Genomic DNA, 72,089 nt, shown 5'->3' with positions numbered 1-72,089 from the left:
CTTATGTATGAACATTGCAGTTTCAGAATCCACAAAAACTTCCCAGGTGCAAGCGGTTTTCATTTAAAGTTAGTTAAGGGCACGTACATTATATTTCTTATAAGGAGGCGATACAGTCAGTCCCTATTTGAACTTCTATATCTCAAAAAGGGTAAAACCTACGTAAATACCATTGAGGCCAATCTTGTAGAGAATTTTCATTGCTACAATATTTTTTTAGTCCCATTACGATAGGACTTGCGGTTTCCAAGTAAAACCGCGAAAACATAAAAAACCCTTAAAATGTGAACTTATTTGAAAATCCCTCCACCGATTTTTTTTTTTTTTGGTTTTTAATTTTCAGTTTTAGAATTCACAAAAACTTCCCAGGTGTAAGCACCTTTCATTTAATATTAGTTAAGGCGCCCACGATTCTCGTTACTTGTAAAATAAAACACATTCTCCACAACATTGAAATCATCAACGGGAAATCGGCATCTGAAATGAAATGATTATGTAATGTAATAAGGTACATCCAAATTTCAAATATATGCATGCATATGAAAAATGTATTAATGCTATTACCAATACTAAATGCGATTTCTGCCTTGTCCAATAAAATATTTCCATTCACCTTTTGATTTAATTATAAAATTTCCAATTATAAAATGTATTGGGCATTTATTTTACTAAAACGCACAATTTCTTTAAGAAAACACAAAACACTGATATATTTACACACTTTACCGTCTTTACTCAACGACTGCCTTGGGGAAACTGAAGATACCCGCAAAAACATTTCAGTTTTAGAATTCACAAAAACTTCCCAGGTGTAAGCACCTTTCATTTAATATTAGTTAAGGCGGCCACGATTCTCGTTACTTGTAAAATAAAACACATTCCCCACAACATTGAAATCATCAAAGGGAAATCGGCATCTGAAATGAATTGATTATGTAATGCAATAAATACCCTGTAGGGACTGTGGCCGATTTAAAGCTCACATAAAGCAAGCTTTTTTTAAACATAAGTGGCATTTTATCGATCATTTTCCCTTATGCCAACTGACTAATTTTACAAGGCGATGAGCGCTTGAGTAGTCAGTATTGTCCAACGCCAGATAACTTTTCGACTGATAATAAACTAACTTTTTTTTGCCTATTTGTAGTCAGTTTAAAACATAATGTGAAAAAAACAATTTTTGTTTCTGTGTGTTTTTTATTTTTGACTTTTCATATCCTCTCCCTCCCTCTCTTTGTCTCTCTCTTTTTTGTTAGAGAGAAGAAGAGGCAAATTTGTATATTTCCTTTGTGTCTTTTTAATTCCAGAATATGTTCAGTCCATCAACATTGTATTCTATAACTGGATGCTGCATTTATACGAAGAATATTAAGAAAAAGCAAGTGCGAATTATTTATACATTTGTGCCTTATTTTTTCGACAAACACAAATACTTTGCAGAAGGTACATGTTTCTGTTTTCAGAGTGATTAATCTCTAGATAACTTTTCGACTAACTTTATATTGGTCGAAAAGTTATCTAGACATGGACAATTGCCAAAAATTTTTTCTGTTCAAAGTGGTTCATCTCTAGATAACTTTTCAGCCAGTTTTTAGTCAGTTTATAAATTATCGATCTATTATCAATCATTTTATCAACTGGTTAATAAAAGTCCGACAGGGTAGGTACATCCATATTTCAAATATATGCATGCATATGAAAAATGTATTAATGTTATTACCAATACTAAATGCGATTTCTTCCTTGGCCAATAACATATTTCCATTCACCTTTTGATTTAATTATAAAATTTCCAATTATAAAATGTATTGGGCATTTATTTTACTAAAAAGCACAATTTCTTTAAGAAATCACAAAACACTGATATATTTACACCCTTTACCGTCTTTACTCAATGACTGCCTTGGGGAAACTGAAGATACCCGCAAAAAGAACAAAAATAATTCATACCATTTTTTTCTTGGGTTTAGCAGCATATCGCACACCACCAAAGCAAAAACAACTTTTTTCTCCCTCCCGTCGCACGGTGGCGCCGCTTCCTTGTAAACGTGGACAAAAATAGAAGGAGTTGACCTAGGATGATGAATTGTTATACAAGTACTTACTAGGGCATAGGAATGAAAAATACCAACTTTGGTCCATATCGGTTCAGATTTGGATATACCCGCTTATATATATTTCCTCGGTATTGCTATTACTCGGGCAATTTTAAGAGAAAGTCTTCAAATTAAATATCTAATATTTTCTTAGGCCCCTAATAAGTTTTTTCAAATTTGACAAAAATCGGTTCAGATTTGGATATAGTCCCCATATATATATTTTCCCGATTTTTCAAAAAATCGGTCAATTTTTGTTGAATATCCTTCAAATTTAATATGCGATGTTTTCTTGGTCGTTGATGAGTTTTACCGATTTTGACAAAAATCGGTTCAGATTTTGATATAGCCCTTATATATCATTCTCCGATTTTGTTATAACTTAGTCAATTTTTATTTAATAGCCTTCAAATTTAATATGCGATGTTTTCTAAGGTCCCTGTTCAATTTTATCGATTTAAACTAAAATTTGTGTATATAAAACTGTACAACACAAAAAATAATTACAAGAAAATTCGGCCAGATTATAAAAGAGGACCGAAAAAAAGAAGACACGTGTATCGGCGTTTTGAAAGTTTACGTCGGGAAATAACCCAAATAGGCGTGGCAAGTTCCGCCCATTTCTACAGGTTTTGAAATATTCGACATCAGATTCCTTGGAATCATTGCATTTTAGGTATAAAGTGTCTTTGGCAATATTAATGACAACAATGCGGGATATCTTTTTATGAAAAAATTAACCCTCATGCGAGTCATTAACGGATCTTTTTGGTCCCTTTTTTTCAAAAAACATTTAAAAACTCCTTTAAAATGTGATCGTATCAGATCAAAAAATTCTACAAAATTATTTGCCATATAGGTCCCCGATTACATCAAAGCTCTAAATCGTACCTAAACGCCAGAAATCTGCCAAAAGTAAAATAACTTTTTAGGATTAATGTTGTACTTTATTTGAGTTTATTAAGTTTTGTCCCACAAAACTTCATTTTAGATAGAAGACGTCGAAGACAAAAATATTCTCTACATCAATTTTGCCAAAGGTGTTAATAGAAGAAATATTCTACACAAAATTTCACTGTAAGTTCCAGAACAAACTAGAAATCTAAGTAAAATACTTTGTTTGGAAAATGACTTTAGAAAATTAGATTAATAAATTAAAGTTGTTTTAATAAAATATTAAAACAACGACTATGGGATTAAGCCTGACTATTTTAAAAGAAAATAGAAGTCGTCATCCCAAATAAAAAACGCCAACCCTCCTAATTGTGAGACCGGGCACCGTCGAAATGTTGTTTATTGCTGCATTATGCAATACCAACAAATTAATTGTGTTTTTCGCTGAGAATCAACGAACGCATAGCAGTGGGAAAGATTTGGGTTTGTTTGCAAGTGCATTTGCTCGAGTTTAGGTAGTGCCAAAGAAATTCTCGATCAGAGTGTTTCTTTGCACATGTATCTATTTGAGCGGGCAATTGACACTTGGGTATAAAAAGTGTCTTGTTGAAAAACAAGAAGCAAGTGAACTGATGAAGATCTGTGGCGAGATCTGAAACTATAGTCTTCCCTGTCTTACCCCTTGGTAAACATCTCCAATTTTTTCCCACTAATAAGTTAAAGTTGTATTAATAAAATATTAAAACAACGACTATGGAATTAAGCCTGACTATTTTGAAAAACAAAATTAGATATTATAGGAAGAAATTACTTGTTAAACTTTTAGACTCATAATTAAAATTTATTCCATACTGAGTCAAAATCTCCTAAAATACTTCACTTTTTGGGGATTGTGTCAAAAGAATAAATGTTCCAAATCTAATTTCATTATGAGTGTCTGAACAAAGTAAATTTGTGATGTTAAACATCACCAGAAGCTTTCGCTTTTTATACCCTACACCACCATGTGGTAAGGGGTATTATGTCTTTGTGCATTAGTTTGTAACATGCAAAAGGAAACGAGATAGACCCATAGTTCCTTTTAGGGATATACATAGAATCACTTTCTGAGTCGATTTACGCATGTCCGTCTGTCTGTCCGTCCATGTATTTTTGTAAACAAAGTACAGGTCGCATTTATTCTTCGATTCGCATGAAAATTGGGGAAGATAGTTTTTTTTGGCCAAAGGACAAACGCTATTTTTTGGTAAAAATCGGTTCAGATTTGGATATAGCCCCCATATATATCTTCGTCCGATTTAAAGCATTTGGTGCACGAAACACGCTATATATGTCCGATTGGAATGAAATTTGGAATGTGCGACGGAATTTAGTCTAGAAATAAGTGTGCCAAATTATGTAGTAATCGGTTCAGGTTTGGATATAGCCCCCGTATATATTTTCTCCCGATTTAAGGAATGTGATGCACGAAACACGCTATATATGTATGTCCGATTTCAATTAAATTTGGAATGTGCGACAGTATTTAGTCTAGAAAAAAGTGTTCGTTGGTGGTATACAACTTTCCCTCAGAATTGTGTTGGTGTGGGCCCACGCCTTTATATAGCCCCCATAGTACCTCCCGATTTTCGGTATTTTGAATAAATTTGGAATGTGCGACCGTATATAGTCTAGAAATAACTGTGGCAAATCATATCGAAATCGGTTCAGATTTGGATATAGCTCCCATATATATCTTCGATATAGGTATTAGATGCACGAAACACGCTATATATGTCCAATTTTGATGCAATTTAGACTTTGGAATTTGGTCTACAAATAAATGTGAAAAATTATATCAAAATATGTTTTGATTTGGATTTAGCTCCCATATATATTTTACATATTCACAGTGGTGTAGGGTATTATATAGTCGGCCCCGCCCGACTTTGATCCTTTCCTTACTGGTTATATATGATTTAGGACCATATTCTACCGTTTTTATTCACATTTTCGTTATCTGCGGTCACAAAATATATTTTATTGATGTTTTTATACCCTCCACCATAATATGGAGGGTATAATTAAATTTGTCACTCCGTTTTAACACATCGAAATATTCATCGGAAACCATATAAAGTATATATATTCTTGATCAGGGTAAAATTCTAAGTCGATATAACCATGTCCGCCTGTCTGTCCGTTGAAATCAAGATACAGCTCGCAATTTTTAAGATAGAGCTTTGAAATTTGGTATAGAAGTTTCTATTACTCCTAGGATGTTTGGTATTGGAAATGGGATACATCGGTCCACGTTTTGATATAGCCCCCAAGGAACGGTACCTTCCTGCTTTCGGTATTTTGAAGGTTTTAGCTTCATTATCACAACGAAATGGCTGAAATTTGGTATTAAGTGTTCGTTGGTGGTATACAACTTTCCCCCAGAATTTTGTTGGTGTGGGTCCACGCCTTCATATAGGCCCCATAAAACGGTACGTCCCGATTTTCGGTATTTTGAAGGTTGTGGTCTCAATATTACTCCGAAATGGCTGAAATTTGGTATTTAGTCTTCGTTATGGGTATTCAACTTTCCCCTCTAAATTGTTCGGTATAGGCCCACGCCTCCATATAGCCCCCTTAGAACGGTGCCTCCCGATTTTCGGTATTTTGAAGGTTGTGATCTCAATATTCATCGAAAGTGGCTGAAATTTGGTTATAGTCTTCGTTCGGGTAATAAAACTTTCCCACAGAAATTTTTCGAACAGGCCGATTTTCGGTATTTTGAAGGTTTTAGCTTCGTTATCACACCGAAATGGCTGGAATTTGGTACTTAGCCTTCGTTGGGAATATAAAATTTTCCCCCAGAATTTTGTCGGTACCTCTCGATTTCCGGTATTTTGAAGGTTGTGGCCTCAATATTTCTCCGATATTGCTGAAATTTGGTATTTAGTCCTCATTTGAGTTATAAAACTTTTCATAAGAAATTTGTCGGTATAGGTCCACGCCTTCATATAGTCCCCATACAACGGTACCTCCCGATTTTCCTTTTTTGAGAATTGTGGTCACAACAACAAATACAAATGACTGAGATTTAGTATTTACTCTACGTTGGAAGTAAAACCCTTTCCGACTGAATTTCGTCGGTATAGGTCCACGTTTCGATATAGCCCCCATAGAACGGTACCTCCAGATTTTCATAATTGTGAAGGATGTGACGTCAACATCCCACCGAAATGACTGAAATTTGTTATTTAGTCTTTCATGGAGTTATAAAATGTTTAAGAAAAGAATTATCAGTATAGGTCAACGTCTTCCTATATCCTCCATAGAAGCGTACCTCGTGATTTACGGTATTTTTTAGGTTTTAACCACATTATCCTACTGAAATATCGTAAATTTGGTATTTAGTCTTCTTTAAGTCTAAAAACTTTATAATTGTTCCACAAACATCCCAGGCGGGACAGGGGAGACTTCTCTCATATCAATGAGTGCACCCCGATTCATATTAGCTCAATGATATGGGACCTACTTACTGTTTATCGCCGAGTCCGAACGGCGTGTCTAAGAGACACCACTTGTAGAGAAGTTGTACAAGGCTGAAATATTCAGAAAATGTCGCCAACATTACTGAGGGATTTTTGTTAATTTTCTCGTTTAGAGTTAAGCTTGATGATCTGAAATTATTTGCAAGTGAAAAAGGAAAGCAAAGGACTTTTTTTTGAAATTTTGCCTTTTTACGGCTAAGATCATTTTTAATGATTTTTGTTAATTTTCTCGTTTAGAGTTAAGCTTGATGATCTGAAATTATTTGCAAGTGAAAAAGGAAAGCCAAGGACTCGAACCCACATAGTCACCAAATTACGTTACCTGGTTTCATTGGTGGTAAATCAAATCTTCGGACGTATCGACTATGTAATGGCTTCTCTGTCCTAGAACTTATCGTTTTTCAAATGCAAATGTGTTTTTGTACATTAACGCGGATACTTGGCCACAGAAATGTATTTTCTTCATGACAAACGCTTTTTGCGCTGACTTTGAAGTTATGAGTTTTGGCTTTGAACGCTAACACGCCATGACAACATTTTTTGATATGTTTTTCAAGGACGTGGGTTCAAATCCCAGCCGGGCTCAGCCTGTTTTTTATTTTTTTTTTTTTTTTGAAATTTTGCCTTTTTACGGCTAAGATCATTTTTAATGATTTTTGTTAATTTTCTCGTTTAGAGTTAAGCTTGATGATCTGAAATTATTTGCAAAAGGAAAAGGAAAGCCAAGGACTCGAACCCACATAGTCACCAAATTACGTTACCTGGTTTAGGGGTATTTTGCCACCGTTGAAAAGTGTTTGATGTTGACTGGCCGGGGAATCGAACCCACGACCTTCAGCGTGCAAGGCGGGTGTGCATACCATTGCACCACGGTGGCACCCAAACTAAAAACTTTACGCCAGAAATTTGTCGGTATAGATCGACGTTTCGATATAGAATGGTACCTCTCGAATTTCCGTATTTTGAAGGTTAGCGACATTGTTTTACCAAAATTACTGAAATTTGGTATTAAGTCTTTTTCATAAACGAAAGGAAGCTAATTGGTTCATTTTACTTTAATACCACTCCTGGTGGAGGGTATAACAAGTTCGCCCGGGCAGAACTTAAAGCCGTTCTTACTTGCTTCTCGATCCAAACTGTTTTTAGAATATCTATAGTGAATATATATTGGGAAAATATTGATAGCCAGATCGGACTTTGTGAAGTTACGTATTTTAGTACTATAAACTAAAATAACGTCATCAGGATAAGTCATAGGTTGCTGATATTGTATGTGAAAATGCGAGGATAGTCTACGGCTATTATCCAGTGAATATACATATATCTGACATACGAGTCCTAACATCCATGATTTTGGCATGGTCCTAAATACTATAATGATGACAGCTACTCCTGCTCTGACAAAATTGACTGAATGGGCAGAACTTGCCACGCCTATTAAGGTTACTTCCCGACGTAAACTTTCAAAACGCCGATACACGTGTTTTCCTGAAAATTTTAGGGAATGAACATGACCACCGGTGAAAATAGGATGCCTATTTTATTTTGGGTACTTTCCGTTGAAATATTTAAAAAACGTCATTTCTTTATGAATAAAAATCAAGTGCCGTCATAACCCAACTTTGGTTTTTTTTTTTTTTAAATTAAAATTTTACCACGCCCACTTTTTTCAATTAAATTTTTTTTGCAAAAATACATTAGTTTTCAAAACTACTGAACCTAATTTCCTGCAATTTTCAGAAAATGTTCAGGAATGTCCCGTGGTCCAAAATTCTATATATGTTAAGACGAATTACGGGGCCTCTTGTTTTATAATCGCTATATTTGCTTAACTTTGAGTGCATCCGCCTGCAAATTAGTTTTCGATCAGGAAAAATGATATATTTACAAATTTCCCTAAATGGCGAGTTTCAACGGTCCATCAGCTATGAAAAACTAAAACATATAAGTCTCAAAAACCGAGAGAATTCGACTTAACCATTTTTTTTTTTTTTTTGAAATTTTGCCTTTTATGTTGAAGATCATTTTTTTAATGATTTTTGTTAATTTTCTCGTTTAGAGTTAAGCTTGATGATCTGAAATTATTTGCAAGTGAAAAAGGAAAGCCAAGGACTCGAACCCACATAGTCACCAAATTACGTTACCTGGTTTCATTGGTGGTAAAGCAAATCTTCGGACGTATCGACTATGCAATGGCTTCTCTGTCCTAGAACTTATCGTTTTTCAAATGCAAATGTGTTTTTGTACATTAACGCGGATACTTGGCCACAGAAATGTATTCTTCATGACAAACGCTTTTTGCGCTGACTTTGAAGTTATGAGTTGGCTTTGAACGCTAACACGCCATGACAACATTTTTTGATATGTTTTTCAAGGACGTGGGTTCAAATCCCAGCCGGGCTCAGCCTGTTTTTTATTTTTTTGAAATTTTGCCTTTTATGGCGAAGATCATTTTTTTTTTAATGATTTTTGTTAATTTTCTCGTTTAGAGTTAAGCTTGATGATCTGAAATTATTTGCAAGTGAAAAAGGAAAGCCAAGGACTCGAACCCACATAGTCACCAAATTACGTTACCTGGTTTCATTGGTGGTAAAGCAAATCTTCGGACGTATCGACTATGCAATGGCTTCTCTGTCCTAGAACTTATCGTTTTTCAAATGCAAATGTGTTTTTGTACATTAACGCGGATACTTGGCCACAGAAATGTATTCTTCATGACAAACGCTTTTTGCGCTGACTTTGAAGTTATGAGTTGGCTTTGAACGCTAACACGCCATGACAACATTTTTTGATATGTTTTTCAAGGACGTGGGTTCAAATCCCAGCCGGGCTCAGCTTGTTTTTTATTTTTTTGAAATTTTGCCTTTTATGGCGAAGATCATTTTTTTTAATGATTTTTGTTAATTTTCTCGTTTAGAGTTAAGCTTGATGATCTGAAATTATTTGCAAGTGAAAAAGGAAAGCCAAGGACCAAGTATCCGCGTTAATGTACAAAAACACATTTGCATTTGAAAAACGATAAGTTCTAGGACAGAGAAGCCATTGCATAGTCGATACGTCCGAAGATTTGCTTTACCACCAATGAAACCAGGTAACGTAATTTGGTGACTATGTGGGTTCGAGTCCTTGGCTTTCCTTTTTCACTTGCAAATAATTTCAGATCATCAAGCTTAACTCTAAACGAGAAAATTAACAAAAATCATTAAAAAAAAAAAATGATCTTCGCCATAAAAGGCAAAATTTCAAAAAAATAAAAAACAGGCTGAGCCCGGCTGGGATTTGAACCCACGTCCTTGAAAAACATATCAAAAAATGTTGTCATGGCGTGTTAGCGTTCAAAGCCAACTCATAACTTCAAAGTCAGCGCAAAAAGCGTTTGTCATGAAGAATACATTTCTGTGGCCAAGTATCCGCGTTAATGTACAAAAACACATTTGCATTTGAAAAACGATAAGTTCTAGGACAGAGAAGCCATTGCATAGTCGATACGTCCGAAGATTTGCTTTACCACCAATGAAACCAGGTAACGTAATTTGGTGACTATGTGGGTTCGAGTCCTTGGCTTTCCTTTTTCACTTGCAAATAATTTCAGATCATCAAGCTTAACTCTAAACGAGAAAATTAACAAAAATCATTAAAAAAATGATCTTCGCCAAAATTTCAAAAAAAATAAAAAACAGGCTGAGCCCGGCTGGGATTTGAACCCACGTCCTTGAAAAACATATCAAAAAATGTTGTCATGGCGTGTTAGCGTTCAAAGCCAACTCATAACTTCAAAGTCAGCGCAAAAAGCGTTTGTCATGAAGAATACATTTCTGTGGCCAAGTATCCGCGTTAATGTACAAAAACACATTTGCATTTGAAAAACGATAAGTTCTAGGACAGAGAAGCCATTGCATAGTCGATACGTCCGAAGATTTGCTTTACCACCAATGAAACCAGGTAACGTAATTTGGTGACTATGTGGGTTCTAGTCCTTGGCTTTCCTTTTTCACTTGCAAATAATTTCAGATCATCAAGCTTAACTCTAAACGAGAAAATTAACAAAAATCATTTTTTTTTAATTTTATAATTAGATCGCTTTAGGATAAAGGCAGGCGACATGGACGATAATAAATCCTAAACAGCTTTAATGGGAGAAAAAAGTTCGAGAAATTTCGTATGAGAAAATACAGGTTACAGACAAACTCTGTGGATAAATTTAAAATCCTCCTTGGTTTGACAATGGACCGAAGAAGTGAGGTAGAAAATACCTATTTTTGAATTGTCAAACATAAAGTCCATAAAAAGTTGCTATTAAAACTCATTACGACGGGCAGCAACGCGGACCGGGGTCTGCTAGTTTGAAATAAAATTAATTGAATCTATCCATAGTCATGTTTATACCAACGGTTTCCTATCTCAATTTATTTGACGTGAAATTTCCGAAAACACATGCCAACTAAATCAAGATAGATCCATTATTATGACAATGTAAACTTTTTTAAGGCCAATGACCACTCTGTGGTTTTGCCTAAAAGAATCGGATTTTGTCGGATGTAATTTTTGCATAATTTTATTTGAAGGGATGTCTGTTCCATGCACCAAATGGCAGAAGCTGCAATTCGCTGCAATTTTTAGATACACTCCATGGAAGAAGCGAAATTCGTGAGTAATGTATAAAATGCCATTGTTTCAATCAACATAACGATACTTTATGTATAAACATTATATGTAAACTTTTTTGTTCACAAAAAGGAAGTCTAATTGTCAAATATTTTTGCATATTTTTCTTGCAAATACAAAAGTGACTTACAAATGTTACCTTAATATTCAAAAATATGACTATGATGGACCTACCCGTTTCTTATTTTCTCTTTCAATTCATTTAGAGAAATGCTCTTTCGGTATTAAACCTACAAAATAAGTTTTTTTCAATAAAGTTTAATGATCACCATCAACAATTACCGGTCAATGGTTTTGGTTTCTAAATATTTCTGCAATTTTAATAAGTTTTTCTACCCCATGGAGTTGATTAACTCCGGTACTCATCATCATCAAATGTAGATCCATTGCTAAAGAAGAAAATCTACAAGCACGTAATGCGTGTTCGTTTGATGTTAATGTTTCGATATTATTTTCATAGAGATTTGTTTTGTTTATTTTATTTTACTTTTTTCAGAAAGTGGGAGAAGAAATTACGCTTGGTTGAGGAGGAAAATGCAACAACAATTAACGTTTGTAGTGTCTACGACGACTCCGCCACCGCGCCACACAAAGTAAACGAGCCACAAACAATGCATTTAGTGCACTGGCCCACTGGGTGAAATTGAATTTGAAATTGGTAAACTGTCAGATGATGAGCGGTGTTATAAAAGACGAAGTTAATGATTTTCTTTTCATTCATTGCAAAAGAACATTCATAAAAAAACTGCAACAACAACAACAACAAAATCATGTCAATGAATTTTAAGTAAATGTTCCCTGCAAACATTTTTCAGAATTGTGGAAGATTTTTCGCTCAGATTAATCTTCTGTGATTCCCAACGGCGATCATTTGACGATTGTTTATATTTTTTCTTTAATTTGTCAAATGATCGTCCTGGAGAATAACAGAGTACTCTTCTGGAAGAGCATTAGATGATTGTTAGTGACATTTTTATTTGGTTGCATGTAATTCACATATACACTTTCTACAGAACTTTGATTTAAATGTCACGCACAATATTATGCGAATTGATAAACACAACGCATGTCTGGGTTTTGCCAAGTTTAACTAGAAAGACAACAATGTGAATGAAGAAGCAGTATAACTAACCACCAACAACATAAGGAATAATTGAAAATCATAACAAAGCAGAAAAGAAAACAAGAGGGAGTATACATATAAAACTCAAAGACAACAAATAAAACAAAACCCAAAGAAAAGAATTCTATTTTTTTTCTTACTTTTTTCTTTATATTTTTATCTTCTAATGATCTTCCATATGATTAATCTGCGATCCTTCCTCGGGATTCGCTTCCCGGACGCAGTTACTTTATGTTGGGGATTCGCAGAAGATCGTTAGGTGCGATTGAATGGATCATCCCCGCGAATCTCAGATTATCGTTAAGCGATCGAAATTTTTCAAAAATGTTATCAGGGTTGAATAGAATACTTGTTATACGTTCATGTGTATGTACATTGTAACTATTGGCCTGTTCCTTTACTTTTAAAAATGGTAACAGTGGCAATAGTAGCAAAAGTTGTGAACTGCTGTCATATCAATAGTATGCTTACAGCAAGTAAAGGAACACTTTTCGAGTAAAAAGTCGTAAAACTTGAAGATTCTTGCACGTAAAGGAACAAAGCTTATATGTACATGTATTTACTTTAGTCATAGCTGTGTTCCTTTACTTACCTGAGGTTACCATTTTTCCCATTTGTTACCATTTTTAACGCGCAAAGCGTTCCTTAACCCCGAAAAGTGGCAAAACTGGAAGCAATTTTTAAGAGAGTGAGAGGGGAGAGAGAGCGAAAATGGCTTTCTCTTCTACCACAGGCTACCAGCAAAATTTCTGCAGGTAGAAAATGGCAGAACTGATTTTTCGACTTTTGTTTGACGATTATTTCACAAAATGGACGAAAAACCGAAGAAAAAATTAAAAACTGTGAAATAAAAGACGAAAATTGATTTTTTTTATGTTTCTTTTTGACATTGCTGCCAGATATACCATTTTTCCGTTCCTTTACTTTTCTGGTAAAAATGTTCATGAGAGAGCAATTTTGAGCAATTTTGACTCTTTTCTCTTTTACCACCCTTACCATTAAAAAAGTAAAGGAACAAAGCTCATATCTACCCTGCAAACATTTTCTATCACCTAAGAATAATTCGCGATTCTCCTGGGCGGATAATTTTTCGCAGGCGATATCGCCTAAAAATCTTCCGCGTAACACCAAACTAAAGTAAGTGTTTATGCAATGCGAATCGCTACCAATATTCGCTGACGAATCATTTGGCAGATCTTAAGAAGAAGAAAATATAAAGAAAAAATTAAAGGAAATTTATGTTTCATTCTTCTTTGTTTTTTGTTTCGTTCATCTGTTGTCTTTGATTTTTATACTTTTTCTTTTCTGATTTGTTATAATTCTTAATTATTCCTTATGTTGTAGTGGTTTATACTGATTCTCGGGCTCCTTCTTTATTTCACTTGGCAAAACCCTGGCATGTGTTGTATTTGTTAATACTCATAATATTATACTTGCCATTTATACCAAAGTTATGTAGAATGTGTATATGAGAATAATAAGCAACCAAATCAAAAATTTTAGTAACAATCGCGTGATCGGGGTTCGGAAGAATAGTATATTATTCGCCTGCTCTAACAATAGCGGAACATAATACAAATTCGCGGAAAGATCGCCCAGAAGCATAGCGGAAGATTCGTCGTAGTGATTGATTATAAACAATAATTTTTGAGAATCGTCTACGAATGGCATATTATTCGCGTGGGCAAGTTTTATATAAAAATTCGCCAAAAGATCGCCGGAAAAAACGCAGAAGAATAATCTGATCAAAAAATAGTCCAAAAATCTTCCAAATGTTTGCAGGGTACTCTCACTTCATAGCTATTAGGTACATAGTACAGTAAAAATACTTATTTTACTATGTATCTTCTACTATGTATGACAAATTTGGCATTTAGCTTCCAACTTCTACAGAAATGGGTGCAAAAGGCGAATCTTTACATTTAGTGGGTACGGATTTTAGAGAGGATTTTCAACGGTTCTTCTTCTTCTCGACAACAGCTTCATAGGAATAAATCCCGTGACTACGCGCTAAATATACACAAAGTTTAAAATGCTAACGCCATATTAGCAAAAGCATCGAATATTTGAAATATGTTTAGCAACAATGAACAACGGCAACTTGTAGCCACACATTACACAAAAATATTGCTAGCGAAGCTAATGCCAAAGACATAAATACAACAAGATAAGACATTTTTTTGCTATCATTCTTCAGTGAATGGCTTTTGAATTTAACATAATGTTATATTACGATATGGTGATATAACATTTTTTTCTTTTATACATTTTTACGTATTTAACCGAATTTACCGATCCAATTGACATAGAATTATTCTTGAATAGATCCTTGAATTAATAAATTTCGTGTCTGATACCATTACATGAAATGTTCCTCCTTGGTTGCGATTTTGAATTAACTGCAACCTGTTAAGGGTAATGTTTCTATACAAAGTTTCGTAAACATTTTTTTGTTGCATGCATTTTGTCTAGTCTTAGTTGTATATATGTCTTTGCTAATGCTATTTGATATTAGGGGTGTCTTTTTACTTACTAAATGTTGCTATAACATTTTTTCAGCAACTTTTCCTTTATACAACTGTCCAAATCTGCAACATTAGTAATAATTATTACTAATTATCACGTAAAAAGACACAGCTATTGTTGCTATAATAAAACAGCCCCAAACATGCATATTCATATTTTGCAGCACACATGATCAACACATATCAGAAAAGAGATTAAGCAATATAGTTTCAACAGCTTAGCAAGGATTTCAGCAAACAATTGTGTTTGAGATCAGGGTTACCAGTGTAATGCATTAAAAATCACGATATTTATTATTACACTTTTTTCGTTCAAAGGATATGTGCATTTTTGGTGAAGCCGTTTAATATATATTTTTTTATTTTTAAACATTAATAATTTGAATTTTTTTATGTTCCACCATATGATGGAGGTATTTTGACATTATATGCCACCTTTTTTATTACTTCGTTGGTAACACTACTCTAAAAAACATCCTTCGTGGTCTATTGGCTTCGACGATTGGTCAGCCGAATGCTAAATATGTAGCATGTTAGTCGATTATCCCTAACGAAAAAAAGGTTAGGCGTAAAATACGAAATAAGCAAAGATGCACAAAAATAAATATGCGTTCGTTTGCTTATTTAGCCGTGTGTGTCAATTTTGTGTAGCCGTTGATGTGTGCAGCTAATGCTAATATTTTAAATGCTGGTTTTTAAACCCTGGCACAAACTGATGCGGCAGAGTAACAACACGGAAGAACAGAAGCTTGAGGACATATTCCAAAATGCGTTACCAGACGACGAGACTTTCGGATGCTCCTCGAGTTATTGAAGATTGCCAACGAACTTGAAAGTTGCGTGCGACGCTACCGTAAACACCAGTGAGTCGAGTACTTTCGTCAGAGAGTCCCTTGTTACCCTGAAAGTAAACAATGTATTTCTTTGAGTCCGAGCTTAAAATTGGCAGGCGACTTGCAAAAACGGCTGTCGAAGCGACATCGACTTCGGCAACCAACACATCCCGACTCGGTTGTTGGTCCTGCTAGGTACCGCAGAGGACGTCATACTAGCAATGATTGGTGGTCGAATTACACGATGAGAGAAAAGATCCGTAACAGCGCAAGCAATCCGCAACCGGCAAGTGTACATGCGAACGCTGATCGACAGAGAATGCAGATTTTCTTAGATTCCGAGGTCCAGAAGTTTAATGATATTCAGGGCTGTACACCGCGGCAATACACCGTCACAGAAAAAGAAAGATCCAAATGCATACCCACTTCCCCTTTTTCAATCGATTTTGGATCGTTGATGTGATGTGAAGTACATCAGCAGCATAGCGCTAAAGTGCGGCTATTGACAGATACCAGTGGCGTGTCATGCGCTTTGGCCTGTATTCCGCCCCAGCGACTTTCCAAGGAGCCCTGAATGGAGTTATGTGTACAGAACTCGTGCCATTTTCCTTCGCGTATTTGGACGATATTATTGTAATCGGTAAAACTTTGGACAAACGCCTGGCCAATGGGTTGATCGAGCCATCCCACAGTCCGCAGCTCGCCTATTACCTTGGCACAGAAGAAGAACGGAACCTGGCGGCTGTGCATGGATTTCCATCATCTCAACGGAAAGTGGGATCCAGATGCCTACTCGCATCCCTGTCTTCAATCGATCTTGTATAGTTTATGTGGAGTGAAGTACGTACGTCCTAAAGAACGACTATTGGCAGATCCCCTTTGAGGAGGGGATTAAAAATTACACGGCTTTCACAGTTGCTGGCTGAAGATTAATGCAGTGGCGTGTCATGTCCTTTGACTAGCATTCCGCAACATCGATTTTCCTGGGAGCCCTGAATGGCGTTATAGGTCCAAAACTGGAGCCATTTGCCTACACGTATTTGGACGACATTAATGTGATCGCCTAAACTTTGGAAGAAGAGTCAGTTCTTCGAGAAGGAGACGAAGTACTTCGGACGCATTGTGTGCGCCGAGTGTATCCAGACAGATTCCGAAGATATAGAGGCCCATCTTTATATGAATCGCCAGAAAAGTATGATATTTATGACGTCTTCTCGGTGGGGTGTTCTTAGTTCGCAGCATTGGCCAATCAACTGACATCAGTGTTGAAGAACGGAAACACTGGCGTTGGACAGAAGACCAGATTCGAATTCAGCGTGCACGTTATCGTCAAAGGCAACCTTCCATACACCTTAGCGAACTAAAACCATATACTTCTTCGGAAGATCGGCAAACCACCGGCATGCTGCTTTACGAGCAAGTAAACCGGCCTAGATTGGACAGTGGGGTTGTGGTCCCAGACGACCGATCGTTCCTCTATCAGTTCGCCTGCCATAAAGAGTAGTCAATATACTTGAGATACTACTTGAGACTGTAATGTGACAGCAGTTAAACAAATCTTAATCTAACCTCAAACACATCAAGAAAACTAGCCGCCCACAAATAGCAACATTCGGCACGTCATATATGGTCAGCGTATAAATATTTATTAACATTTCTTTTCACTCCAAATAGAATTCGGCACAAAGCTAAAGCTTTGATTTACTCCAATTATTCATTGGTTGTACTTTTACTACGCATATAGAAAAATGCAACATTTTCCTGTCTTTCCTACCAACAAAATAAAAGCTACAGCTATATATGCTGTTCTAGATTACGAGCGAAATGTTAATTCATAAAAATCGCCAAACCCATTGGTCATAAAATAATCCAAGAACAACCACAACAACAGCAAATAATGAGAAGAACTTTCGGCAATTATGTTGTTAAACTGAATCATAAACCATAAAATAATCAAGGCTGGAACTGAAAAGAAAGAAGCATTAAGACTAAAAATAATCACCAACAACTAAAACAACACGGAGATGGAAAGTGCAAACGAAATAACCAACAACCGAAACAACAGCTAATAATATTTTTCTCAATTTATCAGAGGAAAATGTGAAAATAAGAAGAATGGACTAAGAAGAAGAAACGAATGTTTTTTGTTTTAATGTGAGCAGCATACACCACGAACGAATTCATCGAAACATGTCAGCTCAATGGAAATCTACTTGTATTACATTAAAAAGCTGGAAGGAACAAACCAAGGCACCTTGCGAATAAAATTTCAGTCATTTTGTTTAATTGCGTTTACGATATTTTGATAGACCCCATGGTGTTGTTGTAGAAATGCAAACATGTTCGTTCGTACATACATACATATGTATATGTTTTCAGTTATCTGGTTTTGGTTCCTTTGTGTCCAGATTCAAAAAGTCTGCAATCTGGATTGGCTGATTCCATAAAGAATCAGGATACAGGCGAGTGGTTTGAGTTAAACAAAAGCAGCGTGTCATTTATTTTATTTCGGGTCCAATTCGAATTTAGGTAGGTACATCGTTCGGATTTTAATTTGACTAAAACCACTCGTGTTTGCCTAGTCAGTGGTCTCCCTGTACCGCATTCATACTGTATTATTGTACTGCCTGTGCAACAGTGTGGATACTATCCAAGTCTGTCTGATACTCTCCTTTGTTCCTTTGGATCTCTCCCCCTCTATATCATGAGGATCTCTCCTGACGTGCCTGGACAACAACATCTTGTTGTTCTGATGCTCCGGAAAAATCTCCGTCTCATTAAGAAGGTGGTGCATTGGTGTCATGAGGGTCACCTTGTACCAGTGCTCAGGGCGGTATTCTGTCAGATTTGAAGGTTCTTCCTCTGCGTAGCCCTAACCTTTGCACACAGAAATGCGTAAGTAGCTGATTTAGACAGTCGTGAGCCACTTGCTGAAAAACAAGTGCAAGTATGGTCTGCTACTTTAAAAAACATAAAGGTTGCTTGCCACTCTCAAAATAAGTGCAAGCCACTCACTCAAAATAAATTATCTTAAAATGGATACCGATTGTCTCATGCTCTCCGAGAGAGTGAGAGCAAAGAACATTTTCCAACATTAACTACGAAGAATGACAATATAATTATTTATTGTTTGTAGTGTTGTGTGGTCACTTGGCAAACTATCTACGCTATCAAACTTGCGAATTTGTATACAGTGCAAAATATAATGTTTACGCACAAGCAACGGTCTTGATACGTCGTAAGTGTTTTTGTGGTAGTGGAAAAATTCTTGAGTGCAAGAAAACACTTGTATTAAAGTCAGCTATGTAGATATTTAAGCTTCTCACATATGCCATTGACCATAGAAACCGACGTCAAGATCTTACAATCATCCGGATACATTACCATCTCTATGCCTTCCCGGGGGTATGGAATTTCAGAAAGCTAAAGGTCCAGAGTTATCACCCCGTCTTCTTGTTCCTGATCGTTTCAAAGACGGCTGGAGGGACGTCTTCCCTAGGTCCTTGAACAGCTCGGCATGGTTAAATTTATCGAAGGCCTTCAATAGGTCAAGAGCCACCATGACTTTTCGGTCCACTGCCTGTTCTGGTTCAGTCCTCGGCTGATATGTGTTGTAATGGCGTGTAATGCTGCTGTGATACTGTACATTTTCCGGAATCCATGTTGTTTTTTGACAACTTTGAAAATGTTTCTCATCATGGGGAGGAGTAGTGTAGATCTTTGTTACTGGCGATAAAAACGAAATCGGTCCATACGATTCACCTTTGCTGGCATCCTTACCGGACATCAAGAGTGGGACCATTTTCCAGACATCGAGGGCAATGTAGGGGGATAGCAACGGGTTGAGAAAATTGGTGAGTTACTCGACACCTGCACAAAAAAATTTTAGCCATTTGATAAAAAATTCAAAGATTCAATAAAAAATTTATCGAATTTCCGATGATAAAAACAAAATATTTTCTTGATGAAAAAAAATTGTTGAATACATTTTTTCAATCGATAAAAAATTTCATATTTACAATTATTTTGTTAAATACAAACCCAAAAGCCAAATTGGTCTTGAATGGTTCGATATTGATTTTAAATTAGATTAAAACTATTAATAAGTTATTACGGAAATCGTTTATGTCATTTTAACAAATATAATTAACTAATGCATTACTGAAATAATGCATTTGGTGCGGAAACTTTTTCGCCATAGAGAAAAAATTACACCTATTTCATAGTAGTTTTTCGTGCTCTACGCGGCTATGTGGTGGTATTTTTGATATTTGCAAAAATTGCAAAGAAGTTAGAACCCTAATATTTATTGGTAGCTATTCTAACAACCACTGAATGCTGATACAAAATTTGGAATCTTTTGATACATATTTTTGTCAATATGTGAAATATTTTATCAGTTCAATATAAAAGAATCGATAAATACTTTAGTCACTATCTGAAATATTTTATCAGTTGTATTTTTACTTTGTGATCAAATAATATGACAATTTTTTTTATCGCCGGAATATCGATAAAATTTTTTTTCTGTGTGGCTCATCCTGCTTTTTCAGCATTACCCTGGAGATTCCGTCAGGTTCCAAGGCCTGGGTGGTTCCTCCTCGGATGAAAGAGAAAGAGTGCTTTTATAAACCCTTTCTAAAAAGAAAAGTGCTTTTATAGACCCTTTCTAAGAGAAAGGGTGCTTTTGTATACCTTTTCTGAAAGAAAACGTGAATTAAAACGTGCTTCCACAGTCCATTTCTGAAAGAAAACATGCTTTATAGACCCTGTCTGAAATCAAAGGTGCTGCTATGCACCATTTCTAAATAAAAAGGCACTTTCCTGCACCCTTTCTGAAAGAAAAGGTACTTCTCTACACTCTTACTGAAAGAAAGTGTACTTCTCTGCACCCTTTCTGAAAGTCAGGGTACTTTTATAGAGCTTTTCAGAAAGAACGGTAGGCTTTCTGAAAAAATGTACTTCTATAGACCCTATCAGAAAGGTTGCTTTAATAGACACTTTCAGAAAGAAAGGGTACTTTTATAGACCCTATCTGAAAGAAAGGGGTTTCTATACCCACTTTCTGAAGGAAAGGGTGTTTCTATACCCACATTCTGAAAGAAAACGTGCTTCCATAGACACCTTCAGAAAGAAAGTGTGCTTCTATAGACCCTAACTGAAACAGACCTTTTCAGAAAGAAAAGTGCTTCTATAGACCCTTTCTGAAACAAAAGGTGCTTCTATTTAGACTTTTATATACCCTTTCAGAAGGAGAGGATATCTTATAGACCATTTCAAAAAGAAAGTGCACTTCTATAGCGCATTTCTGAAAGAAATTGTGGCTTCGGAAAATAAGGAACTTCTAAGACCCGTTTAGAAAGAAACGGAACTTCTATAGAGCCTTTTAAAAAGAATCGGTAGTTCTATAGACCCTTTAAGAAAGAACGGATACTTTTATAGACCCTTTCTGAATGAAAGGGTGCTCCTTAAGACCCATTCTGAAAGAAAGGGTGCTTGCCACAGTCCCTTACATGGACGTCTGGAGAGACTATGACAAGGCAACCCCCGACATGCACCCACAACAGACATCTACTACATCTTGCCGAAGCTTGAACGAGGTGGGTGCGGACGTGAATGACCAAGCACATTGCGGTTTTCCCAACATAGGACTCTCTCACAGTCAACAAGGTCGGCCAAAAACATTGCCCCCGAAAACCAAGTATGGTCGAAACTAGAAGGAGTTAGTAGCCGTTGGGTCGGGCATCAAGTCGTGGACTGATACCGCATCTGATTTCAATTGGTCAAGGCTTTCGACGCTTTAGACTGTTTGGGACTCCGTCAGTATCAGTGCTATGAACTTTACATAACGTCGGTGTCATGCTTAAGTGTTCCAAACGCCATTTTTGACTTTTTGAGATAAAGGTACCTTACAAGGTTTTGAAACATGCTCTTTCAGATTTTTTGGTCGGGTTTTCTCTATCTCTTATGGTTTCTGAGATATTCAGATACCAGTATGTTCCATATCCGCTTTGTGACCCAAAAAATCATGTCGTTTTGTTCCATATCCATAAAGCCTGGCGTATGGAACAAAACAACTTTGAACTTTTTAGTTCCATATCCATGTCGTTTGGCGTATGGAACAAAAAGAGACAAAAACGAATTGTTCCGCACCAAAAATGATGGCGTATGGAACAAAAAATTGCCCATTTTTGCCAAGATACGAATAATGTAGTGTATGGAACAAATTGTTTTAAAGGACTTGGTTTAAAAACTGAAGAATAATAGTTTCTAAATCCAAATATTTTTGAATTTTGTATTGTTATATGAAAACGAAAATTTATCAATCGTTTAAACAAAAAATCCCTAGTTTAAAGACAAAATTTTGATGTAAGTCCACAAAAATATACGCAAATACGTCCATTCGACTTGAAGATAGTGTAGACACCGACTACAAAAATGGTATTATAAGAAAAACGCTTTTAAATGTTTTATGTTACCTCAGAAATGCAAAATATCAATCCATGTTGTCCGATCGAAATTTTTACCACAAAAATATTGATAAGTGGAGGCAATCCCTTAAATAAATGTTAAGAAAACCTATAATAATGGTACTTATTGTATTTATATGACAAAAATAAATGTTTCATTTAAAGTCCTGATTTTTAAACTCCACAGTAGCACTTTATATAAGGGAGGTGGAACACGATTGATAAAAAGTGTTTTGGTTGAAATGTGACAAAACGTGTTCCATGTGACACAAACTGCCAAAAACATGAAAAAAAGATTCCATGGAACAATTCAGCAACTTTTTGCAATTATAAAAATTGGCCATAACACCTAGACTATCACAGATATGTCACTAAAATAAAATACTGATATATTCTATGAGTTTAATTAAGTAGAACTGAGCTCTTAAAGTATTGGATTGTTGCACCATTTTTATCCTGTATGGCCTTAAACATTAACTTGAGTTTTTCTCGAATCAGGCAAATGGCGTATGGATCACTTAAGCATGACACCGACGATAAATTGTCTATTCAGATATGCCAAAGACGGGTTAAGATTGGGCCGCTGCGTCTTCAACATTAATGGGCAAAGGGAAGATTGTGGGCAAAAAAGAAGTAATTCATCCCACAATTTTCAAGAGGACATGGCTAAGCAGACATCCTGGCCATAGATCATTGGCGTGGGTATTGACAAAAAAACTCCACTATGGTCGAGCATAAGAAGGCCGAAAAGATTTTCAATGGTAAAAAGTCATTGATGAGAGCTACATCATCCTAAAAATTAGATGTTACCATCTGATATAAGTCGGTTCTATTGATTGACCCATATGATAATCTGCACGAATCACTAATATAGCTAATCCCTAAGGCAAGTTCGGTGACGTCCATTTGTTTTTTGTGAATGGTGAATGACACCCTTTCTGATAAGATGAATGAGAGTAAGATGGGCTTCGGCAGAACAAGTATGCACAGTGGACTCAATCTCACCTAATGAGTCCTTTAGATAAAGCTTTACTAAGAAAATTAATTGCATTAACCCTCTTTGGTAGACGAGGGTTAGAGAGCCTGATAGAAGCAGAGTTGCTCAGTGAGCTCCCGACAATACAGTGTTTCTAAGAGAATATATGAAGAATACTGTATACAAGATTAAATTGCAGAGGTTGAATAACAGCAGCTTCATCTGTTGTAGATAAATATGGTTCTTGCTGCAGAACTTATACTCCCACATAGACCGGAGCCACTATCGGTCAGTAACCATATTTATATATTTATTGCTTCTTTAAATTTTAAAAATGTTCGAGTTGGTGGGGCGCTTTTCCCTCTCAAGCCCTCCAGTTTGGACATACCTGCTTACCGGCCGTTAAGCAAATAAATCAAATCTAATTAAACGTCTACGAAACATTAGACTCTCACATAAAAACATTAAATACCGATTATTTGATGGAAAATTATGAAGAAATAGAAAATATTTTGCACGAAGATTTGTTTTCATTTATTTTTGTATTTTTGGCGATTTTATTTGCCGCAGCCACCAACCAACAGCCAGCATAGTTGAAGATGCTCAAGAAACACGCCAACATTTTCCATGTCAGTGATTAGCAGAAGCAATGCCAGAGGAGAAAATGCTGCTTAATTTATAAAAGCCGGTAGCATCTGAAAATCCAGTTGCAGTTGCATTTAGAAAACAGTTGAATGAAAAGCTGAGTAGTGGTGAAACACAGAAGAAGTAGAATAAAACAAAAAAGAACGAAAACTAAAAAGGAAAGCAAAAGAATATCCCTATAATTATTTGTCCGCACACATGCACAAGAAAGTGTAAAGTGAAAGGATTTTTGAAACGAAAAACCCCTCGAAAAGATCTGTTATAAGATCGACAAACGAACAAAAGAACGAAGTGGATTAAAAATATTAAAATTTAGACATGTGCAGTAATAGAAAACTAACAGCTTTACTATTCCTAGTCTGCTGTATGCTCACAATTGTACATGTGAGTGAAGGTCACCAAAGGACACACAGAACTGCTGCTAAGACCACTACGTCATCTTCTCTTAAAAACACCGTAGTACCTTTAGCCAAAAGCAGCCGAACTTCTCACAGCACCTCCTCCGCCACATCATGGTTGGGTCCTGAATTTCAAATTATACGACGTGTCTACGATGATTGTCAAACCAAAGATGATTTTATGAATTGCCTGAAACAGAAAGCTTTGAATGGCCTTGGTCGAGCCATTGAACAGGATTCCATCAAAATATTCGATGGTGTCGTTTTGGAAAAACAAAATCAAACCGAAAAACAGAGTATTATTGGCATGCTGGCCGATGCCAGGGCTTTAAGTAGTCTGGGACCTTTGGATCGGGCCCTCTTATCGAAAATTGACAAATTGGTGCGAACCCATTCGCTTAAGGTGGATATGAGTGTGGCCCGTTATGGTGGAGGTGATGATGATAAAGGACATTCACATAAGCAGAAAGAAAAGAAAGAAGGTGGCCATGTTAAATATGTTATTGCAGCTTTACTCACAGCCATGGGCATTGCTGGTCCGATTGGTTTGAAAGCCCTAGCCGCCATTGCCGGCAAAGCTTTAGTTATAAGTAAAGTTGCCCTGACCATTGCTAGTATTATTGCCTTGAAGAAACTCTTCTCACATGATGGTCATGAAGAGACCAGTTTTCAGGTTCATGCCGGCGAACATAATAGGTAAATTCCGATGGTAATTAATTTCCTTTCCCGTTACTACAATTCTACCATTTCTATATTTTAGGCGCAACACCTATGTCATACGACCAGTACCAAAAACAGGCGGTATTCCTGCAGGCATTGGCGAGACTCCTGTTGTAGATCCTTACCGTTATTATTATGAATATCACTGATTGCCTCTTCGTTAAGATCTCTCTGCCTGCCTGTCTGTCTGTCTGCCTGTTTGTAATTAATAATTTTGGTAATGCATTGATGAGACATTTATTAGTATAATTCATAAGTTCTTGAGAAGCACACAAGAAGATAATGAAGAAGAAAACAGCTAACAAACCAAAGATCAGAATCCACTAATATTTATGAAATAAATGCATGCATACATTTATAAAAAAGTGTACCTATCTTTAAGAAAATATTAACAACAAATAAACATAATAATAGAAAGAACAGTAAAAGATACTTTTGCTCCTCAACACAAGGAAAACAAGAAGTACAAGCTATCACGCAGTGTCGCCAGGCGTCAATTGACATTTTTGTTTGACAGTTTTTAGCCTAAGCGTACTCAGGAGAGTTTGACATACGACCATGTGTTGGGTTGTTTACAGTGACATGACAAATCACTTTGCATGCGGTTCACCAAACGGGTCTTTTTGTCCTTTTTTCGAAAATCTTTCAAGAACTCCTTTAAAATGTGATCATACCAAATCAAAGTATTCTACAAAATTGTTCGTCATAAAATTTTACTATAGGTTTCAGAATACACCAAATCTGCAAATCGTATATAATCACCAGGAATCTTTAAAAATGAAAAAAAAAAACACGTTTTAGGGTTAAAGTAGGACTTCATCTGAGTTTATTCAAAATTGTGCCTCAAAACATAAGAAATCAAAGACAAAAATATTCTTCGTCAAATTTCACTATGGGTCACCAAAGAAATGAAATGTATATTTCACCAATATTTTTGAAAATTTAACATAGCTGAAGCCAAGGTTTACCCTTTTAGAACACGCGACTTGTGATTGTATATTATACAAATTAAATGTTTATGGATAAAATGAAATGTTTTTGGACGTGGCAAAAAATATTGGCCTCAAAAGTTAATTTGCGTGGAAGCTGTGGCTATATTTATGTTAGAAAATGGGTAAAAATGGGTTGAAGCCAACGTGTCTTTTTTTGTTTTCTCTCGATTTGTGAGTAAACCACACTTCTCACGATTTTCCTGTCAAAGTAAAAGTAGAAGCCAACTAAATAAGGATAATCTCACTAATGTATAACTTTTCAAAATTTCATCAGCGTCTACCAATAAATGACGCTGACATTTTGAAGCCAAATTTACAGTGTTTTTTGACATTTTCTTCTAGTCGCGTTAAGCAAACAGATTTTTCAAAAAGGCTTTAATAGGATTATAGTACTTGCGATTCTGAGCTTTTTGATACGTATATCGTGAATGTAGCCTCCACAGCTTCACAGAAATATGTATCGAAATGACGAAATTTTGTGTGAATATTTTTCTAAAAATCATATTATTCGGGCCTAATTTTTACAATTGTCATTCGATTTCCTCGTTCTTGATTGCACATTTTAGTTTTTTACGTTCCGGATCTAATAAATCATTCTCCGTGAAAATCCATCCACTAAAACGCGAGTTACAAGAAAATCCAAAGTAGAAAAATCACCTAAAATTGTTTTTGGAAATATCGCGTATTTTATTGCGTTTTCTGCGGTTCGTTTCCACTGCAATGAAACAACTAATACAGCATCTTTGTTTAAGCGGAAACAGAGATTTGAAAACTTCACTGATAAGGGAGCTACATTCATTTTATCCCAAAAAATAGTGTGTGATGCTACATCCACGGTTCTTCGTTGACCGCCTTGAAATAGATATATATCGATGTAGATTTTTATGGTGGACACTGAAATCGGATGCGGACAAAAAGCATACGCACTCCGCGCAAGTTAGCGACGTTATATAGGTTTTTAGGCACTAAGATGCAGCCGATGCTACATCTTAGCCACCAAATTAAATTTCGAAAACTATATTCAAATTAAAAGATACGGTATTACTGTACATGAAAATCACATGCGGACAAACTGATTTTGATAATTACGCGATTTACACGTATTTAAAAATGCATATAAATAAAAATGGGTTATTTGACCTCTATTTCCATTTCAGAAGCTTTGACATACATATATCCCCATCAACCCAATTAGCTTCCCTAATGGGAAAGCTTTAATATGAATGTCAATAAAGCAAAACCCGTCTATTTTGTTGGGAGATTTAAGCAAAATGAAGGAAGTATTCCTATAAATTTTTACAATATTTTCTACTACATAATGCATGTGAAAAATATTTTTTTAAACAAAAAATAATTTTTTTGACCGAAATATGTGCTTATTTTGGCTGTAACATCCAAACTATAACACCAATCTGTATGATTGTAGTCTCATTTGATTTGCCGTGAAGTTTGGATCCACAACAATTTTTTTTTGTAATTTTATGATCACTAAATGGGCCTTAATTTTGAAAAAAGTAGACTTATATTCAATAATTTATCAATTTTTTGTACATTCCGCGAATTCTGTGTAACAAATTGCAGGTATTATGCAATCTACTCGCTGAAGTAACTTCGAGAGAACTTTTTTGTAACAATTGTGCTCATTAAAATAATTAGCGTTTTTATAATATTTTCTTTCTTAAAAAGCGAAATAAAAGCGCCATAACTTTTGTCCGCAACAACCAAAAATTGGCTCGCGACCAGATTCGTACTCGGAATTTTTTTCTTAACCCACATATCAAAAATCGTTGATGTAGCGCGAAAAAAATGTATCCTTTTTTTCTGAAATGGAATATGAAATAATTGACAATATTCCTGATTTACATTTAATATCATGAAAATATCAGTATCAATTTTGCTGAAAAAACATGAAAATATTTCCCAATTTTTTTGATGAAATTGTTTTCCTTCTTTTTCGAATTGATACATGAAAGTAATATAAAACTTGGTTCTAGGTGAAAAGTGTCAAAAAAAGAAAAATTCTACACAAAATATCACTATGAGCTTCAGAATAAACCATATATCTAGGTATGCTATTTTCTTAAAAAAATAGATTACAAATTTATACATTTTAAGATGAAATTATTTGTTTTAATTTTGGTCTGTTAATTTTACATAATTCCATAGTGGATCAAAATCTAACAAAATCCTTTACTTTTTGGGGATATTGTTTAAGAAAGAAATATTCTAAATCAAATTTCATATATGGGTCTCTGAATAAAAGAAATCTATAACCATAACATATAACATTCTTAGCAGCCCTTGTTTTTGATATAGGGGTTTTTACCATTTTTATCCAGATTGTCGTTGTAATTTGACACTTTAAATATCTTATTGATGTTTTCTCGTTACAAATTCATACAGAAGATGTTGTGAGCTCCATTTAAACATTCTTTGAAGTATTTGTGATGAATATATATTTGAAAAATATAGAAAACCCAGAACGGAATTCATAAAATAGCGTATTTTTAGTACTTTTAATTTAAATTACGTAGTTAGGATAAGCCATTGGTTGCTTATATTCCCCTAGTGCCACCAAAACAGGAGTAACTGTCATCATTGTATTATATTGTACCACGAAAAATCGTGCATGTGAGAGCCCTTATGACACCTATATTTCCACTGGACCACAGCCGCAAACCTCTCACGTATTTTCACGTACAATATAAGCAACCAATGGCTTATCCTAACTACGTAATTTAAGTTAAAAGTACTAAAAATACCCAATTTTACGAAGTCCGTTCTGGCTTTTCTATATTTTTCAAATATATATTCATCACAAATGTTTAAATGGAGTTCTTCTGTATGAATTTGTAACGAGAAAACATCAAAAAGTTATTTATAGTGTCAAATCACAACGACAATCTGGATAAAAATTATAAAATGTGGCCTAAACCCTATATCAAAAACCAGTAAGGAAAGGATCAATGTCGGGCGGGGCCGACTATATGATACCCTACACCACTGTGATTATGTAAAATATATATGGGAGCTAAATCCAAATCTTAACCGATTTCGATATAATTTGGCACATTTATTTCCAGACCTAATTTAGTCACACATTCCAAATTTCATTGAAATCGAACTTATATAGCGTGTTTGGTGCAGCAAATACGTGAAATCAGGCGAAAATATATATGGGAGCTATATCCAAATCTTAACCGATTTCGATATAATTCGGCACATTTATTTCGAGACCTAATTTAGTCAAACATTCCAAATTTCATCAAAATCGGACGTATATAGCGTGTTTGGTGCAGCAAATACGTAAAATCGGGCGAAAATATATGTGGGAGCTATATCCAAATCTGAACCGATTTCGATATAATTTGGCACACTTACTTCTAGTCCGAATTCAGTCACACATTCAGAATTTCATCGAAATCGGGCGTATATAGAGTGTTTGGTGCAGCAAATACGTCAAATCGGCCGAAAATATATATGGGGGCTATATCCAAATCTGAACCGATTTTCACCAAAAGCAATAGCGTTCTTCATATGACTGAAAAAAATGTAGTCCCAGTCAGCTAAATCGGACAAAAAATGCGACCTCTACGGTGCGAACAAAAATACATCGACAGACGGACAGTGTAACGTGACAAATGTCATATACATACAACAACACCTACGGTCTTCCCTTACCACCATAGTAGCAATGAGTCGATATGCACTCAACAGCATCTCCATCTACGCCAGTCATGCATTGAAGTCATTTGCTTGCTGTACTCAATACACAATAATTCGCATTCACTTCATTCCAGTTTATACTTTAGTATTCCAGTTTTCGCCGTTGAAGTCAGCTTGCTACTGCTGGGGGCTTGCTATCCACCAAGGCATTCCTGGGTGGCTTGTTGCGTTGGCAAATTTTGGAACGGACTACCCATTGTGGCTGTCCCATTAATAAATTGCACACAGTGAATTCTGTTTACTGTCCCCCACAGAGACTTCGGTTTCCTGTTCCACACAGAGACTTCGGGTTTCTGTCCCACACGGAAGCTTCGGTTTCCCGTCCCACACGGAGGCTTCGGTTTCCCGTCCCACACGGAGACTTCGGTTTCCTGTTCCACACAGAGACTTCGGTTTCCCGTACCACACGGAGACTTCGGTTTCCCGTCGCACACGGAGACTTCGGTTTCCCGTCCCACACAGGGACTTTGGTTCTTTGTTCCTAGATATACGCAGTAGTCTGTATGAGTTCGTAGCTGTAATTAGTGTTGTATAGTAGTCGTTCCGAACAGAAAAGCAGATCGTCGTCAACCCGCCCGACATCAATCAACACGTTACCGATCACTATCATCGACAACTATCGTTACCAGCCAGCATCGTCATCACCGATCCCCGCCAACCATCGGCGTTCCCGAACACCCCCGAAACGTCATCACCGAGCGTCGCCACCCGTCGCCGTTCCCGAACAGCTTCGGACGAGTTACCGAACATCACCGAATCGTCGTCACCGAGCTTCGTCAACCGTCGTCGTTGCCGAACAACTTTAGCCGAGTTGCCGAATCGTCGCCACCGATCTTCGTCAACCATTTTCGTTCCCGAACATCGCCGAGCTTCATCAACCATCGTCGTCCCCGACCCGCTTTTGCCGAGTTGCCGAACACCAACACATAGAGTTGATAAAGTTCCCGATCACCTATATATCGTCAGCATCTGTCCTATCAGCATCCTCCCCTCCGAAGAAGGGCCAAAGTAATATTATCGCATTTCATTGAAGTAAAACTTGCTAGTTTCTTTTAAATCAATAAACTACTGATTTAGCCCCAAAAGGGAAAACACGAGTCTTTTTAATTCATAAGGTTTAGTGGGTCCTTATGGAGCCCCTGGACGCGACTGGAGCTACCCCAGCCGTCGAGAAAACCACGTTACAACAGACGGACGGACATGCATAAATCGACTCAGAAAGTGATTATATGTATATTCCCAAAAGGAACTATGGGTCTATTTCGTTTCCTTTTGTATGTTACATATAAATGCACAAAGACATAATACCCCTTACCACAGTGTGGTGTAGGGTATAACAAGGGCTGCTAAGAATGCATGCACAAACGAAACAACCACAAATAAAATTACAATTGTTTATTTTTTTGTAGTGTTGTGTGTGCTTCCACTTGATGAGCCACTTAGCAAACCATCTACGATTGCGAGTTTTAATACTTCCCAGCAAAAAAAGTCCTCCCAAAATTATAGGTTTTGTAAGGGATTTTTGGCAGCCGTAACTACTCACAAACCCCCTTTCTTCCCCATTATTTTTACAAGGGCATGTCGCACTCAGTTTCTAGTTATTTTATGACCACTAGAATAACTAGTTATTCTGTGGCCACTAGAAGTTGAAAAGTAAGGTGAAAAAAATTCTATTTTTAGAACAGTTGATGTAGAGAATTTGTTTTTAATTTCATCACACTTCTCACTTTTATTTTACTTTATTTTATTTCGCTGTCTGCCCGAATTGAACCCACGAACCCTCTGATTTCTAGCCAAAAACACCACACACTGTGCCACGCACACGAATAACCCTAGGATTTATAGTCGGACACACACACTGTACCACCGTCCTCATTACTTAGTGAGGAGTAAAGTAAGTAGGTTTGCCTTGTAAATTTTTTAAGAAGTAACCCATTACTTTTCAGATTACTTGTAATGCGAAAAGAAGCTTGTTTACATTACTTTGTAATGGGTTACGCAATGACTAACGGATCCGAATATTTGCTGGGTTTTTATGTACAAACAACGGTCCTGATCCCTGCCAGCATTTGGAAGTGAGTTTCTCACTTCCTCTATCAGAAGTAATCGCATTCTGAACTTCTATTCTAGAAAATAGCGATCCTTTATCATTTTACAATAACAATTGCATTGCTGTCCCTTTTTGAACTTCTTGAATAACTACCTAGTGTCAGAAAAGGAGATCGAAATTCTATTATTGCTTTTTTACACTAACAATGCTACTACTTACGACTATCGCGTGGGCAGACACATTTTCTGGTCAATGCAGACACTTCGATTGTTTACGTTCATTTGAGGCGTGTACAACCTTGAACTAATATAAGAAATTAGTCTATCCGATGTTTATATGGTGCGGTGGTGCAGTGGTTAGCATGTTTGCTTTGCATTCTTATCGTCATGGGTTTGATTCCTAGGCCAGGCAATATCACATTTTTAAAATTACAACATTAACGTAGACGACAATTTCAACTAAGCATAGTTCTTTACAACCTTGGGTACTTTGGAAAAATAATTCGAATAATAAAAAAGTAAAAAGAAAGAAAAAAAAAAGAAAAATAAAAAACAAAATAAATAATTTTTTTTCGTCACAACCAATTTTATCGCTAAAAGTACTTCTAGGAAGTCTCGAAAGCGGCATTTACAAGTAGTGTCGTGGACGTGGTTCATTTCTTCCCGAACGGTGTGTCTACTTCAATTAGAATGCGAGATCGCGGATGTGCATTTCTATCGCCTGGGAGTGACTACTTCGGGTAATGGGCGATAAAAAATGCTTGCTGGGATGCGTCGAAAGTGTTTATGTGGTGGTGAAAAAATACTGAGTGCAAGAAAACACATGTACCCTGCAAGCAAAAACGATCGCGGAAGTGGCTTAGGCGTGTCGCTCAGTCGCGGCGATAGTCGCGGAAGTCACCCTGAAGTGACCTCCGTTGTGAAGAAATGAACCACGCCGGCGTGACGTCTTGGAAGTCACTTCAGAGACACTTCTTGGAGATCATTTCCGCGATAGTTCTTGGAATTAAAAAAATTCTATTTTTTTCGTTTATATTTTTATTTTTTTTAGTACGCTCTTTTAGAGAATTTATTCTTTGGAATTTCCGCCTACATTAATTTTGTCATTTTAAAAATGTGATGTTGTTTTGTTGCCCGACTTGGGAGACGAACCCGGACCTTCAGAGTGCAAAGCGAGTATGCTTATAACTGCGCCACTGTCTCCTATAATCATCAGATAGAAAAATGTTCCATATTTGTTCAAATGTGTTGAATTATTAAATAAATGTAAACAATCGCCTTGGAAGTCACTCAGAAGTCACACCGAAGTGTCGACATACGCGACAAAAGGTAATCATAATAATGCTATAGAAATTGTTTGTGTAATCCACCAACGATCTTCCTTGGCGTGTCTCCGGAGAGACGTCTTAGGCGAGGGATTGAGAAACTCACTTCCAAATGCTGGCAGGGTATTAAAAATCATAAGGCTCAATTGGCTTACGGGGGCAAGTGACTCATTTATGATCTCTGGTACTATTGATCAGAAGAGATATTTCTGACTTCGTGCCGCCAAAACATGGTGGTGGCAGTTGAATCTGCAAGAAGCCCTTGATGTAATGCCCGACCATCGACTAAGATGGAAAAGGAACACCTAGGAACGCACGAAAATAGACTTGATTACGGCAAAAACTCTATAGGCTACGATAACTCATGAAGGTAGGTTCCCAGACCATATCTAAAACAGTGCTTGTATAAGAAAGAAGCAAAAGTGCTAACTTATAAAGTTGAAGATCAAAATTGTTGTAGGGTTAGGGACGAACACAGGGTGTTTTCAGGGGGCTCCCGATATGAACAATTTCCATACAAGTTTTGAACATTTTGCTTCCAAAAAGTCAAATTTGGTCTAGTGAGCCTCCGAAATGAATTTCTGTGTACGTTGGTGGTAGGGGTCATCACTGGTCACTGCCTCAAAAGATCTATCAGATGCAAGTGAGAGGACAACAACGGGCTCTGTGGAGACAAGTGAGAAACCGAAACGATCCAAGTTCATTCTCAGTCGGTGCCCTAGTATCGTACACATGAGTTTGAATCTCTTTCATACTTTTTTTCAAAGAAACCTGTGGCCATGCTAAAATACTGCTGGAGCCGTAAATGGCCACATCTTCAATCAGGTTCGACTAAATTCTTCAATTTCCGCAGGTGGGCTTAAATGATGTACATACATATATTTAAAATATTGTTCCCATCGTTTCATTATATCCTCAGGATTTATGCTAACGAGGGTATGTACACTTTCATATGGGCAAAATGTGCCTCATCGAAATAATGGTTTTAGACCCCAAGTATGTTTGGACGAAATACGTTTCAGACAATTTGGAGTTGATTTGGTCATGTCCATCCGTCTGTCTGCCTGAATGTATGAAACGCACGATAACTGTCGAACGGATCAACCAATTCGGTCCAAAATTTGGCTTTCGTAATATTTTGCCCAAGCTTAGTTTAAGTTCGAAGATGAGTTATATCGGTCCACTCCCTCCGGAGTTCGAAATGTTCGGAGAATTTGTGCGCACGATAACTCTTGAAGGGAGTAATCGATTTGGTCCATTCTTTGAATACCGTGAATTTTCTACCTGACTTAGATGCTATTTCAATATGGACTCAATCGGTCCACACCTTCAGGTACCTCCCACACAAAATGTCGGAAAAGTTCAGTTCAGAATCTGCTTTCGAATTGCTTTGATGTTTATTCTAACAACTTGTATTCACTGCCCCCCATACCACGATAAAAGTTTCAACAGGGCAAGTCCATACTTCCTGAGAAGTTAGCCTGAAAGTTGGAGCGCTAGATATCTCTCGAACGGATCTGCCGATTCGGTCCAAAATTTGGCGTTCGTAATATTTTGTCCAAACTTAGTTTAAGTTCGAAGATACGCCATATCGATCTACTCCCTCAGGTACCTCCCTCACAAAAGTTCAAAAATATTCAAAAAAAAAAAAAATTGTGCGCAAAATAACTCTTGAAGGGAGTAACCGATTTGGTCCATACTTTACACATCCTAATATATCTAGCAGATATAGATAAGGTTCGAATATGGAATATATTTGTCCACTCCTTTAGGTACCTCCCACACACAATTTCGGATAACTTCACTTTAAGACCTGCTCTCGAATCACTTTGATTTTTGTTGAAGCAACTTTTATTCGCTGCCTCCATTACGACTGTAAAAGTTTTTTCACTAAAATGGTATGCACGATATCCCTTGAACAGGGCAACCAAATTGGTCCAAACTTTGGATCTCCTAATATTTTGTCCAAATTTAGTTTAACTTCTAAAATGGCAAATATCGGTCCACTCCTTAGCGAACCTTCCCCACAAAAGTTCAACATTTGTGTCTAAGTGCAGTTAGTGTCTGTTCGAAGATACCGATGCTGTTCGTTGTGGTCCTGTTTACAGCGATATTATCAACCCTCCATAATCAAACCTACACACCAAAAGGGATCCACCTCGTACGAATTTCCATAACAATCAACCTAATTTCAAAAGCCGTCTACATTTCTCCATTGATCAACGAAAGAAATGTACTAAATTTATTACTATATAATGTATTTTTGTACACTTGTTTTTCCAATATAAATTAAGTTCTATTCGTTTACTTCACTATAAAAATTTCACTCTACTAGTTCACTAATAACAATTGTACTAAATTTAATACTATTTAGTACTTATCGTACACTTACACTACGTATTCCATAACCAGCTCCATATCTCAATCCTACAGACCTCATCCATGATCGAATTTCAGAATTTCAAACAATCAGATCAGCTAATACCAAATTTATGAACTTTTAGTACACTTATAGTAAGATTTCCCAAAACCACGATCCTATTTAAATCATAATTTGTGGACACTAAAAGCACGAATTACTAAAACTACCTCTTTATCCAAAGTCTAAGTCCAAACCTCTCATACCAAATTCGATGATTTTAGCTCTACCCATTCATATAATACCAAATGGTACCAAATTTAGTACGCTTATAGTACGATTTTTCAAAAACCCTTTGGTAAATGGGTTATTGATGTGCGTATAGATGGCACATCAATAACCCTCATGCCAGAATTCTACTTTTAAGCATTCGCCTAACGCAAAGAGCACAATTTACATTTGATATAGATGATAATACAGAATATGCGAAATTATCGGACTACTTCGAAACTAATTGAGGGGTTAAGAAGGTTATATATTGTCCCCAATCCTCTTATATACGAGTATATACATCAATGATCTTGTTAATAATCTACAAGGATGAATCAATATTTGTAACATAAACATTTAATTACAATGTGTTACACCAAAATTATACACGGGTTCTGATGACACATTTCGGTTATGTTAGAGTCCATAAATACTAAGGTATTTAGTCGCTTCATGTTTATACCCTCCATCATAATATGGAGGGTATATTAAGTTTGTTTTTCTGTTTGTAACTCGTCGAAATAATAATTTAATATTCTTGATCAGGGTAAAACTCAGAGTCGATGTCCGCCTGTATGTTGTAATAACTCAAAATAGTTATTATTATTTGCGCCCAAGGATATTTTTCCATAAGTAGGTCAAGTTCGAATATGGGCTACATCTGTCTGGTATAGTCCCAAAATAACGGTACCTCCGTATATACATTTTTTGAGGATTTTAGTTTTTTGACGGAATTACCTAGTTTTCGCTAGTTACAACACTTCTGCACCAACAACTTTCTACTTAGGTCTACGTTAGAATAGCCCTCATATAACGGTAGCTCCCGATTTCCGGTATTTTGAGTTTTTTTTTACAAAAATTTCAACATAGGTACATGTTTTGGTATAGTCCCCATATAATACCTCCGGATCTTAGGCGTTTTGAAGATTTTTTTGGACAGAACTACCTGTAATTTGACAATTAGGTTCTTAAAAGCTACAAAACTTCTCCATCAAAAATTGTCAACATAGCTCCATGTTTTGGGGTAGCATTTTGACCCCTCGATTTTACGTATTTTGAAAATTTGTTTTCGAGTTACCGACAAATATCGGTAAAATTAAAATGCCTACAATTTCGGTAAATAAAAAATAAAAATAAAGTTGTTGCTATCGTTGGGTTTTAATGTTACCGATTTTTGTCGGTAGTGCAAACAATAGTTACAGAATTCAACTACAGAATATGTTTCGAGTCGATCGGACAAAAATTGGCTGGGATATGAGCGTTAGAATGGAAACAATCATTGTGATTTGTATGTAATATCGAAGTTTTAAACGCGGTTTCGAAATTACAATTTTGAAAGCGGTGCCCACTGTAGCTCGAATACGGATGTTCCGATCTTCATGTGCTTTTTTTTTTGAGATTATTATACACATGAAAAGCTTGTCCTTAAGCGAGAGACTTAAAAACAAATATTGACGGATTTATGGCGAAAAACTATCATTTTTTTAGTTAAAATGAAAATTTCGACTTTGACAGTTCACCATTTTCATATCCTACACCATGACACAATAAATGCCTGTACCAGAACCTGCAAGAAGCTAATATTTTTTACTACGATAACAATTTTTCCTTTATGATATCGAAAAAAATAGTAAAAATTAGTATATTCCTGCAATACTGGAATAGACCATATCTAGAAAGTAGGGCAGGTTCGAAAAAATTGTGAAAAGCAAGGCCTGGGTGTATTTGCTTATTCTGTCAGAATTATTATAAATAAATACAGGTTGTTCAGTTTTCTTTACATAGTCAGCTTCTGTGTATGTTCAAAAGTTTGTTTCATCACAATGTTGATGAATTTCATTTCAATAAATCTATATATACGAGGTGGCGCAAAAGTAAACTTCTGCTGTTTTTTGGCTGTAATTTAAAAAAAAATGAAAAACTTTGATTCTTCTTGTGGATTATTTTTATTTGGTCTTTTAAATTTTTTTTACATCAAGTCGAGAATACTACTGCAAATCGCCAAGACGGTAGATTAGATAAATAGTTACCAATATTCCACGTTCTATTGCAGTGTAGCGTAACATTGTTTGTTAAGGGGTAGTTTACACTATATGTAAATGTCATATGACTTGAAATTTTCCATCGTTATCTATTCGCTAATATATGTAATATTGGAGATTTTCCTTACGCCATTTACTCTGTGCGTCCACACCAGCAAAAATGTAAAACAAGTGAGCCAAGGCTATAGTCGGGTCGGGGCCGACTATGTGATACCCTACACCACTACCCCTGTTCATAAGCTTTTGACTAATAAAATTCAAAATATTTAAATTGGGATAGCTTGGCGCCTTTGCTCTGAATGTCTTCTCTGTTGTTTGACCACCTATGACAACCTACTTCACATCGTTGTAAAGGTGATATTTTCTACTTTCCTTGCCAGGTTTTGCTTTCGATATACCTCCTACAGAAGGGAAATATTAACTTTGAAATAAAACGTTGGTCTTTTTTTCCAAATATTTTTTTTCACATTCCGACCCCTGAATAATGTCCGACCATTATCAAAAATCAAAAGGTTTTTTCCTCTGTGGGACCCCCAATAACACCCAAAATTTCGTGACGATCCAATTAAAATTGCGACCTGTAGCGTGATTTCCAAAAAAGTGGAAAAATGGGATGTATTACCGACTATTTCGATATCTCCGTTATTTGGATACCTACGCTTTATATCATTGTAATGATGGGATTTTTACTTTCATCGTCAGACTTTGCTTTTGGAAGGTCCCGACCCAAAGCTGTGATATTCGTCATTATTATTAAAATCGCAAAAATAAAAAGATGGGTTATATTAGCGGCTATTGCGATATATTGGTTGTTTGATCACCTACGAGAACCTACTTTACATTATTAGAAAGGCGATATTTTCTACTTTCATGGCCAGGTTCTGCTTTTGGTATACCCCATATTGAAGCTGAGATATTTGCTTAAAAAAAACGTTGTCTTTTTCTCCAAATAAGTTTTTTGCCCATTACCACCCCTAAATATTATCCGACCATCACCAAAATCAATAGGCTTCTTCTTCTGTGTGACCCCCATTAACCCTCAAAATTTCGCGACGATCCGATCAAAATTGAGACCTGTAGCGTGATTTCCAAAAAAGTGGAAAAATGGGATGTATTACCGGCTATTGCGATATGTCCGTTATTTGGTCACCTATGCCGACCTAGTTTACATCACTGTAAAGATGGGATCTTCTACTTTCATAGCCAGGCTTTGCTTTTGGAAAGTCCCCAACCAAAGCTGTGATATTCGTCATTATAATTAAAATCGCAAAAATTAAAATTTTGGGCTTTATTTGCGACTATTGTGATATCTTCGTTGTTTGATCACCTACGAGAATCTACTTTACATCATTAGAAAGGTGATATTTTCTACTTTTATTGTCAGGTTTTGCTTTTGGTATACCCCGTATAGAAACTGAGATATTCGCTTTGGAAAAAAACGTTGTCTTTTTATCCACATAAGTTTTTTGCCCATTCCGACGCCTAAATATTATCCGACCATCACCAAAATCAATAGGCTTCTTCCCCTCCAGGACCCCCATCAACATACAAAATTTCGTGACGATCCGATCAAAATTGCGACCTGTAGCGTGATTACAAGGTTTAGATGGACAGACGGACAGACAGACGGACGGACGGACTGACGGACGGATACACATAGCCAGATCGACTCAGCTCGTCGAGACATTCATTTTGGTATATATAAGTGTGGGTCTACGACCATTATTTCGATGCGTTACAAACTTTTTGGCCAAAACCAACTTATAATACCCTCCCCACATAGTGGTGTAGGGTATAAAAAACTACGTCTCCACATTGCCTCCGTGGGTAAATATGGAATGTTTTTATTTCGTGTCATATGACGTGTAAACTACCTCTAACTTGTATTTCGCATGGGTTTGCTACACAAATGTCAAGCCAAAACTGACATTAGGGGCCAATCGCAAAATTTAAAGAATTTTCTGATAGGAGGATTTCTTTTGCGTCCCCTTGTATAAAAAAGGATGATGTTAGTTACTACGCTTATAACTTAAGAACGGCTGAACAGATTTTGACAATTCGCACCAATTCGGAATGGGCTCATGGCAGAAAAGGATAAAACCTAAAAAATAGCGAAAATTTGCAAAAATATTTTTTGAAGAAAGTAAATTTTTCCACAAATTTCTATCGAGCTTCGCATTTGGAGTATATCCTGACACTTATTTAGACAGTTTTTGGCGAAAATTGTATATGCACCAACTGTGAGGGTCCATTGTACGTACGCCTCTGTTTTGTCAATTTTTTAAAGTTGTATAGAATTTTTTATTCACAATCAAATTGATTTTCATTTATTTTCAATCGTCTTTTTCGGAAATTAACAGCGAAAAATGGTTAAAAGGAGAGGGCTTAGTTTAGAGTTTGTAAAGTTTAGTGGTGGTTTCGGTCAATCAGTTTAGTTCCCGCAGAGCTGTAAGGCAATTACAAATGGGCAAATATATGCATATGTACACTGATACTGTTGGTACACTGTATGTATGTATATACATCGAAAAAGATGATATACAAAATTGGAAAGAAAAAAATAATAAATCGGAGGTACTGGAGATTTTTGGTCGAATTATCTGACAAATATTCTTTATCGGGCGACATATGTTGGTATATACTTATTAAACGTTAATTAGTTTGTGATATTAATTTGACTATGTTATTTACGTCGAAATTAAATATAAGGTGACCAAGTAATCGACAACAGTCGCGTGTTAGTGTGACAAGACTTCAAGCATCCGAAACTCACAAAGAACGGCAACTAATAGAATATCTCTGCTAACAAGGATCAATGTACCAAGTACTGGATTGTACAGTCTCAGTCAAAATTCAATTACCGCATTTATCCGTGTTACCAGAGCCATTGCATCTAATTCCGAACTTGCAATGCAAGTAGAATTCGGGAGATCACGTAAAACAGAGAAGTCAGAAAAAAACAGACGAAGGTGGTTACCTGATAACGATCGGATCCCTCTGCTTAAAATAGGTTAATTGATTAAACGCAAATTTAAAAGCACTATATTCAGCATTAAATTCAAATTCCTACGATCGCATTCCTTCCTTCGTATTCAATTGCTTGAGTGAACTATCGTGTTCAGTGGTGAAAAAAAGAATTGCAGAAAAATAGCGATTATGAAACGAATAGGGGCGTTATGATATTATTTTGCTTCAACTGTGCTACCAAATATTTTTATTTACATCGCAAAACGTGTTATTTCCTTGAAAAACATATCTTAGTCCCGATTTACAGTTGCCTAATTTTTTCGCGGCTATTCTCAGTTTATAGGAGTGAGAGTCGAGGAAAATAGAAACGCTTTGCCTCTCAGTACCTTATCTATTCGTCAAACTGAGAATTGTCGACAGTACAATTGTCTAATGTGCATCTGCTTCAAAGATCGTCCTAAACAATTCAAAACAAAGAAATATTTGCCATTGAACAAGGTGATAGCAATAATAGTATTATTGGTTTGAACCAAGGCATCAAGTTCTGTACCTAGCAAACTGCGAGACGAAGTTCGGCGGATCCCCTATCTATACACATATATAAAAGGAAATGATGTTAGTTACTACGCTTACAACTCAAGAACCGCCGAACTGATTTTGACAATTCTTACCAATTCGGAATGGTCTCATGGCAAAAAAGGATAAAACCTAAAAAAATCGCGAAAATCTGCGAAAAATTTGGAAAAATATTTTTTGAAAAAGTAAATATTTCCACACATTTCTATCGAGCTTCGCGTTTGGAGTATACCGTGACACTTCTTGGACAGGTTTTGGCGAAAATTGTATATGCACCAACTCTGAGGCTCCATTGTACTCCTCTGTTTTGTAAATTTTTGAAAGATGTATAGAACATTTTTCGACTTTCATTTATTTTCAAGCGTCTTTTAAGGAAATTAGCCGCGGAAATATGGTTAAAAGGATAGACTTTAGTTTAGAGTTTGAAAAGATTAGTAGTGGTTTCGGTCGGTTTCCGATTGAAAAGATGAAGACGATAAGACCGAAAGCGGTTTCCACAGTTTTGAGGAAAAAAGTACAAAATCCACAAAATTGGTGGGTTATTTGAAAAATCAAGAGCTTGGAGGTAATTTCATTGGAAGTGAGGTTTTGGCATATATGCATACTTTTAATCCGTAAGTAAAAACATCTTCGAAAGATCAACTTCCGATTTATGTCGTTGAGGAGTACCAGATATATATTGATACTATCTAGGTCCTGTGATGATGCTAAAAAATGATATCCCACTGAAAAGGAGTATAAATGTTGTCACATATACACAAAGTGACGACACATACGTAAAAAAAACATATCATGTAAAGTAGCCATTAGTAATGAAGCACTACAATTTTCTATAATTTTTATCACAATAATAAATTATCAAATTATAAGAAGTCATCGAATGACTTAAATTAGAGAAGGAATTGCAAATTATTATAGATGCAATTATGATTGAGTTATAATCTTCTTTCGATTATAGACAATTTTTGAATCAAAAACTTTAAATGGCACAATCTAAGCAACACTTGTCGAATTTAACCAATTCGCTCATTTGCCATTGAAATTCAAATATTCTACGCAGTTAGAAACTAAAGAAAAGTTCTACGACCAATTAAATTGCACCTTGACTAGTGTCGACAAAGACGACATCCTTATATTAATGGGCGACATGAACGCACGCATTTGGATGCGATAACTCCGGGTTCGAAAAAGTCATGGGAAAGCTAAGCCCTGTAGAGAAAAACGAAGAACTTTTCCTGGAAATGTGCTCAAATTACGATCTTGTAGTCGGAGGATCATACTTCGCCCATAAAATTCACCATAAAATTACCTGGCAGTCACGTGATCCACGATTCTCCACCCAAAGCCAGATAGATCATTTCTATATCAACAAGAAGCTATTTAAATTGATGCAAGACGTGAGAGTGCATCGGAGCGCAGACATCGCATCCGATCATTATCTTTTGATCGCCGAGCTCAAACTCACACTTAAAAAATATAGAAGAAACGATGATTTAGTTAAGCCTAAACCCCACTTCTATAACCGACTCAAATTAGAATCGGATGGAGTTAAAGTGCGTTTCATAAACAGCATTAACACTAAATATAACCCCCCACCAATACGTCTCCCCACAAATTCAGACGGGGACGAAGAATGATACAAAATTAAAACTCGTTCAAAGAGACAGAAAAAGCCATCGTTGGCATTGCACAAAAGGAAAACAAGGAATGCCTATCTCCTAGACCTTGGTAGAAGAACGACGCAAAGCAAGGGAAGTTACGATGCAAGAACATAACCCTGTACGAAAAGCAAAGCAACGCTCTCTCAGCTAATCAAGGATGTAAAAAGAAGAGCAAGACATGACAAACGAAGCTTTATCATACAATGGCTAGCGACGCCGAAACAGCAGCCCAGCGTGGTGACCTCAAAACTGTTTTCGATGTAATAAGAAAACTGTCAGGAAAGAAGACAAATACGAGAATACCCATCAAAGATAAACACGGAAATATTCTAACGAGAGACGAAGAGCAACTTAATAGGTGGAAAGAACATTTTGAAGACGTTTTAAATGACACGTGTCAATCAGATCAGTCATCTCATTCATACCAAAGCTCAAATTACACTACTCCAATCCCTGTGGGTACCGTAAACATAAATCCCCCTACACTGATAGAAGTTTCGACTGCAATTACTCAACTGAAAACCGGGAAAGCCGCATGCATAGACGATTTACCAGCTGAATTTTATAAAACTAATCCTTCGGCGGTAGCTAAAATAATTATACCTCTGCTTACACATATATGGACTACAGAGAATATACCGACAGATTGGAAAGAAAATATCATTGTAAAAATACAAAAAAAGGCGATTTAAAGAACTGCAGTAACTGGAGAGGTATTGCGTTAACTCCTGCTGCATGTAAAATATTCAACAAAATCATCCTAAACCGAATCCTTGAACCACTTGGCCTATGCCTTCGAAAAGAACAAGCTGGATTCCGACCAAACCGATCCTGCGTAGACCAGATCAACAGCTTAAGATTAATAATCGAACAATGAAATGGATTCAATTAAACTCTGTACCTTACATTTGTCGATTTTGGAAAGGCCTTTGACGCAATTAACCGAGTCGTAATATGGACAGCTCTAGAGAGAAATGGTATGCCAACAAAAATAATTAATCTTAATAAAGCACAATACACGGACGCAACAATGAGAGCGTCTCACCTCGGTAAAACTAGCGATCCCTTTATAACCCACAGCGGGGTAAAACAAGAATGTTTGTTTCACCACTACTTTTCATCTGTACCTTGGACGAAATACTAGCATACACCAACAATCAAAACAAAGGCATCCACTGGAGAATTAACCACGCAATTTTGATAGGATCGTCACGAATAGGGCTCATGGAGAAGAAGAATGCTGAGTTTGGTGATGGTCGGATAATATTCAAGAGTCGGAATGGGCAAAAAACTTATGTGGAGAAAATTCAAAGTTTAATTCTTATGCAGTCGTATTCCAAAAGGAATAGAATTATGATTGGCAACACATCCAATTTTTTTTTTTTTTTTTTGAAATGCGTTTCAACAATGAAGACATTCCGACATTTAAAATGTTCCCAATTACGTTACCAAAATTGGTGAAATGCTTGTGATGTTGAAAAATGTGCGGGGATATCCCAATTTCCGGTTTATGGAATTTTATTTCCATGTCAGATATTTCTGATTCTGTTGGACATATTCCAAGTAGAGAGCTTGATAATGGAACTAAACCATTTTAGCTTTAAATTAATACAAAATGAGGCATTAGTTTTTACTTTAATGCCAAATACCTCTGCTTCTATTTGAGCCTGGTTCCCGAACTTTTTAATAGTAAATCTTGTAAAAGAGAGAAAGAGTGAAAAATTGTTTTTACACAAAAGTTTTTTTCAAAAAGTTCAGGAACGCAAAAATGGAAGAAAACGTCAAAAAAGTGGAAACAAATGTCTAAGTCTGCGTACCTCCAATAAGACGCCGGCAATCATTTTACTCGCCCAAATTTGTCGTGGAAAAAGTTTTTAAAGAGAGCGTCATTCGGCTCCATGGTTTGATTTAAAGATAAGTGAACATTTTACATTTTTTTGTGTACGGGAACGGCTTTTCGGGTAAAATGTGTAAAAGCGGTAAAACTTTAAAAACTTTTTAGTTCTGGAACAAAGCGTTGGTGTATTAATCAACAAGACCAGCGGCTCAATTCTGTTTCTATGAAAATTTGAAATGAAAACTTTTATAAGGGAAAAAACTGTCAAATGAAAAAAATTATAAAGGAAATATTTTTCATTTGAAATTTTCATAGAACAAGAATCCAGCCCCAGCAAAGCTTTCAATCAGTACCATGGCACAATTACTCAGGTAATGGTATGACACCGGCTGTTCGAAAAGGAAAAGTCAAATCCCTTTATAAAAAAAGTTATTTTGTTGTAATTTCCCCAACAACATAAAGAAAGTTTTGACATAACATATTTGAAATTGTACTATACCACTACCTTGGTAATAGTGCCATGATCAGTACCAAGTAGATGTCGACAGTAGTCAAATATAAAACTAAATATTAATTATTTTGGTACAGTTCGCCTTAAGTCATTTGGTATAAAAGTCAGATAGTTGAAAACTGCAGTATTTCCATAAAAGAAATGTTTACGAGTGAAAAGCTTATGCACAGGGGTAGATGTGTAGGATGTCACATAGTCGGCCCGTCCCGACTATAGCATTTGCTCACTTGTTTTGAAGAGAAAGTTTTGATTGGCTGCTACGTTACATACTCCGCAACCTGTAATATTTCCAACGACGGAGGCATCTGTTGCCCAAATGGAGGCACCGATAGATTTATATTCCTCGAGCTTTTATAACACATTTGTTTTGAAAAACTCATTTGATTGTGCGTGTTTATAAACATTGGATATATTGAGGAGGTATTTAGTTTTGTTTTCCGGTTGGACAAAAGGATAAATTTTTGTTTTGTCAAACCGTCTTTGAATTTGTTGTATACTAGGCCAAGACTGGTTTTGTTTGTAGCATTTGAGACAAACTTACTGTATGATTCATTGTGAAACATTTTGAATTTCAGGAGTTCTTTAACAGTAAGATATAGCGATCGTTGTTCGGGAGGTAAAACAGCATTCAGAGCATTTATTATATGAACTGGTGTTTATGGGGTTAAGCCGAGGTTTTTCCGCAGAATTTGATTCTGGAATGTTTCGATTTCGCGAGATTAATAGAAATACAGGGGTGTATGCCACCTTTTGTGGCATTAATCATCTTTAAAGCATTTAATGTAGTTCTACAGTCTATCGCTTCATCATAATGATTTTTTAGTGTGACGATGTTCTTTATATGCCTTCCCACAATGTTCATATCCTTCATGTTAAAAATCTGAATTTAAAATGCCATCTGTACCTGGCAAATTTTATATTGCAGTATTGTTTGTTTTAAAATCACCCTGTACGCGTGCAGCACTCACAACAACCGTTTGGAGAATACGTATATTTATAGCAGTGCAGACAAGAACCACATCATATAAACTTGCCATATCTATGGTTGGGCGGATTTAATGTAGAGTTGTACAATCTAGTTCATTTGAAAGATTTAGTTCAATAGCTCAGTTCTTTTAACTGAACTAGTTCAGTAATCTAGTTCATAGTTCAATCATTCGCATCAGAATGATGAAAACACATACATACACCGAGTAGGAACAAACATTAGAATAGTATAATTAAACTATAAAAATATTAAATTTAGATATTTGTATTCCCTTCATAAAGAAAGATTTAGTTTGCATTGAGTTTAGAAAAAAACGTCCTATGGAAAAAATTGTAATCAGAATTTCATTTAAATGGCTGGCAAAAATGTCTTTTGCTGTGTGTGTAGAAATTATCACCGCGAAAAAAGCTTTGTGTATGTACGTTTCTATTTATTTTCCTTTTTTCTATCCAAAACAAGGCACATTGAAGGTAATGGATTCGATATATTGGGATATGTTATGTCAAAAATGTTCTTTATGTAGAAATTACTTCTATTACAGTGGTGGTTGACACTTCACATAGATCCAAAACATAAACAAAACTCATTACATTACGAAGGCACCAATTATTAGCACACAAGACGGCGTCACTTTATTCATATGTGAATGACATGCTGAACTAGATTGTGAATCGTTCGTTCGTTGATCGTTCTTCGTGGATCATTCGGTCGGCGCTCAGTTAGCTATTGAACTATATCTACTGATCTAGTTCATATGCTCTTTTCAATGAATCGTTCAATTGAACTAGTTCGTTCATGAACTATACAACTCTAATTTAATGAGCTGTTTGCGTTTTACTATGATCCCTCATTCTCTCATTCGTAAACATTAGAGCAATGGTGCACAAGAGGAGAATGCTATTTTGGGTTTTTGTATGGGAAAGAGCGTTGTAGTTAACTTTTTCGTAAAGACGCGTGCATGGCTGCATAAAGGCCTGCGTACATAAGCTACCTTGCCTGATTGCCTTGCTTTCCTGCTTCATTTCTGACATAATAAAAATAAAAGAATAAAGAAGGCCGAGCTAATTTGGAACTGGGTTGCCCTTTTCTTTTTTATTCTTTTATCAGAAGCAAGCAAGCTAAGCAGGCAAGGCAGCTTATGTACTCACCCCTTTAGAGCCAGTCGGCCTCATTCGTCAACAAAAGCATCTATCGGCCATTTTGCTTTGTTTTCATGTTTCATCATCGTTTCTCTTTTGTGCTCGTTATTTGAATTTTTGGAACGTTTTTAAATTCGTTCTTTTTTTGTTTTCATCTTTTGGTGGTTGAATTGAATAGCGATGTAACGAGGATGTGATTTACGTTTACCAATGTGGCCGCATCTGAATGATTAAGTAATCGAAGTGAGTTTGGAAATCACATGGAATTAAATGAAGAAAATGAATTATACAAATGAAAGGAAATTTATGCACGACTGGAACTATATGAACTACATAAATACAAGAGCCGGATATAGTTCCAATAGTTCCTTGTCCGGAATAGTTACTTGGAACTAGTTCGTTCCGGAACTACACAACTCTAGAATTAAGAAGAAGAAATTTATATTTTCTTTCATTCCATCCTAATTCTAAACAAAACGAAACGTGCATTCCCTAAGCATTTAACATGGAATTTCGGAATAGAGGTATGTGTTTTTTAACATAAAAAACATGAAACATAATCTAGAGAAAGTCTTGGTGTTTCTTCCTGATTGGCTTCTTGGTACGCAAGGGAACAACACAAACCTTGTAACCTTTAGGAGTTTATTGGACTTGGAGGATCCATTCGTTTTCGCTGTACCATTGCTACACTTATCTAAATTACCAGAAGAAACTTTTGTAGGCTTAAGAGGTTTTGTCCACTTCAGCACAAAAAAGCCATTATTCATGCATTTTTTTACAAGAAATCTACCAAACTTTTTTAGAAGATTTTTGGAGCAGTGCTGATCTCGCCAATATACATACAGTATCGGCCAAAACTAAAGCACCCCCTCAGTAAATTTTTTTGAAATGATAATTTTTTTATGGAAACTATATTATAAATTTATTTTTTATTTTTCTTTTTATTTATTTATCTAACGCTTCAGTTACACATGCCAGTGAATTGGTGCCAATTGAGTACATGTATTATACTCGAAAATGCCGAAAAAGTGTTCGACTGGCATGCAGTTTTCTTGTGTGTTTACACATGCCAGTGCAAGTTCAATTTCAAAATTAATTATTAATTATTTTAAGGCGCATTAACACACAAAAGTGCATTATATTTCAGATTTAAAACACAATTCACAACATATTTTATTACTTTTTATTTTATTTCGTTTTAAAAAGATTGTTTTCAATCATAAACATAATGAATCTGGTATTGCCGCCTTTTCAATATTGTATAATCTCAGAGGGGAAATTATTTATCAACCTATATTTGCATGAAAAACATCAAAATTATGTCTTTACTAACCACTAATATATTGCAGCTACCGAGACGTATTATTTGTGTTTCCTAATCTTTTTGAAAATATGCATTAAATCTTTGCATTCTTAAAAGAAACAAAAATGTACATGGATTAAAAAATAGTCTCGGCAACTCTTTTTTCATTTTCGACATATCATTGGCAGCCAGCTCAAAATTTTGCTGGCATGAAAAATCTAGTGCCAGTGGAGTCGACAATTCAAAAAATGTAATTGTGGTAGTAAAATATTGTGTATGTATTGGTTTTTTCGAACTGTCACTGGCATGTGTAAAGGTTGGGTAATATATAAAAGACAATGTGTGTATGTTACTATGTTTGTATGTTTGTATGTTCCGAATAGACTCAAAAACGGCTGAACAGATTTTCTTGAAAATTTCAGATAATGTACAGGGAACACCGGTGGTGAAAATAGGCTATATATTTTCTTGAATGGTCGTCGCGGAAGTGAAATATCGCGGTCATTCCAAATTATTCAAAAACGAAAAGACTCAAAAACGGCTGAATAGATTTTTTGGAAAATTTCCGATAATGTACTGGGAACACCGGTGGTGAAAATAGGCTATATATTTTCTTAAATGGTCGTCGCGGAAGTGAAATATCGCGGTCATCCTAAATTATTCAAAGATGTACTATTTCAGATAGTATAGCAAATTTTAGTAACACTGGCTTCTATGTGTGGGATAACGCGGTCAACGCCATATTTTGGAATACAGTAAAATCCCGATAACTTGAGATGTCACGATAAAGTAATTCCGAAAAATCGATTGGGAAATCTTATAAAATTTTGTATGTGAAGTTTTTAGGTCTGAGAATAGGTCGTAATCTATTTATTTAACCCGCTAAGTGTAGTGACCGGTGGTCCTCCCCACATTTTTTAAGAAAACCGCGAAGATACTTTTTAATATATTGTTTTTTTGCAATGCTATGGTAATTACTGTCTTGACCCTGAATGGTCTTCGCGGAAGTGAAATATCGCGGTCATCCCAAAATTTTCAAAAATGTATTATTTCAATTAATTAGAACGTTCGTAAGCTGTTTTTATACGACTAAGAGTAGTGACCGGTGGTCCTCCCCTACAATGTTTTTAATAAAATCTGAAATCGCGGTCATCACAAAGTTTTCAAAAATGTATTATTTCAATTAATATACATAATTTTAGTAAGCGTGACACAAAAATGATATAAACACTAGCTTGAACAAGTGGTAGCGGCCGGAGGTAGTGACAGGAGGTTCTCCTTCAAAATTTAAAAAAAAAAAATCTGAAGTCCATGATATTTTTGAACGTATTGTTTACAGATTGTTTGCAATACTATAGTAATACTGTCTTGACCCTGAATGGTCTTCGCGAAAGTGAAATATCATGGTCATCACAAAATGTTCAAACATTTATTATTTCTGATAATATACATAATTTTGTAAGTGTGCATAAAAAACGCTACAAACCCTGAACACTTAACAATAAGTGGGATAGCTCGATCAACTCCACATTTTGGAATACAGTGAAATCCCGATAACTTGAGATGTCACCGAAATTCCAGAAAAATGATTGGACATCAGACAAAGTTATTGATATACAAAACAATATCATCATTAGAATCAGAATACCGCGATAGTGTCCGATGTTTGAAAATATTACAATTACGGATAAAATCTCAAAATGTGGGAAGTGAAACTTCATGAGCATTGATTTCAGTTTATAGTTTATAGAAGTAATTTCTATGAATTATATAAATGGTGCCATACATAAATGCCAGGAACATACATTTCGCTGAGGGGTATTTTACCATGCAATAGTGGTAAAATAGAGCGCGAAGAAAAAAGGCGTTACGTTCGATCGGGCTGAATGAGGTTAAATCCACCAAAAATAGCGAAAATTAGTCGCCACCGTTCTATGGGACCTATGTATATCAAAACGAGGACGTATACTGAAAATTTGCTGCAAGACTGTTTACAACCCCCAACAGTGGCTATATCTCCGAACTATCGAAAATCGGGAGGTACTGTTTTTTGGGAGATATATCAAAACGTGAACCTATAGCTGCTGCATACCGAGCGCAAAGAAAAAGGCGTGTCTTTCGGTCGATCCGAATATTTATGCTCTCATCTTTAAATTATATTTAAACCAGATTACAGCCATTTTGGTGTGATAATGATGTTAAATCCTAAAAAAATAGTGAAAATCAGCCGGTACCGTTCTATGGGAGCTATGTATATCAAAACGTGGACCTATACTGACAATTCTCTGCAGTAATATTTATGACCCCAACCGAGACCAACAAACCAATATATAGCAATGTTAATTGACCTGCACCGACCATTATATGTGGGTCACAAAGCGCTTTAAACTGTCCATTTATGGTGAAGGGTATAATAAAAGAGATTTTATATCTTAAATTTGGGAGATACCATTACATGGAATTTATGTCAAAACATTGACATCAATACTGGACAGATAACTAAAGTTTACACAGAGAACCCAAACAACGGGCCAGCAACGCGGACCGGGTCAGCTAGTATCTTTATAACTGAAAAATACAAAAATAAGGAGATCAGAATTTAATAAACAAAAGTTACAATTCAAAAAACATTTTAGGTCGCAAATATAAGCGGACAAAACTAAAGCACCCCCCCCCCCCCCCCCCCCCCCCCCCCCCCCCCCCCCATTTGAGGTACAGCAAAAACTATTGAAATCAATATTTCGTTGCTTATCCTCTATTCTGGATGACACAATCACATCTTTTAGGCATAAAGGATACTAAATTATTAATTATTGCAGGCGAAATAATCGGTTTTCGGAAAATTTAGCTTAAATCCTCAAAATACTGAAAATCGGAAGTTTCCGTTATATGGGGGCTACACCCAAACGTGAACCCATCATCATTTTTGGATGAATATGAACAATATCGGCTAATGTTTTGGTATAGCCCCCTTATAACGATACCTTCCGATCTTCGGTATTTCGGATATTTAAGCCACATTTTCCTACTAAATTAGCTGTAATTTGGTACTTAGGGTTCTTAGTGGTCACAAAACATATCCACCAAAAATCGTGGACCTGGGTTCACGTTTGGGTGTAGCCCCCATATAACGGAAACTTCCGATTTTCAGTATTTTGAGGATTTAAGCTAAATTTTCCGAAAACCTATTATTTCGCCAGCAATAATTAATAATTTAGTATCCTTTATGCCTAAAAGATGTGATTGTGTCATCCAGAATACAGGATAAGCAACGAAATATTGATTTCAATAGTTTTTGCTGTACCTCAAATGGGGGGGGGGGGGGGGGTGCTTTAGTTTTGTCCGCTTATATTTGCGACCTAAAATGTTTTTTGAATTTCAACTTTTGTTTATTAAATTCTGATCTCGTTATTTTTGCATTTTTCAATTTTAAAGATATAAATAAATAAAAAGAAAAATAAAAAATAAATTTATAATTTAGTTTTCATAAAAAAATTATCATTTCAAAAAAATTTACTGAGGGGGTGCTTTAGTTTTGGCCGATACTGTATGTATGTATCATGGACAGGAAGTTCACACTTCCCGAGATATATCTCCCTTCTCTCCCTTGCTTTTGACTTCGGCCGGGAATTTAAGACTTTCTCCTACGGACAGGAAGGCGTCTCGGCTAACGGTGTATTTTTTGTAGTTATTCCAATGATATATTATTTTGTTCCCATGCCCTAGATTTGCTCCTGTCCATAAGAGAAAGTCTTAAAATCCGGCCTAAAGAAGGGCTACTTAGAAAAAAAATTCAAATTAAAAAAATCCGATGATCGATCGAATCCATTCCAAACATTCAACTATTTCATCTGTAGTGCGATTCTCTAACATATTTTTACCGAAAAAATCGGTAAAATTAAAATGTTTATAATTTTGGTAATTAACGATATTTTTCGGTAAGAGGTAGTTTACACTATCTATCAGTGTCATATGACACGAAATAAAAACATTCCATATTTACCCACGGAGGCAATGTGGATACGTAGTTTTTTTACGTGTTTGCTGGTGTGGACGCAGAGAGTAAATGGAGTAAGGAAAATCTCCAATATTGCACATATTAGCGAATATATAGCGATGGAAAATTTCATGTCATATGACATTTACATATAGTGTAAACTACCCCTAAGTTAGCGAAGAAAACAAAAAAGTAGTCGTAAATTTCTACCAATAGCAAGAGATTTGCCAACTTTTATTTGAACTTTTCATTCAAAACTTTGCGTTTTTATTTGAACGATTTTTGTCGGTAACTCAAAAAAAAAAATTAGAATCGCACTACTTTAAGCTCACAGCTTGAGCTACTTTCGGAATTTTTTTGTTGAAAAATATAGCACAGTGTTCTGACAAATTGCGGCCTACGAAACACTGTTTTAATAAAGCAGTTTGCGGTGCTTAAACCGATCAGCATAAGTTCTTGTGTGATCATTAGGAATCTAATGAGCGAAACGGAATTAATTAATTCTTTTTCAATGATGAACTGTCAAAGCCAAAATTTCGATTGTTACTAAAAAAAATTGATAGTTTTTTCCCCATAAATAGGTATGTCAATTTTTTAATTCTCTCGCTTAAGGACTTTTTATATGTATAATAATCCCACCAAAACATATGAAGATCGGATCATCCGATTTCGAGCTACAGTGGGCACCGCTTTCAAAAATACAATTTCTAAATTTTTTGCAACCTATTCTCTTCTACCTGTACTTTAAAATGAGCCCAAAAAATTTAATTTTGTAAAATTTGCAAGTGGCCTTAACCCCTTAAGTCAGGTTTAAACTTATGATTTTTAGAATCTAGTCTTGACAAGGTTTAAAATCATACCAATATTATTGGCTTTCATGACTTTACCTTATTAATAGCGTGTTGCATGTGCGCTCAAAACAAAAACAAATTACCTATATCCGTTTAAATTTTCTTGGATCATTCAAAAATTTCAATACTTAATTTGTATTTTAATCCTTCACAGATCCAGGGGCTGTGCAATTTGGAAACTTCATAAATTACTATCAATTTAATTCTGCAGAGGAACGCCTTAAACTACTGCCCACCGAATATTGGTCTCCAGACGATGATAAGACACAAAACATCCCCTATCTTGTCCTGGATGTAGGCTGCAATTCTGGTGTATTTACCCAACTTTTACATAAATATCTTTGCGATTTATTACCTCAACGTAAAATTCTTATATATGGAGTCGATATCGATGGCGCCCTTATTAAAAGAGCTAAAGCCGAAAATGAAAGTGATTCAATATCATTTGATTGTGTTGACGTTATGGACAATGAAGCCTTCCAAAAGATCACTGAATATTTAACACGTCATCAACGTTCCAAATTCGATGCGGTGTGTTGTTTTTCCATAACAATGTGGATACATTTAAATCATCACGATGCTGGCCTTCAAGAATTTCTACGCAAGCTATCTTCTCTAGCCGAATTATATGTGGTAGAACCACAACCATGGAAATGTTATCAAACTGCCGAAAGGAGACTGAAGAAATCGGGAGAAGTATTTCCTCTATTTCTGGATTTAAAATGGCGTTCTCAAGTGGAAAATGAAATACAAAATTATCTTGAGGATACACTACAACGGAGAAAAGTATACGAGTCTTGTCCAACAAAATGGAAAAGAAAAATTTGTTTTTATCGATAATAAAGGGGATTTAAAAGAAATTGGAATTACTTTTTACTTTGGAATTATCTAAGAAACGAAATAGAAAATCTGATCGGCCACCGGGACTTCGGAGTCGAAATATGTTTGCTTCGACTCTGACCCAGCACAGTTCTCTTTTTTGTGAGGACTACTGCTGCGGATTCGATTTAAAAAGAATGGAATGAAAGGTTTTGCAGAATGTGTACAAAATTATTCGTATCGACCAGTGAAACTACAAGCTCAATCAACTATTGAAATTAATTTTGTAATGTGAAAGTGGTAAGTAGTGGGAGTGATTAAGCAGGCCATCAGGCAATAACTGGATTCTTGAAAAAGATATAGAGAAGCTCTTCAATTGCGTACTGAGATGATTATAACAGAAATTTGGTTCTTGAAGTCCAGAGGGGTTATCAGATTCCTCCAGGTCTACGAATACGGTTGTTTGGATAGCTTTTAACCAGAAAGCTTCTGGAGTTAGTTGAGTAGTTTTGGCAGGACAATTGAAAAGGTGCAGTGTATAGTGCGGTCCAATACCGCATGCCCGCCAATATTTGGACTTTTTTGAAGTGTCTAAAAACTTACCACTTCGGTGTGGGTGGGGCCCATCCTATCATATGCATCTATTGTCTGGCATTCAGCAAAACAAACAAGATGCAAAGAGTAGGGTCTGAAGTATTGTGTTTCATAACGCCGTAATACTTAACAAATGCGAAGCTATCAGCCCAATAATGAATAATAACTCCCCGTTAGAAGTTTCACTTTCTCCTTTAAGTTGTAACGGCAGTAAGGCAAAACTCACGGGGATTTTACAATCATGAGGCTGTATCCGCTTGATGATTGCAGAAAATTGGTTATTGTTTATTGTTGGGGATGATTGGGATGAAGTGAATATTAAGTGATGTATGACACGATAGATTAATTTTTAACTGAAGAGCTAATATATTCGGTAATTTGCAGCTTGACAGGAATTGTTCATTTCCCTACGTATGCAAGCGAATGTTTGCAGGGGTTTTATTTTCGCAAGGACGCTGGCACAAGTAGCGTCTGGCCTTGAACGCCTCAGTTCAATTTCGATGATGGAGATTATTTTTGCTTTTCAGTCGTTGAAGCGAGACCTCGTGTAAATTTGGAAGGGGCTAAAAACATTCTTATAATTAAAAACAATCATTTTTTTGTTTACATTTTTTGTTTTGTTTATTAATTTGTACATTTTATACACTAATTAAAGATCCTAAAACACATTTGTTTCTCTTAATTTTTAACCATTTTTTCTCTCTGTTAATTTTAATATATTTTAATTATCATTTTTTTCTTAAATATGTAACTTGTTTTAAATGATTTTCATTAGAAATAAACGTATTGTTTAATAATAATTAAAAAGTAGAATATAAGTCGAAATCAAAAGAAAAAAGTCCATTTGGGGCGGGGGAGGGGAAGGTGTTTTGTGGTGAAAAAGAAAATAAAAAAACGCGGAAAACTAAAAAAATATATAATTCAAAGAGAAAACTAAATATTTGTTTAAATGAATAAATCTTATGACGTTCTTGTTGTTGTTTTTGTTATAATTTCCATTTAAAAGTACACATACTTTATGAGAACAATTTTTATAAAATATTAACAGTGTTTTTTTGTTATTTTTTTGAAAAATAATTGGGAAGCAGATTATCTTTTGTTATTTGGGAAGTAATTCAAGGTCAACGAGATGAGGGAGTAAAGAACGGAGTTTTTTCTTTTCAAAAATAGAAATCTTCTTCATCAATAACATCTGGGCCATCTACAACTTCGTCCTCTTCGATATCTGTAACTACAACGTTATGCTGCATAACATTGCCTAATTCTAAAGTATCCACAGATGATGATAAATGACGTTCTGGATGTTGATTCAAACAATGTCGTTGCGATTCTTGATGTTCTTTTTGATGCTGTTGATTGGATATTACTACTGGTGCTGATGGTGATTCTTGAAACGTTGATGTGGCGCCAACTGTGGAGGAGGATAACGATAGGGTTGTCGGCGGTGGCGACGATGTTGTTGATCGGCTTTCTAATACACTTATACATTTTGAAGTAAAATTTCACCCAGCCACCTCCTCACCCGCAAAATCCAACTTCACAATCTCACTGGGCAAACATTCCTCCACATCGACTTCATGTTCCGCTGTATTGATGCGATTTAAGGTCATTGTAACATCTGGACCAGATGATTTTAATGCCACACTGGTTGCTGTGGTGGCAGCCGCCAAGGTGGTATTGGGACTGGGAACTACTGATGTTGAACCAGGTGATACTATTGTGGTTGACTGGGTAACTAATGCAGCATTTGAAGAGTTTGTTACCAAATTATTGGTAACCGCCGTGGAAGATATTGCATTTGTGGTAACGGCGACATTATGGCCAGCCGGGGGTAATGACATTGTTCCACTTACAACCTGAGCCCCACCACCAACGCCAGAGTTCGTGGTGGTAGGTTGCTGTAAAACAATATTCTCGGTTACTGTCACCGTTGAAGCTGCAGGCGGGGTAGATAATGCATTGGCTATATTTGTGTTCAATGTGGTAACTGCTGGGGATGGAGTTGTTGCTGCTACATTTGTTATGACAGCATTGTTAACGGTGACCACTGTGGATGTAGCAACTGTCGTCGCTTGATGTGGTTGTTGTTGCTGAAGATGCTGTTGCACTGTTAAAATACCCTTGGAGGCTTGTATCTGCTGGAACTGCTGCATTGTCACAGTTGTTGGTGCAGTGCTCCCGTGTGAGGGTTGCAAAATATGTGTTTGTTGCGCTTGGGCTTGCTGCAACTGTTGAAATTGTTGCGGTTGTAAATGGACTATTTGTGGCTGGGTCAACTGAGGTGAATTTGCTGTTGTCACATTATTCAAGGTCACAACATTGGCTGCGCTACTAGCACCACCACTGCCACCGCCACCCAGCGAGGTAGCACTGTGGGGCGATGCTTGAATTATAATTTGCTTGGGAGCTGTTTGTAAGATTTGTGTGGGTGTTGAGGTTGTGGATGATTGTTGCTGTTGGTGTAATAATTGTTGTAAAGGTACAATATGTTGTATATTTTGTATGTGCACCGTTTGGGGTTGCGTTGTCGTTTGATGATGCTGTTGCTGCGTCTGATGATGTTGTTGCTGCTGCTGCTGTTGTGTATTTAGGACACCCGTTGCAATAACCGTTTGCTGTTGCTGCTGTGACGTCGAATGTTGCTGCTGCACAATATGTTTCAAAATCTGATGAGTTGGCTGTTGTATCTGCTGCAATGTCGCCGTATGTTGTTGCTGCTGCTGTGTCTGATGTTGATGCGCCGTTAACGTCGTTGTTTGCGGTATTTGTTGTACTGTCTGTACAACATGCTGAATTTGTTGCATTGGAACTTGTTTCGCTGGTATACCGGCATCTTCGAATGCTTTCTTCTTTAATGCCTGTCTGATTTGCGTCCTAAAACAATAAAAGATGGAGAAAATCGGGGGTTAGTCGTTTTTCTTGTTATAATTCTAAGCAATAAGTGCCCTCTCGCTATATCCCGGTGAGAGGTTATTGGTCTTGTTTGTTCAACTTACACTGTCCTATTCTTTATGCTTAAACTGATTTTATTTAAATCATCTGAGAATCGTATTATTGATGCATGCAGCATATCAATTTCTTCATCAGTCCATTTTCTGAAAGGTTGCAGGGGTGTGTGTATATCAACAAGAAAGTATTGTGGAATGATGGACGGACATAGCGAGAGAACAAAAAATATGAATTAGTTTTTTTTTTATATATTTTAATGTACTTTTTTTATAAAATCTTTATTATACATATATCTGAAATGTGTATTTATTTAAATTTACGTATATAGTTTTAGGTACTTAGCGTATGCCTCTAAAAATACAGAGATAATTTTTGATTTTGAATATCACTTACTCGGGCACTCTTTCTAGCTAAGACGGTGGTTTCAGACAATTTGCAGATGAATAGCCATGTCCTTCCGTCGAACTGGTAGGCACGATAACTTCTCAAAGGAATAACTTATTGGTATCAAACTTTGTAAATCCTTATATTACTTACACATGTATATGTATGTATAAGCTCGAAAATAAACCATACAGGACAACTCCTTCTGGTCAATCCCACGGCAGCGGGTTCTTATGTACCGGATTGGCCAGCGACTGCCAACCCAGCATAGATGCTGCTACAACAACAACAAAAACTCCTTCTGGTACCTGACCCACAAACGTCAAAAACGTTCGCTTAAGAGCAAGGACTACCCGAACATCACTTTGCATTTTTAATAAAATGGCTAGTGAACATAACTTTCAGGGAGTACGTGGTTGGTTGGGTCCATTCAAAGATTGGTTATTTCGATTAACATATTTTCGTAAAGTTCAAAATATCAGCCTATCTTCATTTCTATTGAAATGCTTCGAGAAGCTGCTGGACCTTGGAATCAGGGTCAGGCTTTCAAGTACTGCCTATATCAAAGGCAAATCGATGAAGACTGCACTGAATGCGGACGTGTGTTTTATCAAGAGGAATATGGAAGCTTCAAACTATATGTTAGCAGTAGAGTTGTGTCATTCAGGAAGGAACAGGCTAAAAGGAATGATTACGTGAAAAGAACGAACGGAATCATATACAATTAAATGAATGATACATTATAGTTCATTTGATCATCTCGTTTCTGAGATTTCAATTGAACGAAAATGAGCCAAATAGCAGTGAACGGAATGAAAGTAAATTGATTCGCTCAATGAACGAAATTGGCCAAAGCCAGCTAGATAGCAAGCAGCCTTCCCTGACATAGAAGGTGCCTTTAAGTACGTTAGGTTTGGATTTATCCCCAATGTACTCTCTAACTTAGGTGTTTCCTCTACACTGATCAATTGGATTGGCAGAATGCTCAGCAGCAGGATAATCCACACAAATATCGGTAAGCGTTCCATTCGGATGTCTGTAACCATCGCCTCTACTGTGACTTCTGGTAACAAATGAAAACTTAAGGAACTCGATAAACTACCAATAAAAATGATGGCTTATTCTGACGACGTTGCCATAACGATGAGCGGGATTAGCTCTAGTCAACCTACAGATGGTCAATGGTCAGTAATCTAAGACAGAGCAGGTTCTGTTTACGAACATGAGAAAAACCATCCTACCAATGCTTAATGGAGTCACACTAGAGCTCTCTTTAGAAGCCAAATACCTCGGCATTGTCCTGGACCACCAATTAACGTGAAAAATGAATTTAAAGGACGTGGAAAGAGAGGTATACTGCCCTATATTCACGCAAGGATTCCATTGAAAAGAGTTAAAACGACAGGTCATTCATTGGATCTGGAACAAATTAATTGTTCTCACAGCTGGCGGAAAAATCTGAAAATCTAAATTGTAAATTTGTTTCCAAGTAAACAAGGGAATTTTCGGAACTTCAGGGGCCCATATCTCGGGAAGTATGTCTTCCCCGAAGAACTATTTTTGTAAATGATGACGAGGAGATCTACCTGTGGTAAAAATTTTAGATTTTTCCGCCAGCTGTTAACATAATCAAAAACGAAAATTTCAGTGTCTCTCAAGCTGAGATTGCAATCAAAAAAGTAGCAGTGATGGTAAGTAACATGAAAAGGGACATAGCTGGACCGGTGACTATCTATGTGGATATTCAAGCTGTCCTTAAATCACTTAGGTCCGTCCCATTCTATCAAATCTGTGTCAAAAATCAATCGTTACCTTTGTGTTGGGTCCCGTCCCTGGTCATAGCAACATCGAAGGAAAAGAAATAAACGATGAAATGGCCTAGGGTTTGAAGTGGCTTCAGCGAGAACAAAATGTACCATAAAATCTCTCTCTCTTCTCCACACCTAAAATCTTTAATATTTCTCTTATATCTCTGTTATATATATTTTTCCTTCTTTCCACGACATTTATTTTCCTCTGTATGAGCACAATGGACCTCAAGGTCTCCGAGTGAAATAGCTGTCAGCTAGGAGAACTTTCGGACACTATATCTCAGGAAGTATATACTTCCGGAAAATCATATATAAATTGGCGTGATCAGCAATGCAAGACCAACCTCTGACACAAATTTAAGATCGAACCGAATCCAGTCCGAATATTGTTGCCATAAACGAACAATTAGTATAAAATGTCTTGCAATTTTGGTCTTTCCAATACATTCGTAATCTAACTGTATATTCTGTTGTGATTTATTATTTCTGTTCCTTCCTTAATGACTGGAAAATATCGTTGTTTTTTTTTTAATTTTCTAATTTCTCAAAATACAGTTTTAAAACGCAACGAAGGTTTAAATTTCTTTGTTTTGTGGATAAAAATAGTGCAATATGTACGTATATTTATTAATTACATTTGATCGCAATTAAAATTTATAACGAAGTTATAACGAAACGGAAAATTGTGTTTATTCCACTGGATTTTTTATACGCAGATTCATTTCATTAAGATTTCTTTTACTATCTGCATTATTATTAGTCTCTAATATATTGCTTGACTTTATATAATTTTTGAAATGATTGATTTGATACATAAATACATGTTTCAGATATATGTATAAACACAAATTTAAACATCTATTTAATAAAAATATTAAAAATTATACATACCCCGCTGGTGATTCTGCATTTGGATGTAATTGCATTGTTAAATCTCCTAAGCGACTAAAAGCCTGACCAGCAGCAGTGAATATTTCACCCACCTACAAAATGATGAAAATGATAAAACAAAAACAACATTTCATGTAAACAAATCGAAACAAATTCGTTATCAAAATAAACCAAAACAACTGGTATGCAAATCAAATCTCTTCCTTGGTTGTAAACAAAACTTATACAGAAGATGTATGTCTGTCCGTCTTTAGTTTGCAGAAGAGTTTGGCCCACAAAATCTGTGCAACTCATTCTCGGCTGTAGTAATTTACGCAGAAGCTTTGGGGCTATGGCGTAGCTTCCTGGTATGGATGGTAGGTTTTTTTATTAAACAAATTCGTTTGTTTGCAAACAAATCTTTGTCGTTCTTTCCTCTTGACCGCCCTAAGGAATTCAGACCGATCTGACACTTTGCCGAGCGAGAGTTGTTTTGGTGTTGTGGTGTGTGACATGAACCGAGTTTCCCGCACAAAATGTTTTATGAGATTTTCGGCTGTCCATTGTTCCGGACGAGATTTTTTGGCCATTTCCAATAAAAGAAACTTACTTTTGTGGCTGAATTCATGGTATTTTAATGAAATATCTTGTGATTTTCTAAATTATTCTGTGAAAATTATAATATTGTACAGTTGTCAAAAAACAGCGTAGGTAACAGCGTTGTAAAAAAATTGACAGCTGAAGTGATTGTGTTGGGTTGGCAATAACAGGGTGATTCATCGAAATGAAAATATTGACAAAAAATATATGAAATCACAAAATATTACCCTATTATAGCCAATTAAAGAATAAAACTACAGCTGTGTTCCAGAACTAAAAAGTTTTTACAATTTTTACCACTTTTACACATTTTGCGTTCCCGTACACAAAATTTATATGAAAATCGTTTACGACTTTTACAACTTTTACGACTTTTACCACTTTATAAAGTACGGGAACAGGCCATACAATAGTAATACAAATAAATAAAAAGCAAAATGCTATGCTTACCCCCAGTTTTTGAAACTAATTTTTGTTCGTTCGTCTATATTCGTAATAATTTAGGCATCCATAGCTCTGCCGCCAGATGACATAGTCCCGGTCCACACTAGTATGAATTTGTCCTTGGTCACAATAGATGGTTTCATTGAATCAATTTCATGAAATCCAGGGTTCCTAGGTCGATTTCCATACTAGAGTAAAATCATGAAGTTATACCCCGGTTACACTATTGAAGGTTAACCCACTGGGTTTAATAGATCCAGTGGGTTAATCTTTGCTGATTACACTTATACCCCGGTTACACTATTGAAGGTTAACCCACTGGGTTTAATAGATCCAGTGGGTTAATCTTTGCTGGTTACACTTAGCTTTTCGAGGATATAAACTGTCAGCTGATGTTTGTTTACGTATACATACAAAATAACTAATAAAGTCGTGTGTTACACTTTTACAATTTCTCGTATGAGATATCGTCCCCTCTTTGCTCATATTGGTATATTTTACACAGGGATAGATTTTTGCATCATGGTATCAATCGTACTTTTTGTTAAAAAAGTGTCTAATGAAAAAAAAAAAATAATTTTATGATTTCCAAATAAATTTAGATTTATTAACTCCATAAAATCTCATGCAACCAATCGTAAACGTGTAAAACACGACACACTCTGTTGCAAAAACAGTTGCAACTTTTGGTACTTTTTGAGTAGAGATGCATTTTTTTGCACAAATACCGAATACAACACTGTATTTTTGGTGGATTTGTGGCGGATTTAAAATAGTCCGTGTTTAGACACACGGCAAAGTAAATTCAGTTTTTAGGCAATAGGGGGTAGGAAAGAGTATTGAGGAGCTCTTTCCTCTCCGCTCTCTCCCAAAAACTCAATTTACTTTCCCGAGAAATTTGTGTGTCTAAACACAGACTTAAACCCAGCCATGAGAGGATTTAATTTTTGTATGGCAAATCTGGTCAGATTTGAGCAGATTAAGCAAATAAATCCTCATGAAGTGGGTTAACCCGGCAAAAAGCTGTAGTGTAACCGTGCTATTAGCTTTTCGAGGATTTAAAGTGTCAGCTGATGTTTGTTTACGTATACATACAAAATAACTAATAAAGTCGTGTTTTACACTTTTACAATTTCTCGTATGAGATATGGTCCCCTCTTTGCTCATATTGTTATATTTTTCACACAGGGATACATTTTTGTATCATGGTATCAAGCGTACTTTTTGTTAAAAAAGTGTCTAATGTAAAAAAATAAACAATTTTATGATTTTCAAATAACTTTAGATTTATTAACTCCATAAAATCTCATGCGACCAATCGTAAACGTGTAAAACACGACAAACTCTGTTGCAAAAACAGTTGCATCTTTTGGTACTTTTTGAGTAGAGTTGGATTTTTTTGCAAAAATACCGAATACAACACTGTATTTTTGGTGGATTTGTGCCGGATTTAAAATAAACCCTGTCGTGAGAGGATTTAATTTTTGTATGGCAAATCTGGTCAGATTTGACCAGATTAAGCAATAAATCCTCATGAAGTGGGTTAACCCGGCAAAAAGCTGTAGTGTATCCGTGCTATTACTGTAGTGGGGAACTTGATTTAAGATTCCCTAAAAGTTTCAATGAAACCACTCTAGTGTGACCTTCAACTTTCATTAAAAAATTTCATGAAATTAGGCGTTCTTATCCGAGGGTCACGCTAGAGTGGTTTCATTGAAACTTTTAGGTATTTATAGATCGAATTCCCCACTACAACTTTATGATATCACTCTACTGTGAAACTCGACCTAGGAACCCTTGTTTTCATGAAATTGTTTTAATGAAACACTCTAGTGTGACCAAGGACTTAGCTCGAATTCCCCACTACAGCATTTTTATGATTTTACTCTACTATGGAACTCGATCTAGAGACGCATAATTTCGTGTGAACATTTCAGTGAAATTAGTGTAGTGTGGCCCAGGACATACAGACCTTATTTTGCGTAGACGCGTTCCATATTTAGTAAAGAATTCCTCATATAAAAATGACCGCTCTACATTTGCGCTTAAGGCCAGAACAGAATCAATCGTCGCTTGCTTCCCCAAATGTCAGATTATGCTAGAGCCTCTTTGCAAATCCGCCTGCGTTCTCCTTTATAATTTCACATTTGGGAAGCAAGCAAAGCAAGCGACGATCGATTCTGTTCTGGCCTTTAGGCGAGTAAATCTATCTACAAAATTTGACAATTCGTGTGAGAAGAATTTTTTTACAAAAAACAGGGGGTTAAGGCCAGAACAGAATCAATCGTCGCTTGCTTTGCTTGCTTCCCAAATGTCAAATTATAAAGGAATGCCAGAGCCTCCTAAAGGAGAACGCAGGCGGATTTGCAAAGAGATTCTGGCATTCCTTTATAATTTGACATTTGGGGAAGCAAGCAAAGCAAGCGCTACCTCACACCCCTCACCCATGGTACAATAAAGTAGTAGTAGGGGCTCCATTCTGTTCCCTATATACATTTTGTTCCCAGATATACATTTTGGAGGATTTAAATGGCAGTCAGCTAATTTTTGTTCATAGCACAATTACCAAGGTAGATAAATCAGCCCATCTGATCGGATTTGAAACGTCAAAAGAATTTTTTGCAAATTAAATTAATTTATTGTTTAATACTGAAAATGTTAGCACATTATGTTACTAATGCCATGGTACAAATACACAGGTAGCCGCATCGGCAATTGTTGGCAACATAAGATGTCAAAATTTGACATCAATTCAATGCAATTGACACATTATGTTACCATCAGCTGGCATGATAATGCTACCTGTATTATTGTACAATGCTGGTTACACTTAGCTTTTCGAGGATTTAAAGTGTCAGCTGATGTTTGTTTACGTATACATACAAAACAACTAATAAAGTCGTGTTTTACACTTTTACAATTTCTCGTATGAGATATGGTCCCCTCTTTGCTCATATTGTTATATTTTTCACACAGGGATACATTTTTGTATCATGGTATCAAGCGTACTTTTTGTTAAAAAAGTGTCTAATGTAAAAAATAAACAATTTTATGATTTTCAAATAACTTTAGATTTATTAACTCCATAAAATCTCATGCGACCAATCGTAAACGTGTAAAACACGACAAACTCTGTTGCAAAAACAGTTGCATCTTTTGGTACTTTTTGAGTAGAGTTGGATTTTTTTGCAAAAATACCGAATACAACACTGTATTTTTGGTGGATTTGTGCCGGATTTAAAATAAACCCTGTCGTGAGAGGATTTAATTTTTGTATGGCAAATCTGGTCAGATTTGACCAGATTAAGCAATAAATCCTCATGAAGTGGGTTAACCCGGCAAAAAGCTGTAGTGTATCCGTGCTATTACTGTAGTGGGGAACTTGATTTAAGAATCCCTAAAAGTTTCAATGAAACCACTCTAGTGTGACCTTCAACTTTCATTAAAAAATTTCATGAAATTAGGCGTTCTTATCCGAGGGTCACGCTAGAGTGGTTTCATTGAAACTTTTAGGTATTTATAGATCGAATTCCCCACTACAACTTTATGATATCACTCTACTGTGAAACTCGACCTAGGAACCCTTGTTTTCATGAAATTGTTTTAATGAAACACTCTAGTGTGACCAAGGACTTAGCTCGAATTCCCCACTACAGCATTTTTATGATTTTACTCTACTATGGAACTCGATCTAGAGACGCATAATTTTGTGTGAACATTTCAGTGAAATTAGTGTAGTGTGGCCCAGGACATACAGACCTTATTTTGCGTAGACGCGTTCCATATTTAGTAAAGAATTCCTCATATAAAAATGACCGCTCTACATTTGCGCTTAAGGCCAGAACAAAATCAATCGTCGCTTGCTTCCCCAAATGTCAGATTATGCTAGAGCCTCTTTGCAAATCCGCCTGCGTTCTCCTTTATAATTTCACATTTGGGAAGCAAGCAAAGCAAGCGACGATCGATTCTGTTCTGGCCTTTAGGCGAGTAAATCTATCTACAAAATTTGACAATTCGTGTGAGAAGAATTTTTTTTACAAAAAACAGGGGGTTAAGGCCAGAACAGAATCAATCGTCGCTTGCTTCCCAAATGTCAAATTATAAAGGAATGCCAGAGCCTCCTAAAGGAGAACGCAGGCGGATTTGCAAAGAGACTCTGGCATTCCTTTATAATTTGACATTTGGGGAAGCAAGCGCTACCTCACACCCCTCACCCATGGTACAATAAAGTAGTAGTAGGGGCTCCATTCTGTTCCCTATATACATTTTGATCCCAGATATACATTTTGGAGGATTTAAATGGCAGTCAGCTGATTTTTGTTCATAGCACAATTACCAAGGTAGATGAATCAGCCCATCTGATCGAATTTGAAACGTCAAAAGAATTTTTTGCAAATTAAAATAATTTATTGTTTAAAGTATAGTACACATTGACAAGCAAAACTGACATTCATCGAGGTCTATTTCGTGAATATCAAAGCCTAATTGAAAAATTTCTTTTATAATCTCTAAATAATATCGTAAATATTGTATTTCAAACGTTTTTTGCTAAATAAAAGTTGTTATTTGCCGGAAAATTGTCCTTAAAGTACGTTGACTGTCAGTTTTGACTGTTAGTGTGTACTCACCTTAATACTCACCTTAAATGTTAGCACATTATGTTACTAATGCTAACTAAAGAGCAACTAAAGAATTTTTTATCGCAGTTTGCCCATCTAAGAGGTAGTTTACACTATCTATCAATGTCATATGACACGAAATAAAAACATTCCATATCTACGCACGCAGGCAATGTGGAGACGTAATTTTTTTACATTTTTGCTGGTGTGGACGCACAGAGTAAATGACGTAAGGAAAATCTCCAATATTGCACATATTAGCGAATATATAACGATGGAAAATTTCATGTCATATGACATTTACATATAGTGTAAACTACCCCTAAAATAAATAAAAAAAAATAATTTTATCGTTTACACATCGTAAATATTAGTCTTGCTTGATTAAAATCAACTTTGTACATCAAAACAAATTTAATTTTTTAAATTATTTTTAGTATAGCAATTCATCGATGCATCTACCTTGTTTCTTGTGCCAGCTTGCAACTTTTTGTATTTTCTAGCAACATCTTGCAAAAAACAGAGTTGTATACGAGGATTTATGCCAGATTTAAAACAAATCCAGTCAATAGGAGGATTTATTTTTGTATGGGAAATCTGGTAGATTTTGGCTGGATTTAGCTAATAAGACCTGATAATGTGGTAAATCCGGCTAATTAACTAGGCGTTTACACCAGACAGTTTGTCTTCAAATACAACTCTGATTTACTAACACATACATACATTTGTCGTTTGTCTTCCAGCTGTCCATCATTTTTTCACAGACAGATTGGTTAACAAATTTTTGACGTTTTTGTAAAAAAAAGTGAGATAATAATTGAAATGTGTTGAAAACAAAAGAACATGAACAAAAACAAAATATGTGAACGGAAAACAAAAGGAAATCCATGATTTTCATTAATAATTTTACAACTGTTTTTGCAGTTGTCGGGACGCCTACGTCACACAGGCAAGTTTTGGGATTTTGACAATCAATACATGAAGTCAACTGTCCTGTCATTTGTAAACGCAGGGTAAGTCATATCTAAATGGGCTATAATATAAGGTGTAAGTGACAATCCTAACGTTTTGAACTTTTTTATAAACTGAATTGTCAGAATATATTAGGATCTACCCTGAATATTCCAATATTTAATAAATAGCCTTCCAATCTGTTCTATTCAGTGCCGCATAATAAATATATGAAGTGTAGAATGTATCACTTTATAGTTCTGTTCCTTTACGTGCAAGAATCTTCAAGTTTTACCACTTTTTACCCGAAAAGCGTTCCTTTAAGCGTTCTTTTATTTCCTTTGAATTTTTCTGAACTATTTTGGAAAGACCCTAGTATTCAAATGTTGCCATTTACATTTAATTCCCATAAAACCATGTTGTTATTGTAATATTGTTAGTTTTTGTAATACATTCAAACACCTTAAAGCTGAAAACAGATACAACGTTTGATTAAAGTTTTGCGTTGGGCGTCGAGAAAAAACAACAACAACAGGGCGACGACGATACCAAAGTCCAGCGTTTATCTGTTTGTCGGCATATATTTCAAATGAATTTGAATTTTTCGGCATCATGCCCAACAGTGTAAAAACGGCCAAAACGACACAAAACTTTACCCAAACGTTGTATGTGTTTTAAGCTTAATGCCAGAACAGAATCAACCGTCGCTTGCTATTTGAAATTCCAAATGAAAAAATTCGATTTACAAATAGAAAAATTCAAATTACAAATGGAAAAATTCGAATTACAAATGAAATAATTCGAATGACAAGTGAAATAATTCGAATTTCAAATGGAATTCTCAAATTACAAATGAAATAATTCGAAATTCAATTGAAATTCTTAAATTACAAGTGAAATGTTTCGAATTTCAAATGAAATAATCAAATTACAACTGAAATTCTTCGAATTACATGTGAAAATGGTGTAGATCTATCATTAAATTTTTCAATGAAATCGCGCTAGTGTGGACCAGCAGTGCGATTCTCTAACTCAAAAATCGACAAAATTAAAACGGAACATTATGAATGAAAAGTTTAAATAGAATATGACAACACTCTTGCTATCGGTAAAACGTTACGACTACTTTCTTACTTATACTATATTTACATTTACGAAATCAACTCGATTTTAACCTGCAAAATATTACTACCTTCAGTATTTTTCTTTTTAGTCTAGTGGCCTGTTCCCGTACTTTATAAAGTGGTAAAAGTCGTAAAAGTTGTAAAAGTGGTAAACGATTTTCATATAAATTTTGTGTACGGGAACGCAAAATGTGTAAAAGTGGTAAAAAGTGTAAAAACTTTTTAGTTCTGGAACAGGGCTTAGATATGCGTTCCCGTACTCCGAAATCTAGCAAGACTTGCACTTCTCTTTAAGTCCCGGTCCACACTAGTACGAATTTCATTAAAAAATTTCATGAAATTAGGCGTTCTTAGCTCGAATTCCCCACTACAGCATTTTTATGATTTTACTCTACTATAGAACTCGATCTAGAGACGCATAATTTCGTGTCAAAATTTCAGTGAAATTACTGTAGTGTGACCCGGGACTAAACAAAAATGACGCTGAATAACACCCTCTTCTCCTATTTTATGCTATACAAATTTGGCCGAGTAGAAAGTAGCCTGTTTCAGTAAGAACCGTGCAGACTAGAGTGACTTTGTTTAAAAAAAATTTCATGAAATTATGCGTCCCTAGATCGAGTTCAATGGTAGAGTAATATCAAGAAATTGCTGCAGCGGGGAAATAGATCTAAGAACGCCTTAATAAAAAAAAAATTCAATGAAATCGCTCTAGTGTGAAACGGGACTACGCATGAACTTCAAAAAATTTCGGCTTCAACGTGGACGTGTAATAACGGTTCAATCAAATTTTTATTTTTCAGTATTACTTCGCCATCTGTTATTGAATAGTTACATTACAAAAGATTTGTACAGTCCCATCTAGTAACAAGGGGTAAAGAATTTACAGAGAACACTAGCAAAGACAGGCGACAAAAACAATACTGCCAAATTTTGTTGTATATTTTAGGGGCTTTATTTTGTATTTAAAATAAACGCGTAAGTATATGACTAACCCCGTGTTTTTTGTAAAAATTTTTATTCTCTTCACACGAATTGTCAAATTTTGTAAAGCTCTGATTTTTAAATGTGGAATTCATAACGATGTATGGAACGGGTATACGAAAAATTAGGTATATACGTCTTCTGGGGGCTGAGCTAGGGATGCCTAAATTATATCGAATATAGTTGAACGAACAAAAATTAGTTACAAAAACAGGCATAAATAAATAATCATGTTGATTTTTCTGCTTATATACATATATACTTACGTTGTTATAAATCTAAATATTAATTTATTAACAGGATGTCATAATTTATGTCCACTAAATTATGGTGAACAGAAATAAGCCGATGTTAAAGAATTTTGCTTTTATCCGAATTGTCCATTATTGTGCAGTTGAAGCTACGGCAAAATAAAATACCTCAATCAAACTAAGTCTAGTTTCATGTCAACTTTAATATATACGTTTCACTACATTTTTGTATTATTATTGTTATGTATTTCCCATTCAGCATAGAAAGAAGTACGTACAATTAGATAAAGATGATCTGTGTGTGATTATGATTCCTAAGATGATTGAGGTTGGTTCATTAGTAGAATACGATGAGATTAGATCAGTGCAGTTCTAGCTTTGCAAATACACATGTATTTTCACACTGGAGATTAGAGAAATTGTAGAGGATAAATGAAGAATTAGAGCAAGGACATATGTACATACCTGATTTCAAAAATCCTCACAGTAAAACACATGTTTTTTATTTTATTTTTTGGTTACTTTATGGCTGTACTTAGAAAATCATCATTTATATGTAGGAAGATATCTCAAAACATGATGTCGGGAATTGTAGTTGGATGAATATATATGTATGTAAAAGAAAAAGCATACAAACCTGATTTCAGAATTCCTCATTGATCGATTGTTTTACAATAAATAAAACACACGTTTTTGTTTTCCTTTATTTTTTGTTATTTTTATAGCAACAAGTTTATTGAATTTTCACTTTGTTTTCAATATACTGAAGAAGATTTTTTGTGGTTTCTTGACTGTTTTTCTTTTATACCATTCAATACCATTTAGTTATCATTTTTTAGTTTTACATTGCATTCATAAACATATTCCGATACAAGTATGTGGTGAGTTTTCTTCATTCTTTTGAGGGAGGGATTTTTATATTTTTTATTTGAATGTTTTTTATTTATCATTCTTTAATGGGGGTGTTTTTGTGTGTAATTTTACATATATATTTACCAAAGACATAATTGTTTTATTTGTGTGTTTTATCCAAAATAATTGTTTTTAATTAATTTTTTTTAATAATATAAGATGTATATATTGGTTTTAATTAATTTAAAAAAATTGAAAATTAAGAAGAATTTAATATATTGTAGATTTTTTTCCAAAAATTGCATCTCCTTTCTTGCACAATCAGACTTCTTCTTCTTTTAAGAAAATATTATTTTAGTTAAAGGAAGAAAGGTTGTAATTTTATGTTTTTCCATTTATTTGGTTCATTTTTTCTCGTTTTTTACTATTTCTTTAAAAAATCACAGCTTAATATAACGTTTATCTTTTTATAAATGTTTTTGAAATAATATTTATTAGTATTTATTTAAAATATTCTCAGATAATATGCAAAATTTTTTGAAAGAAAAAACTTATAAAAACATTGTTTTTATAGATATTATGAAAAATACTTTTTTATAATCATTGGCCTGTTCCTTTACTTTTGAAAATGGCAAAACCGGCAAAAGTAGTAAAACTTGTCAACTGCTCTCATATGAATTGTATTGTGTCAGAAGTAAAGGAACGCTTTTCGAGTAAAAAGTGGTAAAACTTGAAGATTCTTGAACGTAAAGGAACAGAACTAATATGTAAAAGACATTCGAATAAAAAATAAAACAAAATGATTATTACAAGTCTAATGAAGAAACTTTAAAGTCATTGCATACTTTCTGGCTGATAGCAAAATTTTAAAGTCGCCTACAAATCTAAGACAGAATCAAAAAGTCCTATCAGAAAATGTTAAGTATATGCCATATTTTTCCGACGAAAGAAAGGCAGCTGGACCTTGGAATCAGGACCAGGCTTTCAAGTAGAGCAATAAGTCCTGCCCAAAATGCCTATATTAAAGGCAAATCAGTGGGGAACGAACTGAATGATGTCGTGGGTCTTATAGAGAGGAATATGAAAGACTCAAACTATACGTTTGCTGACTTTCTTGACTTAGAAGGTGCCTTGAATAACGTTAAGTTTTAATCAATTCATAATGCACTCTCTAATTTAGGTTTTTCCTCTACGCTGATCAATTGGATTGACGGAATGATCAGCAGAAGGATAATCTAATCAACCCAAATATCAGTGAGAATTCCATTCGGAAGTCTGTCACCAGAGGTACACCACAAGGTGTCGTTCATCGCCACTGCTGTGGCTTTTGGCGATAAACGAATTACATGCTTATGGAATTTGATAAACTGCTAAT

General features: G+C 35.7%; 3 protein-coding genes across 5 annotated transcripts; 2 read left to right on the top strand and 1 right to left on the bottom strand.

Annotated features, from left to right (window-relative positions):
* The first annotated feature begins 24,069 nt into the window (after positions 1-24,069).
* Positions 24,070-25,018, top strand: Osi21 (Osiris 21). The gene is made up of 2 exons (XM_073965338.1): positions 24,070-24,845; positions 24,910-25,018. The coding sequence occupies exons 1-2, from the start codon at positions 24,070-24,072 to the stop codon at positions 25,016-25,018; spliced, it is 885 nt and encodes a 294-aa protein (XP_073821439.1).
* Positions 25,019-47,663: 22,645 nt separating this feature from the next.
* LOC141393096 (probable RNA methyltransferase CG11342) lies at positions 47,664-54,524 on the top strand. 2 transcript variants are annotated; one of them, XM_073966046.1, is made up of 2 exons: positions 47,664-47,835; positions 53,617-54,520. In XM_073966046.1, the coding sequence occupies exons 1-2, from the start codon at positions 47,817-47,819 to the stop codon at positions 54,300-54,302; spliced, it is 705 nt and encodes a 234-aa protein (XP_073822147.1). In that variant the 5' UTR covers positions 47,664-47,816; the 3' UTR covers positions 54,303-54,520. The 2 variants fall into 2 exon arrangements, with proteins under 2 accessions (XP_073822147.1, XP_073822146.1); XM_073966045.1 differs by lacking the exon at positions 47,664-47,835 and adding an exon at positions 48,906-48,930 and having other exon boundaries at positions 53,617-54,524.
* A 945-nt stretch (positions 54,525-55,469) lies between these two features.
* LOC141394656 (uncharacterized) lies at positions 55,470-61,667 on the bottom strand. Of its 2 annotated transcripts, XM_073969415.1 has the most exons (4): positions 61,500-61,667; positions 60,911-61,002; positions 57,872-57,970; positions 55,470-57,749 (listed from the first exon to the last, which is right to left on the bottom strand). In XM_073969415.1, exons 1-4 carry the CDS (start codon positions 61,515-61,517, stop codon positions 56,378-56,380), a joined length of 1,581 nt encoding a protein of 526 aa, XP_073825516.1. In that variant the 5' UTR covers positions 61,518-61,667; the 3' UTR covers positions 55,470-56,377. The 2 variants fall into 2 exon arrangements, with proteins under 2 accessions (XP_073825516.1, XP_073825517.1); XM_073969416.1 differs by lacking the exon at positions 57,872-57,970 and having other exon boundaries at positions 61,500-61,657.
* Between the last annotated feature and the right edge of the window lie 10,422 nt (positions 61,668-72,089).

The sequence above is a fragment of the Musca autumnalis genome, unplaced genomic scaffold (genome assembly GCF_047663935.1).
Source record: "Musca autumnalis isolate F117 unplaced genomic scaffold, ASM4766393v1 scaffold_2, whole genome shotgun sequence".
In the NCBI taxonomy this organism is placed as follows: Eukaryota; Metazoa; Arthropoda; class Insecta; order Diptera; family Muscidae; genus Musca; species Musca autumnalis.
Note: the sequence above shows the minus strand (reverse complement) of the source record. Positions and strands in the feature narration are given on the sequence as shown.

Excerpts from the sequence above, each read along its gene's own strand:
- Osi21 (XM_073965338.1), top strand. The coding sequence starts at position 24,070 with ATGTGCAGTAATAGAAAACTAACAGCTTTACTATTCCTAGTCTGCTGT. Across the intron at positions 24,846-24,909 it reads CATGCCGGCGAACATAATAG|GCGCAACACCTATGTCATAC; the intron begins GTAAATTCCGAT and ends TCTATATTTTAG.
- LOC141394656 (XM_073969415.1), bottom strand. Across the intron at positions 57,971-60,910 it reads AATGCAGAATCACCAGCGGG|AAAATGGACTGATGAAGAAA; the intron begins GTATGTATAATT and ends GCAACCTTTCAG. Across the intron at positions 57,750-57,871 it reads AGCATAAAGAATAGGACAGT|GACGCAAATCAGACAGGCAT; the intron begins GTAAGTTGAACA and ends TTATTGTTTTAG.